Genomic DNA, 72,089 nt, shown 5'->3' with positions numbered 1-72,089 from the left:
TCATATTTAATACATCTACCACTACTGAAAATTCAGAATAAAATACGAAGAGAAATAAGAAAAAAAACATGCAGAATCTGTAGTATCTTTTAATATATGACTTCTCCTTCTGATTGAAACTACAAATCTATACACTAGTCTTCCCACACTGCCAAGATTTGATGCACAATTTCTGGGTCTCTTTTAAGGATTCTATTTGCATAGGGTTTATGTTGATTACAAGTGGTTGTAGATATGGTTGGTATGCCTGATAGCTGGATAGCAGACTGGGCTAATTGTGATTTCAAAGCTCTTTCTGGTACTCCATGAGTACAAAATAAGGCTAGACCCAAAATATACATTGATTGCTCAACCACTAAATCATAAACACAACACAAAGTCAACAAGGGAAAGAGAGGGGAAAATTTTTTTTATACTGTAGTGAGAATTACTGGCGCCTAAATTTCTAGGGATGCAGCACACCACCAACATATCCCTTGGCTATGCCTCCCTTGCATGCAACATCACACCCAAGGTACAAAAGGGCAAAGTTTGAAGTGTGATACTGCATCACATGTTTTTTTCATTTGCTTCTCACACCTCGAGGATACCCATGCCTTGAGTTTAACATAGATTCCAGATGCATTCTTCCACCCATTGCTTTGTTTTCTTTCTGGAACATAGATATTTTGCATATGACATTACTTATGTAGCCATTTTGTGAAAAAGCACCTGATATATGCTCAGATTTTCAAATTACTACTATCATTATGATTTAGATTTAGAGGCTGCCCAACTCCAGAATGACTCTGGCAGGATTACTCTTTAAAAAAATAAGTAAAAGAAAAAGAAAAACCTATGGATCAGTGGTGGGATTCAAAAATTTTTTACTAGCGGTTCTGTGGGCATGGCTTGGTGGGCGTGACAAGGGAAGGATACTGTAAAATCTCCAGTCAGAGGTGGTATTTGCCAGTTCTACGAACTACTCAAAATTGCCAAATACCACCTCTGCTGTGGATCTGTCAGAAACAGGAACCAAGAATGACACAGTGGGTCTGCTCGAAGTAGTTTCTTTATTGCTCTTTATTAACCTAGAGACAGCCATCTTTCCAGACTAAAGCACACTTTGTATATCTATCAGATAAATCCCATGTGGGTTTTAGAGAGGATCCCTTCTGGGGGCCTCTTTTTGCATATCAGGGACTCAAGGCAGATTTGTCTTTTAGCTCCTTGAGAAAAGCCCCTCTCTTCTGCAAACCATCGTAAGATTCCACCACATCATCTGGCCAACCATATGCCATATACCGTAGCAAGCCTCCAATTAGGACTTCATCAGCACCCTATACCAAAGCCTGTGAGATCAGCCAAATGTTTAGAAACTTCAGAACAGGATGGGAGCTATATGGATCTCTTCCAGAGGGCAGGTGCCCCAACAGGCAAAGCCCCATAGCCTAGAAAGTTTGGGCATAGGCTCTGGTGTCTATAGAATATTGAAAACATCATCAGCTTTCTCAAAATGGAAATTATTAGGCTATTATTATTCATAATGATTATTAGGGTTTGCCTACTGATAAAATGGTTGCTGGTCTTTCAAAATTCTGTGCTCCATTATAAGCTGATCTTGAATCTTTTTTCTGGACAGACCCCTTCCACAAAAAAAACCCTGGATTGCCTCTACCAACAGCCCTGCTTTGAATACTTTTTCAGATTTCTCACATAAAGTCCATCTTGTTTTCAGAGGTAGAAGTAGAGTGGAATGAAATATGCCTGGAGTTTTGCTCGCTTCCTTCCCACCTTACTATATCCTATAAAAACATCCCACTGAGAGCAGTATTTCTAGGATAAGCACTTGGATTTATTTCATCCTATAAAAGCACAATTCATTAAACACTCTGATAAAAGTGGTCTATTTTAAACTAAGACAACTTTATCACAGTCATTTTAATTATTTAGTAACTCTTTCTTAAAGAAGTGCTTAACACTTTTCTCTGACAAATGTTCTTTTTAGTTGATTCAACAAGTATTTGAAGAAGGGGAAAGAGGATAGTCCATAAAATGTCTCTAGCAAATGATCAGCTGCTTGGACTGGTTATTAGATTTAACCTTTTTAATTGGATGTTTGGAAAATAAAATAAAAGCAAATTTATGCACATTCTGTTCTTACAGCCATTTTATTAATATTACTGACTTTATGATTAAGAGGCTCAATCCCATTGGCTTTTAAAATATTACTCCAACATTTTTGCTCTAATTTGGAAGACTAAGCAAGCAATAGATAGTGAAGGGGGGATTTAATTATGTTGACATTCTGATGAATTTCACAAATTTACAATTTGTTCACATTTTGATGTGCTCAAATTCATACTTTCCTAATCAATATCTGGGTCAAATTCACGTGTCCTAAATGAATGACTGATTAAAAATACAGTTTTGTTGTAATAGTTCTAAATACATAGCAATTTATTATCTGACCAAAAAAACCTTGTACATGGGAAAATCTTACCCAAAAAGAACACATGTGACCTATATGTATCCCTGGTCTATTTCCATTTCTATCTTCTGTTGTGCCAGATCAGTTTTTTTCACTAAACAACTTCTCAGTATGATTATGTTTACCTTCTAAACAATACAGTTCTCTTCTCAGAATGATGTATAAACAGAGCTAACTAGAAGCAAAGCCCGTTTATGTAAGTTGTTTATTCATACCTTTCCTGTGCCATTGAGGAGTGATATTCATCCTTCAAAAAAGAACAGATTTATTGTAAAGACAGTCCTGACTACTTATATGACATAAATATGAAATGTACAGAACACACGGATGTGTGTGTGTGTGTGTGTTTATACAGTAAGGTTTTTATACAAGAACTGAAGAAAAGAGAATGCCTTTTGGCCTAATAGGGAACATGTAATTTAAGTACTGCATAGTTGTACCCTACTACCTTCAACCAAAGCAATTTTGCAAAAAGTTTTGCAAAAGAAACTGGGACAGTGGCCATAGCATTGCAAAGACCATTTTTTTCCTCTATCATTTTCCCAAAAATGTAGGGTCTACTTTTTTCAGATAGATTGAGCATTGATCCATTGGTTGAGGCAAAAATTGATTGATTGAATCTGACATCATAGACTGAAAGAAAGTGACTAGCCAAAAGTCATCCATCCAGCTTTCATGCCTAAGGCAGGTCTAGAACTCAGAGTTCCCCATTTTATAGCCTGGTGCCTTAACCACTAGCCCAAACTTGCTCTCATTGTCACAAGGAGCATATGGAGCCTAAACAAGTGAATGTTTTATAGTTCAGAACACAGAGAAGGCAGACAATTTTGCCTTTAAAATCAAAGTTTCCAACAATTTTGTGTGTTTATCAGTAGCCAAAATAATGGGACGGGAGACAAAATCAAAACAGCCATTAGATTTTATTGATGATAATAAGGCATGCTTCTGTTTGTAATCCTTAGCCTCCCCTTGTATAATGCTAATGTTTATTATTATTCTTTTTAGCTTTAGGCTGCTGAAAGCCTCATATATCTTAGCCCTTATATCATCATTTTAAAAAGATTAATCTTTAGACAATGGTCTCCGAATACCATTAATCTTGGTCTTGGACTTGTTTGTTGTCCTAGCATAATAATCATGAGATTACCAAGAAAACAAAAAGTCTGCCTGATAGAATAAGAGATGAGGATTAAGGGATATTCCAGTGATAAATGATTTAGATACTTGATGCTTTAGGATGCCCTGGTAAAGTATGTGGAAAAGTGCCTGGCTAAATAACAGCAATTTAGTGGATGTTAGAAATTGGGGTAGGAAGAAACACAAAAGCAAACTTAGTAAGACTGTTCCACAGCATGGAGAAGATATACTGTAGCTGTAAGATATACTGCTATTAGTAAGACTGTTCCACAGCATGGAGAAGATATACTATAGTTGTGGCACATACACAGCAACCTCATACAGTAATATGTGGAGAATAAGCATGTATCCTTTTATCTGTCTGTATTTGGGGGGATCCTGCGTGCAATAAGATTCTTAACCAGCCCAATAAGATGCTTCATTGCTTGATGTTGTGGTGTGTGTTCATTTGCTGCTTAGTGATCATTGGTGCCCCAACCATCAAGTCATCAAGATCTCATCATCTTTCCAGTTTACTAAGCTAGCAGATGGTAGATCCACAGCCGCTGGGGAACTTTCCCTCTCCCCCTTTGCCCCCTTTGCCCCAGAAGTTGTGACACAACTGTGACAGTCCATACTTTTTAGCTAATTAGAGTATAGAGGTAGTCCTCGACTTAGGGTCACAATTGAGCCCAACATTTTGGTTGTTAAGTGAGACATTTGTTAAGTGACTTTTGTTCCATTTTACAACCTTTCTTACCACAGTTGTTAAGCGAATCACTGCAGTTGATAAGTTAACAGCCTAGTTGTTAAGTGAATCTATCTTCCCCATTGGCTTTGCTTGTCAGAAGGTGGCAAAAGGTAATCACATGACCCTGGTCATGGTCATAAACATGAACCAGTTGCCAAGCATCTGGATTTTGATCACATGATCATGGAGCTGCTGCAAAGGTTATAACTGTGAAAAACAGTCATAAGTCACATTTTTCAGTACCATTGTAACTTTGAACGGTCATTAAAGGATTTGTGGTTTATTGTTTTCTTTCACCTGTACCTTAAGAATTCCTAGAAAGTTTTTATTATGATTATTCTGGAACAGGGTTTTCCAAAATACATGCGCTCTAGAGATGTCTTGGGCAACAATTCCTAGAATTCCCAACCATTAGGGCCATTAAAGCCTCGGTGATGTAGTGGTTAGAGTGCAGTACTGCAGGCCACTTCTGCTGACTATCGGTTCCTGCAATTTGGCAGTTGAAATCCCACCAGGCTCAAGGTTGACTCAGCCTTCCATCCTTCTAAGGTTAGTAAAATGAGGACCCAGATTGTTGGAAGCAATATGCTGACTCTGTAAACCGCTTAGAGAGGACTGTAATAGAATAGAATTTTTTATTGGTCAAGTGTGATTGACACACAAGGAATTTGTCTTGGTGCAAATGCTCTCAGTATACATAAAAGGAAGATACATTCGTCAAGAGTCAAGAAACACAAGTGGGAGGGGATGGATGATAAAGACTGATGAGAAGGTTAATAGTAATAGTAATGCAGACTTGGTAAAGAGTTGGACAGTGTTTAGGGAATTATTTGTTTAGCAGAGTGATGGTGTTTGGGAAAAAACTGTCATTGTGTCTAGTTGTTCTGGTGTGCAGTGCTCTATAGCATCGCTTTGAGGGAAGGAGTTGAAACAGTTTATGTCCAGGATGTGAGAGGTCTGTAAATATTTTCACAGCCCTCTTTTTGACTCATGCAGTATACAGGTCCTTGATGGAAGGGAAGTTGGTAGTTATTGCTTTTTCTGTAGTATATAAGTCTAAAGTGCTATTGCTATTATAACCACACTGGGGAAGGTTGTTCTGTATCAGTTTGCTTTCGGTTGAAATTTCAAAGCATAATTTCTGAAGAAAAATATTTTCAGAAAAAAAATCTCAAGTATTTATTGAAGTAAATTATATATATATATATATATATATATATATATATATATATATATATATATATATATATATATATATATATATAATATATTATATATTATATTATATTCTGTGGTGCCCATTGTTCACAGGCATTGTTATGCATCCTGGCTAACACACATTCATGTTTCACTAACAATTCAGATGCAGGAATCTATATGAACTGAAACACAATGCTTTATTTCACACACACACACACACACACACAGAGACACACACTGACAGAGGGAGGGAGGGAGAGAGAGAATTGCCTTCAACTAATACATGATGCAATGAAGAAGGCTAACTTCCCATTTAAAATGCTATTTTATACCAGTGTTGAGAAGAATCTGCATTGCATATTTTACCACACATGTTAATCAGGCTTAGTGAATCTTGGAGCAAATCTTATAACCAACAGGTGGTAGCCATTTTAAATTTCTCTACAATCAGATGTCAACATGTGATTGCTTGTTGAGTTTGTAGCAGGATTTCACATGAGCTCCAGGTCACTCCAGTTCTATCTCATTGGTATTAACTGTGGCTTCAAGAAGTGACCAAGTCCTCATAGAGAGCCACTATTTAAATGTGACTCAAATTATGATCACAGCAGCCACATGAAAACATTAAAACCAGCTATGGTGAGGTAAATGTAATGCGTGCACTTTTGAAACTTGGTGTCTTCCAGGTATTTTTTTTATTTCAATTTACATCATCAAGCTCATCCAAAATAGCCAAAAGGAAAGAAGTGTGGTCTTTCTGAACAAATTTCATATGTAAGCAGGCAACTTTTAAGAACCAATTTACCACTTACTCCTATTTTAGATGAACAGGGCAGTACCGTATTAAAAGATATTTATAACAACTTAATTTTTATATCAACGGGGCTTAATTTGAACTGAACTTAGTTCATAAACTACATGCTCAGATCAGAAATCTAGTTGCAGATCCAAAGCTGAGCCCAGAAATACAAAAAGTAATAGTAAATCAGAGTGCCTTGAAGCATATATAGGGCACATTTTTTAAACTACAGTTCTCTAACTGCAAATCCATTTTCTCTTCCATGAATAAATGGGTGGCCTGTTCATACTGAGCTCAGTCTGCTTTCTTCCCTATTGACAGGTAGCTACAGCTGTTGTTCTTATAAAAATCTATTACAGGATTAACAACACAACATTGATATTTTAAATAGCCAGGCTATCAGCTGCAGCTATCAACTCAAAAGAAATTAGATCGTATGACTCCTCCTCACAACAATTTGATTTCCCGTGCCAATGCACAAACCTTCGCTGATGTTTTGGTTTTTAATTATCATTTTAGTCACAGTTAAAACAGTTTGAAATGATGTAAGTAATGACTTTGAAAAGAAATAATAGTGACATTAAATTTTATTTAAATTTCTACAGCATTGATTTGTATATAGGCTCCTACTCCAAGTTCCCACGAAGCTGTAAAACGTTTAAAATACTGTCTGTGCAAATGCAAAATTTATGAATTCACACATCTTGAGTTGATTTATGTGAAATAATAATGCACTATTTAATGCTTAAACATGGCTAGGAGCAATGCTAGGCTATCAAGATGTACAATGGAATAATAGATTTATAAGACGGATAACCTTCCTGCCTAGAGAAGCTTGTTTAAAGGTGTTGTACAGATATATTAAACTATATGTAATTTTATACTAACTTAATGCTGTAGGCCTATACTGGAAGCAGTAAAAGATTACTGCCACAGCATTTGCAATAATAAAATGAACCACTCATTCAACATAATACCGTCTGAGTAATAGAAAGGAAAAGGGAAAAATAGGGAAAAGAAGTTATTTATGATTGCAAACTTTTTGCTGTTCTCTAACGTGGTCAAGGCTTCCAACAAGATCACATCAAACTCTTCGTTACCAATCTGGCTGAATTTAACTAATTTTGTTTCTCAGTTATTCCTTGCAAGCCCAAAAGCTGTTTTATTTTCTCCCTCTTGCCATTATCTAGGCTTTCAACTAGAATAAATGGAGTCAATGTTCTCCAGAATCTGAAAGCTATCAGAATCCAACCTCAACAGAGCAAGAGTCAAAAGGCAGCATGATTAACTGATTGGCTAATGTTGTATCTACCACTCATGATGAAACCAGGGTCAGCTAAAAAATTTCAGTGTTGGGTAGGCAGTAGTTGCAAATGTTCTCCCAGCTCAGTGTCCGATCAATGCAGAAGAGTGTGCTCACCATGTAATCCAAAGGTACATACTGTACATTAGCTTTTGTTTGGGGACACTATTAGATACTTCATACAAATATTTCTCTCTCTTTTATAACTCACAAAATATGCTCTTGATGGGTTAAGTCTATGTATCTTTGCTAGGAAGAAAGTGTCAATAAATCTTATATGAGTTACATCACAAGGAATTGATATTACAACTTTTCTTTCTTTGCATCCTTCTTGGTGTTGTGTTATAACTACTGCAAATTGCCAATAACATCAGGATGTTTTTTTACTTAGTTATGCTCCTCCCACTGATAGTTTTATGAAAAATTCAGATAATGTGTTTTCTACTTGTTATCATCCTGTCCATTTTCCACAACTGCAAAAGTATTACAAAAAAGGTAAGTTCCTTTATTCCCTGAACATTGGAGTCTTAAATGTGGACAGTTCTTTAGCTGTCTAGTTACAGTATATACAGAAAGAATGCAGTCCAGACTATTGCCACAGTGTGGACAAAGAGTGATTAATTTGTCTTGAGAACAAATCTAAAAGTGTTGGAGTTTTTTTTTTACCTCAGATGAAAGGTGTGTTGGACATCAATATAAAAGGAAGTGGGGGATTATGTCTGAAGCATGTTATTTATTTATTTAGTTTGCCAATCATCTTTTACACACAAAGTATTTACTTTATTTTTGGTAGAGGCATGGAAGAAATAAGCATTTCATGAAAGGGTCCACCCTACACAACACCAATATGTGCTTCATTTTCCAAGCCTTGTACAATTCCTGTTGAAGCTGCACTATCAGATAAACAATGTAATCCTGACCAACTCCAACGAATGATAATAAAGAAGTACAACCATCAGACATGCATATTGACACGTTATTTGTTACTTTCTCTCTCAAACTTAGGTTGTAATTACTGACAGAACGAGAACCAAGGGTGTCACTAAAATTAAGAATATCTATGTTCGTGGGGAACTCCAAAGTTTGCAAAAGTAATATATCAAACCACACGCCCATATATACACAAGAAGTGCAATGAGGATTTCTATTATTGTATATCTCATAAACCTGCAGGGCATCGCGCCAAAATTACTTCATGTGCCACATTCATTTCACACTGTTTTCTCTGATAGATTGCTCACATTTAACAATCTCATGCACTTGAGAAAATGTTCATCGCTTAGTATGGAGAGATTTGTAAAAAGCAATATCGCATATCACTTGTACTGTGGAAAAAGAGTGATTTTTTTTTGCATATTCCTCCTTCATGCTTCAGCCCACATACCCTGGTTCTACAAGATTTTGGAATCTACAAAGGCAAAGGTAATGAGCAAAGGAACTTTACTCCTTTCTTGTGTAGGAAATCGCTAGTAGAAAGATACTTTTGGCATCAGGCCTTCAGAATGGAAAGTCAGCTGGGACTCATCAGGCTCCCAACTGAGAATCTTAGCATGGTCCTGAAGTTCTTTCTATTATTATCTTTGGCCTCCACCTAAAAGGATTTTGTTTGCTTGGCCTGGTATAATTGTAGATGTGGGTTTTTTCCTTTTTGTAAGTCTATAGAAAGGTGTCAAAATGCCTTTCTTTCAAGGATTCGATTTTCCTGCTGGGAGAGCTCTTGTGCAAGGATACGGACAACTGCTTGAAAGCTGGATCTTTTTATTTTTCAGGAAGGCGGAGAACAGCGAGAAGTCTGCGTTCCTGGGTGAGCTAGCTTCTTATGGTAAGTCCCTGGTTTTTTATACCCTTTTCTCCCTTTGTAAGTTGATTTTGTGTGAGTGTTTGTATTTGTGCCTAATGTTTCAAATTCTGTTTGAGTTTGTCTTTATTCCCGCCGGAGGGCAAACTCCGCGGGGTGCAGAAGGCACACTCCGCGGGGTGGCCAGATTGTATTATTAGTTTTCTGTAATCTCTTTTAGCTTTAAGATAGTTTTTCATATTTGTTCTGTGGCAATCTCCTGTCTGTCCCTTTTGTAATTTATATTTTGTGTCTTTTGTCTGTTTGTTTTGCTTATTTGGCATGTCCTGTGTTTGTAAGGGTTTTCTGAATTATCTTTTGTTTCCTTTTTTCTATTTGTCTAGTTTTCTTAATTACTTAGGCTTTTGTCTATAGGGATTCTTTAATACTTTTTATTTGATTCCTTTTCCTATGTAAGTTTGTTTTCTGGCTGGCCTGATGTTCCCCTTGGGCTTTTCCTGTTTTGTTTTGTTTTGTGACACTACTGTCTTCGTGAAGTTCCCTTTCCACAAATCTAGATAAGATAACTAAATCATCAACAGACCATGGTAGAGCAGTAGTGAAATTAGTTTCTCTATCACTACTTATTTGGAGAAAATTCTGGATATAGCTTTAACTCCCAAGCTTGCAATGTCCGGAAATATGAGCATTTAATTCTGGCTGACTATGAAGATTGTCAGTCATCCAGGTCAGAGGTGGTATTCAGCAGGTTCTGACCAGTTCTGGAGAAGCGGTAGCAGAAATTTTGAGTAGTTTGGAGAACCGGTGGTAACCTTCCCCCAGCAGTGGGGAGGGAATGGAGATTTTACAGTATCCTTTTCCTGGAGTGAGGAGGGAATGAAGATTTTATAGGATCCTTCCCCTGCCATACCCACCAAGCTGCCGCCACCAAGCCATGCCATGCCCACCAAGCTATACCCTCCAAATCATGCCATACCCACCAAGCCACGCCCACAGAACCGGTAGTAAAAAAAAATTGAATCCCACCACTGATCCAGGTCAGGGTTGTCCCAAAGGTGCTTTTTCAAAAGGCAATTGGACTTTCTTTGTTTTTTCTTGAAGATGTTTTTCTTCCCGTCCAAGAAGCATCCTCAGTTCTGACTGAATGCTGGAAAACAGAAGGATTTATATTCCTATTCTAATCTGGTTGTTAGCATTTTGAAGGTGGGTCATTAGCTCTCTGACAGTCCTTGAGGCCCCTTTGCCTCCAGTGTGCATGCCAATCCACAGAAATCAACAGGATATATTTCAGCAACAATTTGTTGAAGGCTTATGTACTTAGGGTGCCATTATATTTGCTTCCCGGGTCCAGCAAAAACCGCCTGACATATCAGTGATCAATACACTGCTTTCTCATAGGATAAACATAGTCCTAATCAAAGCCATTAGCTTCAGTTGAAAGCTGGGGGTGGGCTGCTAACGGTTTGCAGGGGTTCAGGTGAGCCCTTAGTTCTGGTGATCATTTGGCCTTGCCTGCATGCCCCTGCCCTAGTCTGTCCTATATTTCCGTTTTGCAGCCCAGCTAATTTGCACGGCACAGCGCATTGCCACACCTTGGCTGTTTTACTCACCTGGGCTAAAGTAGAAGGTATGTTTTAGAGCTGAAAATGGGTGATTTTTAAACACTGCATGTGTGCAAAGCACATCTGTCCACACAAAGTGTGTACTCACTGAACCGGTTGTTACACCGGATGAATCCCACCACTGGTTGAAAGTAGCCTATAAACCTTCTGTTTTACCAAAGTTAAGTTCTCGAGTTAATGTAGGGCAGAGGTCCCCAAACCTGGCCACTTTAAGACTTGTGGACTTCAACTCCCAGAATTCTGGCTGAGGAATTCTGGGAATTGGTTCACAAGTCTTAAAGTGGCCAAATTTGGGGGGCCCTGATGTAGGGTATTGTGGGAGAAGGTGAAAAGAAAAAAGTCAACTTAGAATTACAAATGGAGCATAATTATCTCCTTCATCAGTTTTTATCTATTTGTGCACTTGTTTCTGCAATATCCCTTCCACCCAAGTGCTTGAGTGAACATAATTTGCATCACAACACTACTTTTTTTCTTTGGGTCACTGCAGTAAAAAGTCTTGGTGGACAAGCCACCACTGGTATCTGATGTGAAGCATGTCTTTGTCTCTCCTTATTCTGTTCCATTCGGCTGGAATCCTAATGTTCAGATATTATAAATATCTCTGACTGGTTCACCTTTCCACATTCTTTTCCAGCTTTCACTTATAAACGATATGCATACTTCACACCAGCAAAACACAGATTATAAGACTTTATTTATTTAGTGACCGTTCTTTTACACAGTTACACCCATAAGGGGGAAAAAAATCAAACTGGAATCTCTTTCATAATTATTCCTCCTTGAGAAGGATTACCTTAGCAGAAAATCAGAAGTCAATCATTCAATCAGAATAGAGTTGGAAGAAACCTTAGAGGTCTTCTAATCTAGTCCAACCCCCTGATCAAGCAGGAAACCCAGACAAGTGGCTGTCAAGTGTCTTCTTAAAATGATGAAGCACCCATAAGTTCTGAAGGCAAGCTGTTCCACTGGTTAATTGTTTTCAACCATTAACGCAAAGTGTGCATTAAGGAAATTTAAGGAATTTAAGGAAATTCCTCCTTAATTCCAAGTTGCTCCTCTCCTTGAATCGTTTCCATCCATTGTTTCTTGTCTTGCCTTCTGGTACTTCGGAAAATAAGTTGACCACCCCCCCCCCCTTCTATGTGGCAGCACCACAAAAATTGGAATACTGCTATCATGTCACCACTAGTCCTATTTTTCTCTAGACTGGCCATACCCGATTTCCGCAACGGTTCTTCCTATGTTTTTGTCTCCAAGCTCTTAATCATCTTAGTTGCTCTTTGCACTTTTTCCAAAGTCTCAACATCTCTGCGAACATCTTTGCAAAGTCTGTGAGGTGACTTATCCCTAGGTGAGGTATGAACGTACAAAGAGCTAATGGTGAGCCACCTCCCCCACTCACTGAGTTGAAAGGTAATGGAAAAATATTAGGATCTTAGGTGTTTTTAGAGAGAAAATTGAATAAGAACTAATAAAGAGCTGATCTAGCTAGCCCTTTCTCCTTCATTTTCACTTTGTCTTTGGAAAAACAATCTGGTTTTTCCAATTAAATCAGATTTGGACATTATTACAATATAGTTCCCTGTTTGGAAGAGAGATGTTAAAACAATATTTTTTTCTGTTCTCAGGAACATTATTTTCAGATGCTAGTCTGCCACAACTTCATCCATCAGCATAATCAGTTTGGTTATCAGTCACTGAATTTGTTTTCTCATTTCTCAGGTACTTTTAATCATTCTATGCCAATCTTTGATACAATAATGTAAGTGTGGAATGGAATGCCTTTCTGTTCATTCTGGCATAACTTCTTTCATTAGTGTTGTCTGCAAATGAATGGATCATTCTAGCATGAGTTGGCATGGGTCATTAAGCTGACCATTAGTCATTTAGTAGATAATCATTGAGTATATTCACAAAGGTTACATTTTGCTCAGATACAACTGCTCTTATGTTTGGTCACAGATCTTCCTTTAAAAAAAAAAAGTTATTTGGGATCCCACAGTATTCCCAGCATGCCCCAAAGTATTTAAAAGACTGTCTCTTTTTATACCATCCCATTTTTGGAAGAGATCATCTAGTAGTGCCACTGATGGGTCTGGCGCACAATGTGTTAACTAGAAGTAGGGTCTTTTAAGCACCAGCATTCCAGTCCAGGCTTTCTCCTTGTGCACATACAGTTAGGTGTTTTCTTTGAATATCTGTAGGAAAAAAAAGTGTCCCCTCCCTCAGGAGTTTGCAGAGTAAAAAGTGCTTTAAGATCAGACTACCTTTTAAATAAAGTAGATTTTAATTTTGCATTTCCATTTTTGATGTATTTATGTCATGGGAGTTTGATTTTTATTCAAGGGTTTTTGCAGTGTTTTGCAGGTTTGGCTAGATTGTTCCAGGTTCCCAAAACACAAGGCAGGAACTAAATTATAATATAGACTTGGTCCAATAAAATATCAAAAGCGTTTTGCAAAAGTCAGGGCTCGCCATTTTGATTTGATTTGAATTGAATTAGATATTTCAGATAGCTTCTTCATCTACCTGTCCAGAAACTGATCATACATATCCTGAAAAAGGGTTTGGCAAAAGTGAATATGAATTGAATGGTAATTGAGATTTTGTATCAGAACAGAGCTGGAAGAGACCTTGGAGCAGTGGTGGGATTCGATTTTTTTTACTACCGGTTCTGTGGGCGTGGCTTGGCGGGCGTGGCAGGGGAAGGATACTGTAAAATCTCCAGTCAGAGGTGGTATTTGCTGGTTCTCCGAACTACTCAAAATTTTCACTGTCGGTTCTCCAGAACTGGTCAGAACCTGCTGAATACCACCTCTGCCTTGGTGGTCTTCTAGTCCAACTCCCTCCCAAGCAGGAGGGACATCCATGCTACTTTTTAATAAACTCCTGCCGTTATCTCAGAATAATATTTTAGGACACTCTTTTCTTCTTCTCCAGCTGAAATTTACTTGGGAGTGATTGTCGAACAGTAAACACTCTTTTGCAAAATCAAAACATATATCTGGGTAACAGAAAAAGTTCCCAACTCTCATATCCGTTCTCAAAATGAGAGGGAGGTAAAGTCCTGAAGAGCATTCTTCCCATTTTCTTCGGGAGATACTGCAGTTGCTGAGTTTATGGTCCTTTGCATTCCACAAAGAACATCAGAAGTTCATCGACTTGTTGTGTTTAAGGAGGTGAACTATAAATCATAATGTTTCTGCTTTGAATAAAGGCTGATTTCAAGTTTGAAGGTCCCTTGACTCTGGCAGCAGTGAAGACAAATGTCCCTAACAGGACTAGTTGCTGACTCAACATTTTGATTTCCCACAATGTCCCCAACATAGCATTGTGAAGAATTAAAAATGCAACCGACTGCCTAATGCTGATCAAAGCATGGGAGCTCCAGAGGGGAAACTTGTTCCAAGAACAGCTAAGAACAGGTCTCAGGGTGGATCCTGCTGGGCCTCAGCAACTTCCCAATGGATGGATGTTAAACTTGCTAACAATACTCTGCCATGAATGCAAAAGCTGGCCGAGATAAGTCATGGCTTTTCAGCCATTCCCAATATATTCTTGTGAATATATTAATAATGAGTTACTAGTAGGATATTTATGAAGGGTGTGTGTGTGTGTGGTTGTGTGTGTGTGTGTATGCTCCAGCATAACTCTGGAACACCTGGAGCAATTTCAATGAAACTTGGTACACAGATGACTTACCCTCTGGAAACAAATACTGTGTGGGTAAGACAGCCCTAACCCCCTTCTGTGTGCGTGTGTGTGTGTGTGTGTGTGTGTATACCTTAAAATGGCTTCTACTGTACAGCACAGTAGACTTGCCATGGTAATGGCTTCACAGTATTCCAGTACTCCACAAGGGGGCTCCCTCTCAGCCCTCAGCGTGAGTCCTGACTACAGGATTTTCCTGTCTAATACAGGATTGGGATAAATAAATACCTGGGCAACACTGGGTTATATATATATACTGTGTATATAGACACACGTATTAATATATACTGTGTATATAGACACACGTACACACACACATATACATACACATATACACATATACAGACAGGCAGGCAGGCAGGCAGGCAGGCAGAGCCAAATCAATGTAGTCTAGCTTTGATCAGTCTAGCTTAGATCAGGGCTGTCAAACTCATGGCTCTCAGGCTGGATGCATCATGTACTGGCCACACCAACGCCCGGTTTAGCAAAAAGAAAAAAAAGTTGTGATATGTCACGTGATGATGCCTTGACAATGCGAATTTGACACCCCTGGCTTAGATGCTAGAATGGGGGAAGGAAGGAAGAGGCAGATGTTGCTCATCATAGCAGTTGACCTAGCATTATCTCATTGGGTTGTTACTATGAAGATACAAGAAAACATACATACACATATGCTGCTTTTCAACTCTGAGGAGGTAAGATATTACTACAAAATAAGTAAATATTTGTAATAAATACAAAGTTTGTTCTTGTACAGACTGATGTTAACTTTTTTTTAATTAAAAAAAAAAATCTATGATAAAATATGGAAATATTCCTGGCACAACTAGGCTAACTGTAACAATGTAAATTGAAGGATGACTTTCCAACTTGCTTCAGCAGCATAGAAATGCAACAAAATAAATAAATAAATCTCACCCCCAAAATCTAAGTTAGGTAACTTCATGAATGATATAACTTCCTATCACATTTGTTCTGGATATTTCTATCCCTACAAAAGTGTGGGTTGAGCATATCCAGTCATATATAATCAGAACCAGCTTTGTCCTGAAAGAGAGTGAAGGAAGGTTATATTAACCCCTTGAGCTAGTCCAGACAAGAATCATGACAAAGAATGCTAACTTTGTCATTACTCTAAGTTACGTTAACAGAATCTTTCAAGACTGAAAATATTTTCCTTTCCTTTCTTTTTTTTTTCTCCAGAAAACTAGAGTCTCTTCAGAAATGTTTCTCTGTGGGCTGAGACATCTTTTTACATGCCATTTATCCCATCTACTGTGAAAACTGTCTCCTATGATCATTCCCACATAAAAGTAGTCCTCAACTTACAACGAGCAACCATTCAAAATTACAATGGACTCTCCCAAAGGGTACTTATAACCTAACTCAAACGTTTTGACAGCTAAATCCCAATGACTTCATTTTGGGCGCTTGGCAACCAGTCTTCATGTATAGCCATTTGCAGCATCTTGCAGTCACCTGATCGCCGTTTATGATATTTTTTTCTGAAAACCAGAAACTGGTTTTCAGCAAAAATGCACCATAGTGAACAATAACAACTGCAGATTCCCCATGGTGTTTTTTTTTAATGACTCCTGCCGAAAAAAGGTTGTAAGCTCAAATCAGTCACACAACTGTCACCACTTACGACATAAAAGACATGCCCCATTATGATAATAAGTCAAGGACTACCAGTACCATTACAGATTGTGAACAGTCAAAGGAACTGGAATCTGAATATTCCAACAACACTTTTTTTAAAAAAAATTGTTCCACGCATGGAATGAATACGAAGGAACATAAAGTCACATGGTACCTAAAGATAATGCAGATCCTTGCGGGAATTATACTTTTAAACGCAATGTTATATCTAAACACACTACATTTCCCGTTCCATTTTTTTTAGTTCCTATGGATTCAACTGAAGTGTGCATGCAGGTGTTTTCAGAGATACAAAGAAGATGCTTCCCTCTTCTGGACAAAGCTAAGAAAGGCTTAAGGCAAAAGAGAAATTAAAAACCAAGCAGGCTTACTTTTCGGTATGGAAATAATCACATATTCGCTGAGGTTAATGGGAACTGAGTCCAAAGCACAGGTATTTTTAAAAAGTCATCCAACTTTTGCAGAATCCTTTTTGCCCGTCTTTCACCATCTTTCAGGGTGTCAAACAGAGTAAGAAACTAAGGAAAACATAGAAAGGAATTTCATCTAAACAATACCTCTTACAAGCCGTTTCATATGTAAGTTCAAAGTGTAGAAGCAAGGGGTTTTTTTTGTTTGCTCTGCCCTCTTCTGCAAATAATGTTCAGTATGAATCAAGGCAAAAAAAATCCCTCTTGCAGAATTCATTGATTCCTTTTTTTTAATCTAGTCAACAAAATGCACAAACGGCGTTCATCACAAATAAGTCTAGGTTTATACTGAAAAATCTATTTTCACCACAAGATGGGACGTCAAGTCTAAACAAGCTCAATGTAGTTAGTTGTAACTTTGATACTATACTATTGGTGCAGTACCAAACAATAAACTTTATTTATTTATATTGTCATTTGAATATTTGTTTATCTAAATTGTATTTCTGGGGATATTCATTGATGTCCTTAACTTAAAGGAAAATTTAGTGCAAATCTAATTTAAAGATCAAGAAATCCAAGAGGTAATCAGTGGCCTTCATGTGGCCAATCAAGAGATAGTAAGCTAGTAAGGTTATAGGAAAGCCATAAATCATAGCCTGGAAGTCATGGCAACTTGACATCTTTGCTTGTTGGTTCGAAATGTTTTGCTGTTTATCCAAGTAGCTTCTTCAGATTTTCCCGTTGCTATGACTCAACTTCCAGACAACTTTACCTGAGCGACTGACAATCTTCACTGGCACAGAAATCATAGTCTTTACCCCATAGAGCAATACAGTGTAAATTTCAATCTATATATTTCAACAAGGATTTATCATCTTAGTTTACAGTGCTTCTGCCTTTCTTTAAGAGACAACTAAGCACACATAGAAACTAACATGTTTTAAGAAACATGAAAGTAGCTAATGTAGACAACCATTTCTATGGAGTTTTGAAGTATATCTTATAAATAAAACAAATGTCCGGTTTCTTGGCTTCTGAATCAGGAGAAAGTTAATTAAAACAGCATCTTCCATATACTCCATAATCATTCTATTATCATATTTCCTAGAAAACTGTACTCCATTCCTTTTTAAAACTTTATCAGAAGATGTTAGAAGATATGTGTAGAGCAATGTCCTTTGTGTGCCAGATTTATCCAGATCAGAAGCACTTACACTGTACTTTTATAAACCTTCAAAATCTGTTGTATCAATGATTTGTGTATCCACAAAAAATTACAACTATTAATCATGAAAAATGACATATAGTTATAGACAACTCAGGCGACTGCTTTAAGAGAGGAGATCTTATAAGAGATCTCCAAAGATTAACAGTCTGGTTGGGTTTCCTTAATATCCTAAGATTTTGTTAGTTAAATTATATAGGTAATTAATTTATTTCCTTGCACATGTGTTTGTGGCAGTTGTGCTATATTCATACATTCCTCTGAAGAGGCCGTGGTGGCTCATGTGGTAAAAGACACTGGGCCTGCGCACCACTGAGGTTGGTGGCTTGATTCCTGTGAGTGAATAAACCACATAGGGACAAGAAAGGAACCTCCCCTGATCGCCTATCAACATTCAGGCATCCCACAGGTAAAGATGACACTGCCCAAAACAAAATTTTTCACAGAAGCACCCAGCCACTTTGGTGATCCCTGGCTAGCACGAGCCATATGCTTTTTCAAAAAAAAAAATGCTGTGAAGACTTATTTCAGTTTGGATCACTAAGCATAATGGAGCTTGTAATCTGAAGGACTCTACAAACGCATCATTTCTTCATCTGCATAATCCTGACCACAAAAATATCAAGAAAATGTAAAAATTGGCTGAGATTAATGAACTGCGCAAATTGCAGAAATATTGCATATTGTAGGAATATTGTCATAAAGACTGTATTATGCTCTCCCTTACATAGGGATTGCTGAGAGCTTCTTTGCATCAGTATTAGCTCACAGAAAAATTGAGTCATTTGAGTCATTGAGTCATTTCAAACTGATGTGTTGATATTCAAGTTCCTACTCATTGGTGCTTTTATTGAATGCTGATCTTCAAGGGGTTTAAATGTTGTTCAAGATAGTTGTGAAAGGTGATTTGATGTTGCCTTTTTCTTGCATTATGCCCTGTGGGTTATATGCCATTAGCTTAGATAAGATTATAATTGATTGTGAAAGGCACAAATACACTATGAAAATTTGAATGAGAAACCACCAGTTGGTCAGAGCACATTGTACACCACCACACTTATGAGTTGCAGCAAAGAACTGTCATCATTTCTTCAAGTCATTCCAGGTAGAGCATTTCAGGCTCTACCTTTTCCTGGAAAACACAGTATTGGGGCAAAATTTTGAGCAAGGTAGATTGCTTGCCTTCCCCAAAGGGGAAGAACGTGCTGTATGTTTATAAATACCCAATTGAGCATCAGAGCATGTAAAGGCAGAAGACATGAAAATTATGAAAAGATGGATTCTAAAATAGTATAATCACCAAGCATTCCAGTATACCCAGTGCACTTACAATGTTTGAAGGGAGCAGCACATAGTAGCAGCTCCTGAACTGAATTCTACTTTTCCGATTTTGTACAGTAGATCAATGATTGGCCAACTATACTATTTCATTTTATTGCTAACATTTCACTTCAAGCGAGGGTAGCACAGTTGCTGATAAGTTTTTTTGCATCACTCTATCCCAAACTATCTCCAAAACACTTCCATGACCGAGAACAATGACCGGAACGTCCTGTGAAATACTCTTTTGCTCTCTTAAGTATCACATTGCTCCCTTCTACCTACTTACAGAATGCCAAGAGCTTTCAAAAAATGCATTACCATGCAAATATCTTGGGTCCCTTTACTACACATTTATATTGCAGGGTAATCAATAAATTATTATTTCAATATTTATTGGAATCCCAGAATAAGAAAAGAGACAGATTACACAAATCCATCTTGGTTGATTAATGGTTCCTTTAGCAACAGGCATACGTTGATGGAGTGGGCCAGTATGCAGACTATATTACTGAATATTTCAGCTGGGTTGTAAATATAGTATCTGTTTCTCTTAGGGACTGTCACACTGAGTGCAGTATAAAAGGCTATAAATTCCAACAGATTAATTAACTCTTTGGTTACTGGGGCTGTGTGTCACCTACCCTGGCACCTAATAAAAAATCCTTTAATGCCACGACATAAAGAAGGGCCTTTTTGGAAATGAGTTATTAACAGCATTTTGTGAATAGATGGAGAAATTGTAGCCCAGCCATTTAAGTGTCATAAAGTGCAGCAAAGGCTGCTGGAGGCCTCAGAGGGATGCCCAGCAATACCATAACAATCAAATCTGAGATGGAAGAGGGATTGAGCTGTCCACTCAGAATTTTTATATTGTCAAAGAGCAGCGAAGAAATAATGTGATCAAGAAGTGAATTAACCTTGTGTGTGGAAAGAAAGGGGGATGATCTGATGGAAAAGGCAGGAAAGTAAAAATCATTCTATAACATCGACACTGCAAGTCGGCCATGAGGGGCTTCTAATGTCTGCAGGCTGTCAGAGAAGAGATCCAGTCCTCCATGTACCATAAAACCATTACCTACATCAGGGGACAATTGGCATCCATTCATTCATGCTTTATAAAATGCTTAGGGGATCCTGCTCTTGTACACCAATCACAGATTAATTTACACAAGCGGTTTGTCTTCAAAACCATGTAGGAGGCATTCTATGCATGGCAATTAATTTTCTATGATGAATCTTAATGTAATGCTCTGGTTTTCATTGTCTGGCATCTCCAGCTCATGTGCAATAGTGCCAATGACACCTAGAAGGCCGTGGTTATGATTACTTTGATAAATTGGTATGTAAGAGTTGGAATGATACAATAGATGTTCATCCTCAACCTCATAAAGTACCTTTCATTTGGGTGCTTCTGTAAAACAACTGTAATGAAATCATTACATTACATAAAACAGTTACATAAACAAACAATAACATAAACATTACATAAAAAACAATAATAAAAATAATCCATTAATTTTCTTTGGGATACAGTCTAAATCAGAATAATCCTATGTATGTTTGTTTAGAAATACTGCCTCATATTGTTGTTGTTTTCATCTTTTTGTACTATCAATCAATAAAGCTCTCTTTCTACACACACACACACACACACACATTTGTTACAACAATGGATCAATCAGTGGACTGTTCAACCCTTTGTTATTATTATTATTAAAAATCCATTTGTTCATGTGGCTTTGCTTCATTGTCATGCCATCTCAGCAGTTGTATTGTTATGTTTTCTGAGTCACATAGCTCACCTGGCTTAGATATTTAGCCTTAGATCCTGGTCTAATTAAACAAGACTAAAAAAAAAGTATCCATCATTTTCATGGCTCATATTTATAATGGGAAAATGGGATAGTAGATAATGGGGAAAAGACCAAGAGGTTCATCCTCTTCTTTATGCCATATTCCCAAGGCAACTATCATCCATTCTGTCTTCCAAAAAGACAAGGTTCAGTACAAATTGTAAAATATACCAACAATCAGACATAATGAATTTAAGACAGCATAGTTCAAAAGCCTTACACTGATTTCTGTGGAACTGCGCATATTTTCTATGAGAAAGCTTTGTAAACAGCCCATTGTACAGAAAAACAAAAACATACAGCTATTCATGCTTTTTTTCATGCTATCCTAAAGAAAATTTTAAACTCTCTCTTTTTAAAATTTTCATCCCAGGCCCTATCATTGAATCAGAAAAGACTATTTCTAGAACAGCCCACATAGGACCTGATCACAGAATCCCCAAAGGACCTCGATTTTATCAGATGACATTGAGTAGGTGTGGAAATTAAAAATGTACAGTACTCGAGCTCTGACGTGCTTGTGGGCGTGGACATCAAGGTTGCACCTGCCAGAACCTTCTCAAGGAATCTATCCTTTCCTGGTCTCACAGATGCAATTCTGCAAAAGATACATATTTAAAGAAAGAGGGGCATACTGTGCATCTGCACCCATTCCAAAGCACCTTTCCATCTTTGGATGAAAGAGCTACATGCCCCTAGAAAAACCTCTAAGAAAATGTGTATTATGGATATAGAGCAGTGGTTGAGTGGAATGCCCCACTGCAGTGCTAATCTTAGAGAAGTTAGATCTAGCTGTCCTTTCTAAGAAGAGCCTATGCTATCACCCGAATTACACTGGGGAAGGAGGAAAGGCAGTTGTCTTTATTCTATGTGATGTGGATGTATCCTTAAAAATGTTGTATAGGGTCCTGTCTCAATAGAGATGGAAACTTTCACCATTTTTTTTGAGCACAACTACCTCTGTTGGGTCAAAATGCACAAAATGAGATTTACTATGCAATCTGATATCTTCTACCTCTATTAAGAATAGCCAGAAAGGACATTTTTCTAAATTCCTGAGTAAATAGTACTTCCCTCCTACTACCGCCCCCAAGTCAAATAATTAGGAACTTGTTAGTGAATTCAAAAAAAGTGTGCAATGTAAATTTTCCAAGACTCCACAAAGAATTAATCATTTACAGATAAATGGAGAACTTAGACTGAATATATTGTTTTATTCTAGATATGCTGAAATTCTTGCTCAGCTCCTTTCATACCTAATTTCTTAAGGATCAATCTAAAGTTTCATGCACCCACATATCATCCCTTTGTTTCCATCTACACTTTTTCCTCAGACCCCAACATTTGTACATATGAACATGCTGAAGCTGTTTACTGTTTTCGCTAATCAGAAAAATCCATTTTGGATGCAATCCATATTTTGATATTGTAATCAAGCAGTGGTAAAGAAAGTCAATTCATAATTCTGCCAATCAAAGAGTAGCATTGGGCAGACGAGGGAGAAGGAGGAGAGACAAGATGGCTGCCTGAGAACTCTTGCCACCATACACTTTATAATGGAGAGGCTGAATAAAGAGATCAAAGGCCAGGAATCAAATAAAAAGGCAAAGTAAAAGATAGACAGGCCACCAGAAAAAAGGAGCATTTATTTCTTTCCCTCAGACCTGGCTTCAGGGAAAATGTTCTTCAAGTCACTTCCCTGAAATAGACCAAAGATTTAGAAGAGACACATGAAGAAGCTCAACAAGGAACCAACATCAAGAAAAGATAAACAGAAACTTTTAAAAAGATAAAAAGACAGGTCAAACTTTATAGAAAAAAGGACTACAGCTCCATAGAGTGCCAACAGAAATATAAACAGAGATTAAAACAGCAAAAATTTAAACATCAGTAATATATATGAGGTATAAAATAAAAAATGAAAACACAGTGAAACTGGACTTCGACGAATACAGCATAATAAACTTACAGAACAGTCAATTAAATAGAAAGGTTTTATTTAAAGTAATTTCTGCATTAGTAGAAGGCTTTTGTAATTTACAATTGCTTTTGTATTTGCAGGCTTTCCTTTTGGAAAGTCAACTCTCCTGCCCCCTTCTCTGCAAGTCACTAAGAGAGAGATTTAAAACAAAACAAATATCCCAACCACCCAAATTTTCAGGGATTTGTCTCTATGAAGTCTGAGTCGATCTGGTTATTGATGGTTCAAAAACAGAACCCACAAGTCATTGCCACCATCTTGACATTTTTGATCCCTTGTGGACACTCCTGCTCCAATTTCTGGCCTTAAAGTGCCCTCGTATATTGTAATTAAGAGAAAAATGAAGGCATGGGGGGAACTTAGGCTTATATCCCAGGGATCATGGGGACAGGTGATGATAGTCAATACTAGCAAAAATAAACACATGTCATGTGGGGAAGGCACTGTAATGTGGTAAGCAGTATCTGGGTGACCTTAACGGCTAATATAGGAACAGGCTTGATTAATATTTGGATAAAAAACTATTGGAGAATTCTAGGATTATAAGATAAAGAGAGAAGTTTAAAAAAAAATCCAGAAGGAAGCAGCAATTTCAATTATGTATTTGCCAAGAACACTGCATAGATGTGGCCATGTAATCACAAAGAGTCAATACTCTCTATATTTTATTAGTTCTAAAACAGGTTTTTTGTCATAAAATATTAGCAAGCTTATAAAAGCTTATTTACTGTGCTGAATTTCTTCTAACTAAACACAAATACTGTATAAATTAACAGACATTTTTGCTTGTTTAGTCATAAAAATAATGCACTGCTTTTGAATGCACTTTTAAATGACTTAATTCCCACCAGTAAAACCTGTTTTCCAACATCAAGAGAGGTGAATAGAATGCACTGACCTAAAATATTGACTAATTCAGCAAGAAGGAAATACTGAAATGTAAAAAACAACATCAACATTTCTTTAAGACAAAGTAAAGGAGGGGGGTGAGTTTTTAAAATCTAGAAATCATATCCTTTATAAGCAATTGTAACATCATCTTTACAGAAACTAAAAAAAAATTTTTTTTCACAAATCAAGATAGCAATCTTGCTCATTTATTCTTCTTTCTCAATCTACTATATAGTATCACCTTTTCTGTTTCCAAATAAGAATTTCCTATTTTGTTCTACAGAAAGTCTTCAAATTACAACTGCAGTTGGAACCTAATCAGTCAGTGGGGAAGCTGGAAGGAAGTTGCAAGTCTCGGCTTGACAGGCAGGCAGGCAGGCAGGAAAGTGGCTGTTGCCAGATGGGACACAGAACAAGGGGACAGAGGGAAGGCCAGGAAGGATTGTGTGAGGATTCAAGGGAGTGGTGAGAGGCATAGATCAAGGAGGTTTGAGGGAGTGCATGAGGGTGGAGCGGAGGCATGGGTTCAGGGAGGGTCCAGAAAAAGTCTCACCCAGATCTGAAAGAATGCACAGGTGGCTGGTACAGGCGGAGTCAGATTGCACAGATGGGGGAAACATATTCCAGCAATTTGCTGCCTTCCCTATTGGCTTCCCTACTGACTTCCTGGGGAAGCTAGCAAGGAAGGTTGCAAAGAGTGATCATGTGATCACAGGAAATATAACCGGTCAGAAGTGTGAATGAATTGTCATGATCATGTGACCACAGGGATGGTGGGGCAGGTGGAATTCCAAGGAGTGGTTGTAACTACTTTCATTTAGTAGGGTCATAACATTGAATGCTCACTGAATGACTGATCGTAGGTCAAGGTCCACCTGTATCCCTAATTTGTTAAGGAGAAAATTTAGGGAGCACTTTTGGAAAGATGATGCAAGAAACCTTCCACTGGAAACAGCTTTACTCTCTGAATCAACTTTTTAAAAAAGTAGCTGTAACAGTAGATTTTTTTAAAACCAGGAATCAGAATGTTAAAAGTTTGCAGCAAAAAAAATATATTAAAATTTTCCTCCCTGTACTCCCTACTATGTTATTTTATGAAAGCAGTATTATATTTTATTTTGATAGTTATTGGAAAACTACCACCATTTGAAAGCTTTAGAGCAACAGTTACTAACATATGTGGAGGGAATTATTTCCAGTGCGATAGCGCAGTCTATATCACTCTGAACACATAACCAATATGGAATCTTATCGCCTCAAGTTGGAGGCATACAATTCTTATAAAGAATACTTTTAGGAAAAGGTATGAATAAAATTATAATTTTATTCCAGGCTTCTATAATTGCTTTAGGACTAATATATTGGATTATTGTACATTGCTCCTTTTGTTATTGTTGTCTCTAGAGCAATGGTTGTTTTTAGTTTTAATTAATTGTTTTCTATATAGTGATGTTCTGCTGTTATTTTTTACAACATTCTGGGAATTTCTAAGAACGAATACCGGAATACATGTTTGAATAAATGCAAACAAAAATATTTGACTTGATATATCCCCAAATGTAAATCTCAAAGTTTTGGAGTTTGAAATGAGAGAATTTCCTCTTTGGCCTCCGTTTGTTCACTCATTAAACCATATACTATTTTGAAAGAAGAAATATTTTAGTATTACAAGTTTTACTAATAGGGCAATGTTAATTTTTTAGTGTTTGCTATCTGCTATGGCTTCTATATATTTAACCTATGAGATCCTTTCCCCCCCTCTCATTCAGCAACCATCAAATAAGTTGGCAGCCTTAGTGAATAAACTGTTAAAAATTAGGAAATTTAAAAATATTCAACCTGATAATCCATGGATGAAAGAATGAAAATAAATGAGATAGATAAACTGTCTCTATATTACCATAAGAACATCAGGGAAATGTTATGAATAACTGAGGATGCCTAATTAAATCTTGGCCAATTGACAATGTACAGTTAAGTCAATCAAATGATTAAAACAACATTAATTACTGTTTTCCATGAATCAATTTGCCCTCTTGGTGACTTTTTTTTTCCTTCTGAATTCATCTGCTCTAATCTATGGGATTTCTTCTTTGTCTCTCATCCATATACTGTCCAAGTCAAAAACTACTCAGTTGAAGTTATGGATTTCATTTCCTTCAATTTTATGTTCTTTTTAAAAAAATATAATCATAGTTTTGTGTGTAATTTCCCATATTTATGTATCTGTAGTCGTAAGTACATACTTTGGGCAGCTCTATAAAACTTTTAAATAAGCTTAGCCAGATCTGCCTTTTTTCTTTCTTTCTTTCTTTTTTTTTTTTTTTTTGAGGCATGGATCAGCAAACACTTACAGAAAAAAAGAAATTAATTCTACTTAAAGATTAGTGACAATGCATGAATATGTAACTACAAGGGGGAAAGATCCCCTTACACAGGGGAGAAAAACACTGGATTAATCCAGTTTGTTGACTACAAATGGTTAGCCTTACAAACATTATTGAAAAACTGGCTCCTCTTCGTTATCTAAATGATAGATATATAAATATATATCTATATCTATCTATAGATATGTATCTTTGTAGATATAAATGATATATGGTAGGTTAGATAAACAGACAGAAAGACACACAGATGGTAGATAGTAGATAGATGGATCGATGATAGATGGTAGATGGATGGATGGATGGACAGACAGAGACAGACAGAAGGTGGAAGGATGGATGGAGATAGATAGATAGATAGATAGATAGATAGATAGATAGATAGATAGATAGATAGACAGACAGAAAGAAAACAGATGCAGAAGCGTATCAAACCTATTTTGACTTTCCTATCTGACACCTATAAGCGAAGATCAAGGCAGCAAAGCACGCCGTACATCCGGTGAACTCCACAGATCTTATCTATAATAAATACAGATACCGAAGAAAAGTTACACAAGCATTATGAACGAGTGGGACAATCCCTGGAAGCCCGCAGTGCCGGCTGCTGCAGCCGCCGCTGCCACTTCTTTCCCCGCCTCCCGAAAGAGAAGGTCGCGCTTCGTGGCCACCGCAAGATCGACCCGCTCCGGTCGCGCAGAAGGAGGAAGCGAACCAGCGAAAGGCGCTTGCAGCGCCGTCTCCGAGCTCCCAGGCCAATCCGAGCAAGCGCCGAGTCACAGACGTCGGAGGTGGGTAGTTCGATGAGCTCTGCGCTCCCCGCCATTTTGGGCGGCCGAGGGGGGAGCGTAGCCGTAGCGGTGGCGGCGGCCGGAGCTATCCACCTCGGCCCGGCTGCCTCTTCTTCCTCCTCCTCCTCTTCCTCCTCCCCCTCCTCCTCCTCCCCTTTTCCTGACTGTGGCCAAACCGTCTCTCCGGACTCAGGTACTAACGCCTCGTCTCCCCGGCTCGATCATAGGGAGGGATAGAGTAGGGCGAGGCTGGGCAACGCCCGGCAAGGGGGCTTCTTCTCCTAAGCCGGTCCGTGATGACAGATCTTCCACGGTGCATTTGCCTTCTCCTTTTCTCCCGCTTTGCTCGTCCAAGCTGAGTTGAAGCGTGAATTCACTCTTCATTTTCCCTCTTGTTCTCTCTGGGTTGATGCATTCCGAATCCCGCGTCCCGTTGCAGCAACCCATTCACAGAATAACAGAAGAGTTGGAAGGGACCTTGTAGGTCATCTAGTCCAACCCCACCTAGCCCCCACCCCGCCCAAGCAGGAGACCCTACACCGTTGTGAAGGTGGTCCCACCATTTCAACTGACAGAGGATGGAAGGGGTTATCAAAGGCAGCTTTCACACTTAGTTTTAAGAATGCAACCAGGTGCCCAGCTTGTAACTCACGTTGCTTTTACCAGGTGGGGCAGTCAAAGAGGGGTTTTTTTGGGGGGGTGTTCTCCCAAAATCGCTGCATCTGGAAAACAAGGGAAGGAAGAAAACTGCTATCCGTTAAGGGCTGCTTTAAGCCACCCCTGGCAAGGTGGATGGTGGGGCAAACAATACTAAGGGTTGCTTATTGGCAGCTCTTACAACTGAACTCCTAAAATACAGATCGTCCTCGACTTGCAGCCACGATTGAGCCCAACGTTTATGTTGTTAAATGAGAAATGTGTGAAATGATTTTTGCCCCGTTTTACAACTTTTCTTGTCACATTTGTTAAGTGAATCACTGCTATTGTTAAGCTAGTAACACGGTTGTTAAGTGAATCCGGCTTCCCCATCGACTTTGCTTGTCAGCAGGTTGCAAAGGGGGATCACATGACCCCAGGACGCTGCAACCATCATAAATTTGAACCAGTTGTCAAGCATCCAACCCGTACCCAGGCAACACACTATATATCTGAAAGATGGTTTTATTTGTTGTTTTTGTTATAAAAATCTTTTTTAAAAAAACAGCATCCAAACCTAAAGCGTGTGACCACGGAGGTGCTGCAACAGTCGTAAGTGTCAAAAAAGGTCATAAATCACTTTTTTCAGTGATGTTATAACTGTCAGCAGTCATTAAATGAACTGTTGTAAGTTGAGGGCTACCAATAACTAGTATAGTAGGAAAGTCAAGTTAGACTGTTAGATGTTAGTTGGAGAGGAAAGTGGCATGAATAGTTGCCTCACCTTTTGTCAGTGAACAGGCATAAGTGTTCTGGTGTGCTCATGACTACTTTGATTTACTTTACTGATATAAGACATGATCTTTCAGAAGCTCTGATTAAACATTATTATTTGTTCTCCACTCATATTCTCCTATTTCAGTTTTTCACAGCCAGGTTTTTCACGGGAGGAGGGACACATCTCCCTTCACCTTTTAGGAACTCTCAAAACATTTACCTTTTTGAAATGACAAACATTCAGAGATTGTAAAGAAGATCCTAAAACAAGCTTAATGTAGTCTTTATTTATTTATAAAAGTTCTAAGATAAACAGCCTTACTCCATAAGCTCTAGACCCGTGATGGTGAACCTACAGCATGAGTGCCGGAAGTGGCACTCAGAGCCATTTCAGCCAGCATGCAAGCCGTCACCCGTAACAGATCCACTGCGCATGAATCCCAGCCAGCTGATTATTGGATATCTGCCATGCATGTGCGGGGGAGATGCTTGCACATGCGCAGGGAGCAGGGCGCACGGGGTCACGCGTGCATGTGCAGGGAGGTGGGGGGGACCTGCACGCATTGCATTATGGGTGCAGGTGCATGCACGCACTTTCGGCATGTGATGACGAAAAGGTTAGCCATCACTGCTCTAGATAGTGTGCAAAATAAGTTAGAATTAGAACAGCAATGTTGTTAATAAAATAAATGAAACAATAAACAGTAACAGAATTGTATTTCCATTTTAGTCCAGTTCTTTATGTAGGTGCTTAATCTTCAAAGAAATGTTCCATTCTCATCATCACACTACCTGTTGCAGACATATTTGACACACAACAAATTTTAAAGGCAATCTCTTTTATCAAAAGTTTGTCTTTTCTATATTGGTAAACTTTTAGGACAGTAATAAACAACATATATTCTCTCTCCAAACAACCTGTAAATTGATAAGATATAAACATCCCAAGAAATTTAAATGTAATATATATTCATTTGTTTTCATTTGAATTTCCAATTTGCTTGCATTTAGTTTTGGTTGCCATAAGTTTTTGTAGGCGAAAGATGGGAAATAAAAGTTATGATTAAAATAGGCTAATCTAGATTTTCATGTGTCTTTTAATCTTATGGCCCAAAAAACAAATTCTATTTTACATAACATTGTTCAGAAAAAGATCACTTCATAAGTGTTGGAGAGGGGAATGTCAAATAATATCACGACTTATATAGTAGGGTCAAATATCATGGTGAAGTTATATAATTATTATTTGACATCATAACACTTGTCATTGTTACATTATTACATTATCTGATTTGTTATGAATGCTGACTCATCTGTTCAGTTTTTGTTTTTCCCATGGTTTTTAAAGACAAGAAATCCATATATCATTAGTACAAAAGAAGGTTTGAAACAGTATTTTGAAAAACAATTTAAGTAACTTTCAGTGGTTCAATCCTTGCTGCATTTGTTAGGAAGTAAGCTTAATTGAGTTATGTAAGAAGTTTTTCCAAGACATTAAATTTAGGATTGCAATTTGTTGAATTATTTTTAAAAAATATGTTAAGTGCATATTCAACTGTAAGTACTCATATACAAGTGTATGTTGATAGACAAATAGAGGATAAAGATAATTGAATTAATAAATTTGAAATTGCAGTTAGGCTTAGTGCATCTATTTTTATTTGTGGTTTAGAATGTGCATTTTGAATTTATTAAAAATCCAGTAGATATAAAACTAGTGACAAGATTTTTACATTCTACCTTTCACTTTAAGAAAAAACTGGTTACGTGCTTATCCTTCTCCTTGTCCAATTGCAAATCTGGATTTAAATCTATGTAGCTATGATTTGAACTCAGGTTTGATTAAAGAGAAATATCACACTTTTCTACTTGTCACACACACCCCTGCTGTGGACAAAGAGGCTTCCAGGATTCATCATCATTAGATGCTGGGACTGCTCAAAGTTGTAGCATCTGGAAATTACCTGTAAATTCTGTTCTGTTGCTAAGAAAAGAAGTAGGAATCCTGTTACGACACAGAGTTGCAAAATAATGTTCTTCCTTTAATTGGCAATAGCAGTTGACTGATACATATAATTACATATTTAAATTTAGAAGAATGACTATTTATTAAGGAAAACTTTCCTTTGGTAAATGTATGCTAACAAATATAGCCTGTTAACAGAAGTTGATACCATAGTAGAAACTTGCTAACAAACTAAACAAATATTTGCTATTATATCCAGGCAAATATAAATTATTTCCTAGCACCCAGTTAACTGAATTGCTAATAGAAACCTTTTTAGGCAGCTTTTGGCTAAAAAATATATTTTGCCTGAAAGAACAAGTGAGGGAAATAAGAGGTGGCAGGGAATTAAGTTATCAATTCCATGTCAAAGGTTTGAAATTGTGTTTGATTGATGTGTAGTTAGGTATTTTAGTAATTGTTATTGTTTTGTTTCATTTGCATAGTATATCTTATTTATCTCTTTTGCCTTGAGAGCAATCAAACACTTGCAAATCAGTTTCCCAGAGGCATAATATACAGTAATACTTAAATATCTCTTTGGTAAATTAGACTGAATTATGTATTCAATTTTAGATTTAAAAAATGAGGATATTATGATTAATTGGAGATAATTTATATCCATAGCATAGGAGACCTTGTTCACACATTCTAACTTGGGATAGACAATCTACAGTTCTTGAGCAACTTTCATGTAATTTCTCAAACTCCTTTGGCTACAACTAAAATTAGATAGGAAATACATAAAAAATATTGAATTATAATTTAAAAATATAGTATAAGATAGGAATCATGAAAAGTGGCTAAAATGTCACATCTGATAATATTTCAGCAGTGCACCTCAAACCTCTTGTTCGTAGTTCATATCTCACAAGATTTTGACTAGAAATGCCAGATGTGTTGTGCTGCTGGCCCCCAATATAAGACTTGAAATAAATTTAATCTGGCTTAAAGTTACCCTGCCCAAAGCCCCCCCAAAATCCCAAAGATATATAATTCACCCACTTTGTACTGTCCTGCCATGTGTAGCACTTTTCCCCTTCCCCCACCCCAAATAATCTATATTTTGGTTACCAAAAGGTTGCCTATTTTACACTGAAGGTTGCCTATTTTTGCCTTTCATACCACACAATAAGTTTTACTTTTTAAAATAATTCAATTTTATTAAAAGTTTTACACATAAGAGAAAAACTAATGAAAACTAATAAAAGATAAGAAAGCAAAGGAAGGAAGGAAAAGAAAGAAAAAAAGAAAGAGAGAGTCCTTCTCTGAGGAAGATGGATGGTTCAGAATGTGAAAAATAAATATATTAAATGAATTTAGTATTTAATTTTTATTATATCTAATAAATATACTTAATATTTATTAAATAAATGCAGAAAAGAATAAAAATAGATATGCTTCTTATTTCTTCCCCAGCAAATAAAAGTATAATTACAATATTGCTTCCTTCTATAAAATTACAAAAAAATACCTCGTTATTTTCTATTCTCCAATTTTTTTCTAATCAAAACCACAAATTATGTGTGCATTTTTTTCTATATCATGCAAAAAGTATAAGGGATTTCTAGTCAGCCACTAAAACAGATGTTTTTTTCTTTAATCAAAGAGTTCTGCAAGTTCCCTCATCTTCACCAGCCATTCCTCTGTTGTGGGTAATGTTGAACCTTTCCATTTTTGAACATAGAATACTCTTACTGCAGTTACGTATAATAATATTTTTTTCTAGTTATCTATCCATTAGTTTTTCTCCCCTCCCAAAAGTTTCTTTGTTATACTTTCACTTTTAAAATCTTCTGGATTAATGTATGTTTGTATCCATTTTTTTTAGCTTTTTGCATGTCTGTTAAACATATGTTTCTACACGTTTTTCACATTTTCAGCCAATTTTCAGAGTACATTTATATATTCTAAATAATTTCTCTGGTAATCTATGCCAACAAAACATCATTTTATAAAAATTCTCCTTAGGTCTACTCTGGAACATAAAGTGAATTTTAATCCTTTCAACCATATATTTTGCCATTGAACCATTTGTCTATTATAACCAAAGTGTTTACCCCATTTTAATCCTGCATTCTTTCATTTTTGTTCTTCTCTCTTATATCAACAACTTTTTACACAATTCAGCAATACCATGATCATCATAAGTAGATAATTTTATCTCAAACTCTGCTCAAAACCATAAAATTTAACCTAATCGGAAGCTTCTTCATTCTATTTATTTTTAAGCTTTGTGCATTTTTTGTCATTTTCCTTTTGTCTTTTTTATTTCTTTTTTCTTCATGCTGTATTAGTTTGTGTTAGTTTTTATTTTCTCTAATAAAATGTATACAAAAAACAATTTACATAACTACTGAATTTTTTAAAATCGCCTCAAGAGAGTCTGAGTGAAACAAATTACAACTAAATGTCATAATGAATACATAAGGTGCTCCCTTAACTCTGCTATGATTAAATTTAACCTTATTTGTTTCAGCTTGCAACCAAACACGACTTTTAACTACCGAATGCAGAAGACTAGGAAACATGGATATGAAATTCAATTCCTCTCGGAAATATGTTTCTATCAGCATACCATCAAAATCCCAAGCCATGTCACCACACATCAAATCAGTAGATGATATAATTGTCCTCGGAATTAATCTCAGCAAATTTAACAAACCTACGCAGTTTTTTATTTGTGTTTTGGGAGTCTTCCTGTTTTTTCTCATTTATGGATATTTGCAGGTATGTATTCTCATTCTTTGTGTGTTGCTAGAATTGCCAGAAAACAATTTTTGTGGCTTATAGAAATTTTGATGCAGCTACAAGCTTTTTAAAATAAGAAAAAAAATCTATTCTTATCAAGATAAATAGGTATTTGCACATTTGAAGAAAAGTGGGAATGCCCACTCATTAATGGGCTTTCTTAAAAGTTTTGCAAGGTTCAGAATCCATTGAAAAATTTTAGGTAGACATTAGTATAATTAGTATTAGAAATTCAACTGAACATTAAGGTAAATAAATTATTAGGGAATTAGCAAGAATTTAAATGTTATGGTAATCTAAAGAATTATTACATATTTAATAATATACTTGAATATCTAAAATATAAACCTGGAAGATACATGTTTTGCAAATACAAATTTTCATTAGTTATATTATTTTTCTGAAATGTAATTTATTATATAATCCATATGGCACCTTGAAAATTGTGGAGTTATCATAAAACTAACATTTAGATTTAGTAAAAGCATTATTTGTTCTGAGGTGAAACTTCAGGCTATGCAGTTATGGATCCTATAAACATGCAGTGAGAAAGTTTTTTTTACAAAAACAAAACTAGATGTCAAGAAAAAAAGGGCTTTAAGTTTTCTCCCTGCTTTGCTAGTATCTAACTGTTGTGATTTTTTTTTAATGAAATAGTATTCAGGGGAGTTGTCATCTGAAAGCAGAAGTGTCAATTTGAAGTGAACATGCAATCATAATGTATGTTCACTTCATAATGTATGTAGTCATAGTATATGTTTTGAATGGGATCTTTGGGTTATCTAGTCCCATTCATACAATTTTTCACATAAGAGAAAAGACAGATTGTCCACGTATAAGTGCAAAATAGGGCAAACCAGAAAAATATATCTGAATAATGGACAGATAGTAGAAACAACAAATGTAAGTTATGGTTTCTGCCAGGGAATTTCTTCAGAATCAATGGATAAAAGTAGTCTGAGATACCATATAAAGAGAATAATGAAAGAGTATATGATTCAAGAATTTTACTGAGTGACTAAATGATCCCTGAGTGGTCACACATACCGTTCCCATTTGAAAACCACCACCAAGGAGTGTACCACTATTCTGAGAATACTGTTCCATTGGTTAGCGCACATTCCTGTCAGAAAATTCCTTCTAAGCTTGAGTCTAAATCACTTTTCTTTTCATTTCAATCATTAGTCCTTGTCCTGCCCTCATTTCTGGCCCACTCTTGCGCATTTTAGAGATGTGTCTATTTTAGCTTTAACTTTTGTAAACTCAAATATTTTTAACCATTCTTTGTAAGGCTTGGTTTCTAGACTCTTGTTCTTTTGAATGAAATCTAGACTCACTATGTCTTTATCTATAAGGCAATTTTCCAAGTGCTGTCTAACTATTGCAGAGTACAATGGAATTTTATCTCCTGTTATATGAACATAAGGTTTTTGTGGTATAACCCAAGATTTCTTAGATCTGTTTAACTGCTGCAGAACCATGCCTACTCATACTAAGTAATCCTTTGCAGTGGTAATTAACACCAGTTTGTTACCAGTTATGCCTGAGACCCTTCCTGCATATACTGCATCTCAGCCAAGTACCCCAATATTGTATTTAGGCATTTGATTGAATCATATTTCTCAAAGAAGACACATATAATTTTAAGACTTCAGTCCTGATGAACATGACAGTGACTAAATTCCATATTGCCAGCAGCAATATTGATGCAAGAGAAGGACTTCAATCTCCATTCTGTGGATTAATTTCCATCTTCTGCACTAAAAAAAATACCATCATTTGGAATTTAAATTTCAATAGAAATGGCTTTGTATTTGGATGAACCAGCAACAAAATGCATATTGAGCATTTTATGAAAGTTATATAGTACGCATTGGAGCAATTTATTCCAGTTTCACATAGTCATTTATGAAGTTTGAACTAGATGTGAGCAGCTCAGTGAAATGAATGTGCAGCTGCAGTAAAATCAGCAAATATTATGCAAAAGTTTTGGAAATAAAACAGCAATAAAATGCAGCTGTTCTGAATAATACTAAAGCAGGGTTCTTTAATTTTTTGTTGGATATGCAACAACGGCTTGCTTTCTATATTATGCTAAATCATAATGAGTGAGTTTGAACAAAAATAGCACAGTGTACAAACTTGGCTACAATTAACCTTTCATGTAAGCAACATTCCCAAGTTTTGCTTGCTTTTGGAATCATTTGTGCCTTGCACTTGTAGCTGGCTCAGGGCTAGTATGGGAAGCAAGTCAAGTGACTACTAACTGCAACTGGGATTCAGCATGATGTGCAATCAGTAGCTGATGAAACATGAGTTTATTTCTCTAAAATAAACCATGGTTCATTCACTGATTCATTTGTGCATCATCCTAAATCAGAGATCAACAAACCACTTCATTATAATGTGAGAAGGCAAATGGTTTCAAAAGGTAATTGGTTGATATATATAATAGCTAAAGGGGACATATGGGGGGGGCATTTTTTAAAAATATGTCTTCTATTTATACTAATATTAATACTTGTGTTATACATATTGGTGATGTTCAACTATTAAGTACATTAATCCAAAGTCATTTGAAAGTTAATCAGTTCTACATAGCTATTGATGTAACAATGCCATTGATTAGACCTGATAAAGAAAGCAAACAATATAAAAAATGTCATCCCAAATTAAATTGAAAGCTAATATTACAACTCATATAATATGACTACATATCATATTTTGCAATAAGTTTCTGTCTCCTTTCTCTCTAGGAATTGATATTTTCAGTAGAAGGCTTTAAATCTTTTGGCTGGTATCTTACATTAGTACAATTTGGGTTTTATTCCATTTTTGGACTTATAGAACTACAGCTTATTCAAGACAAGAGGAGAAGGTATGAGGTTTATTTTTAGAGCCTTAAAATTCGATTCTTCAAAGCTTGATCCTTATATGTAGTTTTACAAAGTGGACAAAATTTATACAAAAATTTAGCTCCAGTTTGTAAAATAAAGAAAACTAGGGAGACAAGTCAGGACAATACTCTTCAGAAAACTACATATTAATTTATGAAACTGTCTGGAACTGATGAGTTTTCAGAACATGAGTGACTTTTAAATGTAAATTTTCCCCCACTCCATTTTAAAATGGAAAATACTTATATATATAAATGCAATTTTTGTATCCCCATACCAATTAGTTCAAAAGTACAGTTAATAAAATGTTTTTTTTCAGCAGCACGCATAACTTTCCCATTTAATCTACAAATAAAAGGAAAGCTGTATTTTGTTGGCTTAAATAGAGCGTTTCTACACATAAAACATATAAAATAAGATAACTTTAGAACTTTCAAAAGAATTTTTTAATTGGCTTAGCATACAGTGAAAATGCTTCTTAAAATCTGGAACCCGGTGAACTGTGTGGCTTCCGTGCATCAAGTAGACTAGTAGAGCAACCTCTTTCTAGACTATAGCTTACAAGTAATCCTCGCTAAACAACCATTTTACAACTGTTGAACACGCCGGCCATCATAAATGGTGCTCCCCATGTAATAAGCTTTATAACCCATCACAGTGTACTGCAGTCATGTGATTGCGATTCACAGTGGCTTTTTGGCAGTTTCCAGCAAAAAATGCCCATTCAATTGAGTGGTTTTACTTATGGTTTTACTTAACATCCACAGCATTTGCTTAACAATAGTGATGGTCACGTAATGACTGCCACAGAAAAGGCCAGGGTATTATTTCCGGCCATGTGGGCGTCTCAATTTATGACTGTTACAATTTATGACTAATTCTCTGGCTACAAGTCAAGGACTACCTGTATTCATTCTATATGTGAACGTGAAGAACTGCAAAAGAAAGCATGTCTGCTCAGCCACTGGACTTTTATTCCATATTTTTATCAATGAAATGCCCTCAAAGTAGCTGCGGAATTCATGAGACAGATTTTATATCAAGACAGTTTTATGGGAAATCAAAGGGTGAAATTGTCAGCACAATTGTTTAAGAATTATCCTATTGATTAATTTAGAAATGGGACAATCATTGCTATTGAGACCACATTCTTTCCTTTCACTATGTTAGTGAGGGACAAAGCATAAAGGCTATACAAGTTCTTTTACAAAAAGAAAAAAAATTATTGAAATTGTAATAATAAAACAGAGGCTTTGCCTTGAAAAGTTAAACATATTCTGACTTATGTTTAATCAAATTCAGATTTCAGCATTTATATATATCAAGCTTTGCAGAAAAAGCCACCAACTTCCTTAATAATTTTTACTTACCAAAGTAATTAAACCTCTCTATAGTGTTGCCATTTGTTCCCAACATTAGAGCTTCATTTATATTTTCCAGGATCCCAGGCAAAACCTACATGATAATAGCTTTTCTAACAGTGGGGACTATGGGTTTATCAAATACCTCCTTGGGATATCTGAATTATCCTACACAAGTAATCTTCAAGTGCTGTAAACTGATCCCAGTTATGATAGGAGGAGTCTTTATACAAGGTATGGCTTATTCTTGCTATTCATTGCTATTCATTTCAGAAAAATAACCTTGTAAAGACCCAGTATTGGTTTTTCCTGCCTCCCCCCGCCCCATCCTCCATAAAAAAATCAAGAAGACTTCAATTTAGGCCAATAGAAATTATGCATGAAAATAAAATCAGAAACGCCTCAAATCCACTTAGGTTCACCAAGGAACTTTTATATATCTTGCACACTATTACTAGCAAGAATTGCAAACTATTTTCTGCTGTCTTAGGCTGTTAAGATAAATTCATAAAGATATGATTGATAAGCTATTTGAAACTGCCTTATAAGAATATCTTACTTGCTTTAGCCTGCCCAAAATATGGAGAGAATATATGTAAAGTACAAATAATTTGTTAAGTGCTTTAAGTTAATTTAAAATCCCATCACTCCTACATATATGAACATCCAAAGTATGTTGTGAAATACAAGAAAAGCATGTTCTTTCTCTTCTTCAATAATCTCAGAGCACATCATTAAGTTCCTAGCCCTTTTGTGTACTTGTTGATCGTGCCACTTATGAGCCACTTCAGTGATAATTATATAGTTGATTGATTATAACTATGAGGAGGACAAAGTAGAACGTTTATGAATCATTTGAGACAAGCACAAAAGAATAATATCTCCTATTGATAAAATCCATCAAGTATAGTTTTGTTCCCTTTTTTCTTTACTATAATAACATATAGAAAGAAAGCTGATGTATTTTTGTGGAACTTTTTATCTGTGGAAAATTGCAAAAACTTCCTTTGAACTCCATTCTTAAAATGTTTTTAAGCAGCTATTTCTGCTTCTGAAATTTGCAGTAAAGTTATTTAGCTGGATTAACCATGGAACAGTAATAGGTGAATTAAGTGATAACAATTAAATCTGAAGTAAAATGTTAAAATGATTTGAAGTCTGAAATCTTTTTTACTACTTAAATTGCAAATTTCAGACTTAATGTGTTTTTCAGATACATAAAACAGATCAAAATGTGATGAAATGTACCCAGCGGTGGGATTCAAATTTTGGTGGGCGTGGCTTGGTGGTCATGTGACTGGCTGGGTGTGGTCAACTCAACACCACTCACATCGAGGCACACATCTCCTCGCCTGGCCTCTCATGACTGGGGATGCTACAACAGTAATAAGTGTGAAAAATGGTCATAAGTCATTTTTTTCAGTGCTATTGTAACTTTGAATGGTCACTCCACACAAGCAAAGTACCAGCAAAGGAGGGGGGAAAAAACTCCAGAGAAGTTCCAGAGACAGGAAGTCTAGTCCTGCCAAGAATGTAATAAGAGTTAATGGAGAGGCAGTTTCTTTAAGCAACACCAGGATGTTTCCTTCCTGCCTTCCTTACAGGATTAGGCCAGAACTGCTCAGAATGTTAAAAACCGGTTCTAGCGAATAGGTGCGAACCTGTAGATTCCTGAGTACCATTTTAAGCATGCTTATGATAGAAGGGTGTAAATGGTGTGTAAATGGCAGTATAAGCCAGGCAGAAAATGCACATAAGCCCTCTGTTGTGATATTGTGTCAGGATGTTGACAAAAAAAGGAGTGCTTCACGAGTTACTTTAATGATACAGTGAGTGCTTCAGCTTTGCTCCTTCTCACATCAGTATAGATAAATATATGTAATAACAAAACAGTATGGAAAGAAAAGGTAACAGTAAGGTGCCAGAAGAGAGCTATACCAATTTGCAAAACAAGTGTTCTTGTCATAATATATATATATATATACCATATTACTGCAAAAGATTTTGAAAATGTATATGATAATAAATGAATGTGTTTTTAAATGCCACAAAATTCACTGTTCTTTTTACTGTGTAAGTATAATATATGGCTCTCTCATTGATAACTACTGCACTGTATGCATGTATGTGTGTATGTATGTAGAGGGAGGGAGGCAATATTGTGCAGTGTGAAAATAGCCCACATAAAAAGAAGAATATTGATAATATAGCATCATGAATGGGCTAAAAGTAGTCTGACTGAGATAGTATCAACATTTCTTCTTCTCCTCCCACCCCCCTTTTTTTAACAATACAGGGAAACGTTACAACATTGTAGATGTTTCTGCTGCAGTATGTATGAGCTTGGGCTTAATATGGTTTACTCTAGCTGATAGCACAGTTGCACCAAATTTCAATTTGACAGGTAACTTTTATGTTTTGGAACTTTATTCTTTTTTAAACTTGAAAATACATGATGTTTACATAAGTGAACATATAGATAAAGTGACACCATTGACTTGTTGAATTCAGACTCTTCTGCTTGAATTTCTGTAGGGACGTGGAAAGTTACACAAAATAGAGACACTTAGTTATTGAAATCCAGTTATCTTGATTTTGACCCAGGAAATATTCCAGGTAGCACACACACACACACATCTACCCTGCATCATACAACAGTGTCACTTTAAAATTGAGGGCATAATTGGAAAGCCTGAACTACACACAATTTAAATATTAAATTTTGGATATCATATCCTGTTTCATTAACTCGGTATTGGATTTAAACATTTACATGCATTCAGAAAGTATTCAGACCCCCTTCAATTTTGTCAGTTTTGTTATGCTGCAGCCTGATTCTACAGTTGTGGGGAAAAATTCTCATTAATCTACGCTCAGTATCCCATAATGACAAAGTGAAAAAAGAATTTTTGAAATGTCTATGAATTTATTACAAAGAAAAAACTGAAATATCACAATTTCACGCTAAACAAAAACGAATTTACTATTTTTCTTTGAAGTTTTTGCTAGGTCTCCAACCAATTCATAATTAGCTACTTCGAAATCTTTCAGTCTTAGTTTAATTTTCTTCTTCCTCCCACACAACCAAGAAGAAAGTGTGTAAATGCTATATATTTCTGACAAATGAATATTGATCTATGTGATTGAAATGTCAGATTTGCTTATTATTACAAATTTTTTATATTCTATACATTTTCATAAATATATATATATATTTTTAACATTGTAATGTTGTGTATGTCTATTCTTTAAATATATTTTTCTTATACTTGTTTTTATTTTTCTGGTTATTTGAAGGAGTGGTCCTTATATCCCTTGCCCTCTGCGCAGATGCCGTTATAGGAAACGTGCAGGAAAAAGCAATGAAGTTGCATAGTGGCTCAAATTCTGAAATGGTAAATCCTCATATATTTTTTTGTAATGTCATTTAATTGATTGAAAAATATAGGGTTGAACTGTAAGTCTTTTGTTTGAAATCATGTTCTTAAAAATTCAGAATTAGGCGGGATATTGCTAGTTATATGATTTATATTCTGTTGCTCTGATCTAAAAGAATAATAAAATAATCTTTTCTTAGAAGATTTTAAAATCTTTTTCTTAAAAATGCATCAGATAGCTTTTCAAACATTAAGCTAATCCAGACAGATTATGTATATTGATAATATGATATGCATTCATTAGCCTCTTTTTACTATCCTCCAGTTAGAAAGAAGGCTGCCACTACAGAGTTTTTAACATTTACTACATTAAATGTAGCAATAGCTCTCAATAGCTGACATAGATTGATATATCAGAGTGCTATTTTTAAATCTGTTTTCTTTTAAATCTGAAACAGAATCTAAACAGAAATCTAAATCTAAACAGAAAAAAAGAACCTGTTTTAAACATTCAAGATCTCTCAAGATGTTTAATCATTGACAATAGTCACTAATAATTATAATTAGCAAGATTGTAGTGTTAAATGTTTATTTGTAAATAGTACTGAAGCATAAGGTCCACTGATCACATTAGCACAACTTAGTTTCAGTACCTTTTATTGGACCTTTTGATCACTGATAAATCCAAATTATGGAACTAGATCTGTCTGTTCAAAATACGATCAAGCTAGTTAAAAATAACTTTTGTACAAAATTCTAATTCAGTTTCTCAACCATTTATGGCTTACCACTAAATTCACATTAACATTAATCTTTCACATAAAATGTTTGAACTTAATATTTTAATGAATATTAGATATTCAGTAATGTCGGGTGTTTTTTTTAATGTATTTAGTCAGGTGTACCTATTAGTTTTCTGATGTTCTGTCTCTGGAGTGAAAACAATGTGCCCTTCAATATTGTGGCTATAGTGATACACTTCCTTTTTTTGTAAAATGGCATATTTTGTAAGAAATAAGTTTGAATAGGAGAGAATAGTGCATTTTATTAATATACTACCAAAAACAGTAAACATTGATTAAGGTAGTAGTAAAGATATAATGACCCTTTGATTTCCCTTAATGTACTGTGTATAGCAATGCTTACAGATCACAGTTCTTTACCGGTATACTGTAGTGAAAGCCAAATTGTATTATCCACCAAATGTCCATAGTTCAAACTTTTGTTCCTGGACTTCTTGCCTGATTCAGATAACACATGTTCACAATTTAGTTGTCTTAGGAGAAAAATGGCAGCCAATGCACCTGAATATAATATAATACAGTAAAGGATGAAATGCCTCAGTGCTACTTTTTGCATTTAGCATCTTGGGATATAGCAAGTCTTCTGTTGTAGCGGAAATTTTGGGATAAAATGTAAATCCTTTGAAAAGAAATGATTCAATCTTTTTCAGAAGCAAACCGGAAAAATTTATCTAGTACCAAAACATTTCAATTTTTGAAAATTAATATAATACATGTCTATTTTTTACTTCCTAGCATTTTTCCCACAAGTGCAGGGCCCACTTTTTTCAGATCAACTAAATATTGATTCATCTCATTTGCTGACTGCCAAAGTATATCTTAGTTATGTAAAATGCAGATCACTTAAAATACTGTGTAGTTTAAATTATTCAGAAACATCCAGCCTAATTGTGCTAGAATTTGCTGTCATCCAGTTTGAAAAATGAGTAAAAAATATTGTACTACCTAAAGGGAATGTTTGCAGATCCACAGAGCAAATTTGTGGCATATTTGAAACAACAGAAATTTAAATAATTTGTTTTTGTAATTATTCCAGGTTTTGTATTCCTATTCAATAGGTTTCCTATACATTCTAGTGGGATTGACATGCACTGCTGGCCTAACTCCTGCAGTAACATTTTGTTCAAAGGTAAATGTGTTGATTGTATTACAATTTTTATTATTGGTAAATGTACACTTCACATTTATGTGGTGTTGGAGTACTTATTGGATGAACTGTTTAATATTTTTTTCCATTGTGCTGTGTATGTATGTAAGTGTGTGTGTGTGTGTGTGTGTGTGTGTGTGTGTGTATATATATATATAAAATAAGAAAAATAAATTGTATTATTCATTAAGGCTGAAAGATAATCCCCTTCAACCGAACTGGGAATTATTCCTCGGTAGACACATTTAGCATTGTACAGTAATACAACAAAGCTTGAAACTCTTATATGTAATCATCCTCATCAGAATTACTTTGTATTCTTTGAAATGTCAAGGAATGTTTATAATTTAATTATTGCTTTATCCATTATTCATCAAAAATTAAATACAAACTTTGAAAGCTTTAAGCACTTTTACTTTAGTTCAGGCAGCATATTAAAGACATTTATTTCATTTTGCAATACCTCAGGGTTTATTTAGCATTTTACTAAAAATGTTATTATTGTTTTTGCAGCGCCCAGTTCAAACATACGGCTATGCATTCTTATTCTCCTTGACTGGCTATTTTGGAATCTCTTTTGTCCTGGCTTTGATTAAAATCTTTGGGGCTCTTTTAGCTGTAACAGGTATTACTGAGTTTATACATTTACAGGAGATTTGAAACAGACTCCATGTTTGGATGAAATTTGTAAACTATGTAATCTCTAGATGCTTAAAATAGGTTGTTAAACATCTTCTACTACAGATACAAAGCACCCTACATTTGATCTGATGCCTATTCCTTTATTCTGGTTTTAAATTCAAATGGTGAGCATACAGATTAAAAGCATGTAATGTTTTCATTTTGATATAGATGTTATTGGAAAGAAATCAGTGTAAATTCAAATTCATATAAGAAATTCATAAAATTCCATAATGAGCTATGGAAAAGCATAATCAATATTTTTTTTAAATATATATACATTTAGCTATTTAAAAATATGTTTTTATCTGACTTTTTTTTTTAAAAAAAATCTTTAATATAGTTAGCAATAGCACTTAGAGTGCTTTACAGCCTCTCTAAGAGGTCTCCAACAATCTGGGTCCTCATTTTACCAACCTCAGAAGGATGGAAGGCTGAGTCAATTTTCAACCTTGAGCCAGTGAGACTTGAACTGCAATGTTAATAATGATAGATGATCAAGAAATCTTCTGATGAGAATAAAACAGAATATATTCATCACAAAAAACACTTTCAATCAATTGTAAAATGATTCAGATAAAAAACAAAACCAAACATAGTCATTAAAAGTCAAAAGAGAACAACAGAAAACTGTAGAAGGAACGGGGGTATATCTGTCAGATTCTGGATTACTTTCAACATATTGAAATTATATTTGATATTTGATTGGCCCATGAATATTTTTTTTCAGGAAAAGTGGATCAGTGGTTTTTATCAGTCTTCCTTAAAACACATAAAGGATTAAGAATGATACTTTGAGTAACATTGCTTTAGTTTAGACATAGTCATTCAGCTTTCAGCCATATAGCTTTCAGCTCAAACTTATTAAATATACTTTTTCTAGATTTGCCATTTTTCAGTAGTTGTAAGATGGAAAGAGCATATGCATATGATAGGCTTTATTTCTTGTCCTTGGAGAGAAAGACGTGAGCATGATCAAGAAAGAAAGACACAATGGCTAATTTCAATCCTAGACTTGGTTCCATATTGGGATTTAAGTAACAACCGAGGCAATGCTCTGTTACTGCTTCTTTTGTTTAGTATAGATCAGGGGTGTCAAACTCAAGACCTGTGGGCTGGATTTTCTGCCTGGACTGCCTCCTGCAGCACTTTGCCAGCAAAAATGGGACATGGAGGCCCCACATGTGGCCCCTCATAGCCCATTTTCGGCTGGACAGTCTCCTGAACCACTTTGCTGGCCAAAACAGGGCATGTGCTGCAGGGGGCATCTGTCCCATCTCCCCCCCCCCCCATGGCCAGCCCACGAAGGAGAAATACAATGCTAATCCAGCCCTCAAAGAAATCCAGTTTTACACGCCTAGTATAGATTGTCTCAATAGCTGCAAACTACAAATCTCAGCTTGACTGGTAAGTTAAGTGGTAACGGCCACTGAAATGGTACCCAAAATAAGGCTGCCCAGTTATCAACCAGATTTGCCAGTAGATGAATGTAATTAAGCCATTGTCTCTCCAGATCATTAAAAATATTGAATAATCAACAACTTTATCATTCATAGTTATCGCCTATATTCCAGTTTCTGTTCTGGCACCAGCAGCTGGATGACCTGGGACAAATCACTTTTGTCTCTTTGTTTCTCCATTTTTCAATCTTAAAATTGCCACAAGTCATTTGGGGTGGGGCCAGCAAGTTCTGTTACTGTTCTGTAACATTTCATAGGAAGACATTGTGACAGAATAAGACCACAAAGTGGTGAAAGTTGATAAGAGGTCCTACAACTACAAAATCTTGTATTGAATCAGACAACTGACAAGCTGTCTTAGCAATTTGCTGATATTGTGCCTGCAGGGGAATTCCACTATAGATGCCCTGTGATATTTGACTATTCTATTGCTTAAAGAGGTTTCTACAAGTTAATAACCAGCTAGTATACTACAGCATGCGTTAGATAGCCTTAATGACCTACCAATTAATGAAATTGCTTGTCACCATAAATAAGTTTCATTCTGAGATGAAAGCTGTCACTTTAATAACCAGTTATAATCACTTATTTTCAAGACACTGTCTCTCAATATTTTTAATTACTTTACATTCCCATTCCTTAATCTAGTACCTTCTAACTGTATCAAATTTGAACATTAGAGCAATTTTCAGTCAGAATGTTTGTTGGACAGACTGGTTAGAGCTTATGGCAATTGAAATCAAGCAATACAAGATTGAAGAAGCTTGATATTTATATTTTCTACAGTGTTTCTTTAAGAAGTTGCATTTTAGTTGGATTGGAATGAATGTATAATGTCCTTCTGTGGTTTTTCTTTCCTTCAGTTACAACTGGAAGAAAAGCAATGACAATTGTCCTTTCTTTTTTGTTTTTTGCAAAGCCATTCACATTCCAGTAAGTATTTCTCTTGTATCACATTTTTGTGAAAATTTAGTATGTTTTATTCAAACACATTCACCAAAACCATACAGTTAAATAACATAATGAGAGATTTTCACTAGATTATCCTGCCCATGTGCACCCACAGACCTGTTTCATACATTTGCTAAGATATAGAGTGGAAATTGAAAGTACTGAAAAATAGATGGGCAACTGAGCAAATGTCTGTAGACCAGGGGTGTCAAACTCAAGGCCCAGGGGGTGGATCTGTCCTGTGGGCTGCTTAGATCTAGTCCGCGGGTATGCCCTGGAAACAGCAAAGAATGGGCCTGCAGTGCCTCTGCCAGCAAAAATGGAGCCAGGGAGGGCTCTTGTGGCCAAAAACGGAGCCTCAATGAGTGACATTGAGCCGGCCACAACATTCCCCCCTGCCTCCCGAGGTCAAACACAACCCTGATGGGGCCCTCAATGAAATCAAGTTTGACACCCTTGCTGTAGACATTTCTGCTGAAAGGCCCAGATATGAAGATCAGTTTAATGAAAGAATAGCCTGGAAGGGGCTCCTTATCTAATGAACATTAACCCTTTTTTAGAACACCTGAACAAGACTTCTCCTTTTTTTTTTCTTCTCGCTCTCCATTTAGTTTTATTTTTCTTGCATTCATCTTCTCCCACTTCCACCCCCAGGTTGTTTCTCCTTTTCATTGCTGTTTCTAGCGAAACAAAGGAAGGGAATGTAGGTGTGTATCTTTTTTTATATGTGTAGGATGGGTTTTGTGTTTGTGAGAGAGAAGGAATATTTGATAGATGCGGATTAAGGATTAATTAACTTTTTAATTTAAATCAATATTTATTCAGTTAATGCTGATTCATTTTTGTGATTTTTCCTTTTTTGGAAACTATATTGAGTCATGCATTTGTTAGATGAAAAGATTCTCCGGAATTTATTTAGGCCAGAATTGGTAAGCCATAGTAGTTCAGGTGAGGATTTTTGTATATCTATTTTTTTTTCTGTCTGTTTTTATCTTGTGGTTGGGATAGCTCAACATCCAATTCAGGGTTGTCTTCCTTGAGGTGAATGGCATATGTCTCTCTTTTCTTTACATGCGGATGCACTAGTAAGTTCATCCATTGGTAAATATACACTGTTATAACTCGAGACCTTTATGATGGTGATGTTAGAATTATTTAACAGAACGATACAGATAAGGTTTAATTAGATCTTCTGGTGGTCATTCTCAAACCATGGCCAACCTAACACTACATCTTCATTATTATCATCAGACCTGCTTCTTTAAACAGGCTTAGTTGAAGAAGGACCAGAGAAGGAATATATTTTATATAAGTTAGCTAGCTCCTGAGCATATTATAACTCTCTGATCTATAGGTCATAGGGACAGAGGGCAACTCTGTCTGTGTTACGCTAAAGAATTAGGAAATCTATTTAGAGGAAGTAACAATGTATTTAAAGTTGAGTACAAGGAAGCTGCAATTAAGGGAAGGTCATGGAAGCATTTTTCGCAAGTGTAAGATAATGGCAAAAGATAGAATATACTTACAAACATCTTGTCTTCTTTACCACATCCTCTTTCACTATGTTTTGTTCCCAGGACAAAATATGTTTTTAGGTATTTTGTAAGCATAAAATCTATATTTGGTAAATAGGTTATAGGTGAACGCCCAGGCTTGGGCTGAAATCATCATAAAGTATAAAAGAACTAACCCCAGCATGTAATGGGGGTTCAGAATTTGTCATGTTAATGCTCTGAACGCTTTGCGCAAATAAACCTGAATTCTTCCACCTCTCGTGGTCTCTTGTTCTGTGTTGAAACCGAGACTGCTGCAACATTTTCTGGCGACTCCGCCGGGACTGGAGGGGCCCTGAGGCCCTCTGGGTGGTCCATCCCGACAGTCAGTGGATCGGTGAGTTGGAGGGAATATCCCAGGCGCCATCGGAACCCTTTGAATCCGAGGGACTTCCCCAGACGGCTGACTGCTGCTGTCGGCGATTGACGAACCCACGAACCACTGGTGAGAGGTGAGAAGAACAGGACTGGGGCTGGCCAGCAGTGAAAGAGGAATAAAAAAGGAGAAGACGCCTGCAGGCAAGTATTGGATGGGAAATATAATCCCTCCCTGTAAGCAGGGACGGAGGAGAGGACTGATCACCCTCTCTTAACAGATAAAGTGGGTGGACTTGTCAAGTCTGATTGGAAAAGAGAGAGAGCCTACTGCAGTTCCCATTGGTGACTGTGAGTCTCCAGCACCGTGGGTCAGTAGAAAGCGAGTGGCGTCCGCAGTTCCCATCGGAGACCGTGAACATCCGGCTCCCTGGGTCGGGCGTGTGTGAGTGGGTGTCTATGTGAAAAATCCCCTGCTGTGTTTGAAGAAAGTGGGACCCCTTACCCTCTTCTTCAACTCCCTCTCCTCTCTCTCTTGTCTGTTTATGTGGGAGGATTATGGGTGGTAGACAAAGTAAAGAGGTAACCCCTCTGGAGATTATGATGAGACATTTTAGGGAGGCTTACCAGTCTCAGGATTATGGGCATAAATGGGATAGACAGAAATTGCGAAAATTTTGTGAAAGTGAATGGCCCAACCTGGGGATTGGGTGGCCCCCGGTGGGTACACTTGACATTCCTACTACTGTGCAGGTACATCGTAGGGTCTTCCACCCAATGTTAGGCTACCCAGATCAGGGTCCATATATAGATGTGTGGCTGGATTTATTGAATCATCCACCCCCTTGGCTACGACGACTTAAAATGCAGCGGTGTAAAGCCTTGCTATCACGACATGTTACTCTTAAAAAAATACAGAGATCTGTACAAGTGCTGCCTAGTTGTCCCGAGGAAGTTCCAAACCCCCCCCTTATGTACCACCGGGAGGTTTTGAAGAGGGGTCGGAGGGGGAGGAATCGGGAGGGGTGGCAGACTTTATGGCACGATTAGATCGACTATCTCCATATCTAAAAAGTCCCCCAAGGTCAGAGGGAATGGATAGATCGGTCCAGGTGGATAGATCATTGCCTTCAACATCCACCCCAAAGGAAAGGCCCGTGGACCCTACCCCATCCACTTCAGCGCCGAGTACATCTGCTATGACTGAACCGGTCGCAGCCAGAACTCGGGCAAAAACAGAACAGGCTTCCCTGACAGCACCCTTGAGGCAAGTGGATCAGTTGGCAATCAATCCAAAGGATCCATCTGAATCAGTCACTCTGTCTTTATTCCAACATGTACCGTTCACTTCTTCAGATCTGTTGAATTGGAAACTTCACTATGGCCCATTTAGTGAAAAGCCCACAGAGGTGGCAGATCTAGTTAAGACTATAATGGATGCACATAACCCCAACTGGCTAGATATTCAACAGTTATTGGGGACACTTTTTAGCCCGGAGGAAAGGGAGAAGATTAAGAATGCAGTGACTGAGATATTAAAACCTGATGTGCGGTTATATCACTCAATGGAGGATCTTTTGAGAGAAAAATACCCCTCGAGTAACCCAGAGTGGGATATGTACCGGGATGATGGGAAGGATAGACTGAGGGATTATCAAGCTTTAGTGGTGCGAGCAATACGCCTTGCGGAAGCCTGTTATAAATATGTCAAAACCTTCCCTGGTGTTGCAAGAACCCACTGAAACTCCGGAAGCATTTTATACCCGTCTTATTGACTCCTACCGTATGTATACCCCCATAGATCCCACAATCCCTGAGAAACGCCAGGATGTTAACTATGGCGTTCATTTCCCAGAGTGCTCCGGACATAAGGCGAAAGCTACAACGACTGGAGGGAGCCCTGGGAAAGCCTATAAGTGAATTAATGGAGGTAGCTCGAAAAGTCTTTGCAAATAGAGATAAAGAGGAGGATAGGAAAAAAGATCAGAAGATGCAACAAAAGGCTGAACTAATGGCAGCAGCCATGATGTGGGCACCACGAGGACGAACAAACCCACGTGGTGCGGGGTCCGGCTCACAGAGGGGCCGGGGCAATAGTCGGGAGAAAGGGGGAAGATGGGAACTTGGCCATAACCAATGTGCCTTATGTAAGAAATATGGGCATTGGAAAGGTGAGTGTCCCGAACGTGAACTACCCAGAAACAGGGGAGGACCCCCACGAAGCCTCAGTTTCGTGGTGGAAGATGGTCAGAGAAGGTTGACCCAGAGAGGTAGAGGACAGACAGAAACCAGACGGGGTTTGGGCGGACCCCCTCTGGTGGGCTTGGCCCAGGCAGAAGAATGGGACTGAGGCCGACCGGGTTCAGTCAGCCTCCCTGAACCCATGGTCAGATTGAATGTGGGAGGCAAGCCAGTTACATTCTTAGTGGATACTGGAGCTACCCGATCAGTTTTAACCCAACCCTTAGCGCAGGCATCCCGTGAAACTATTAATATTCAGGGAGCGACAGGGACAACTTTACAACGTCCCTTTCTGGAGCCCCTCGAATGCACCTTAAAAGGGCAGGCTATAACACACCAGTTTGTTTACATGCCTGACTGCCCAGTCCCATTATTAGGAAGGGACCTGCTCTGTAAAATGAGGGCACAATTATCCTTTAATGAGGATGGTTCCATGAACCTGGGGTACGGAAAAGTAACCTTGTCGGTACCTTTGGAAGAATCCTGGAGGCTTATGGTAGCGAGGGAATTTGGGTGCGCTGATAAGGAAGTCTGGAGGCAGTTTAGGGTTCCCTATTTGTGGGCGGAAGATAACCCCCCTGGTTTTGCAGCACACCATCCACCCATTCTAATTGAGGAAGTGCCTCTGAAAGTTCCTGTGAGAATTCGACAAAGGGCATACCCTCGCCACATTATGCAAGCTATCCAGGATATTATTGACTTATATTTAGAACATCATATCCTGGTACCTACTGAATCGCCCTGGAATACCCCCATATTGCCAATTCCAAAAGGGGATGGTCGGTTTCGCCCTGTTCAGGATTTGAGGCCTGTAAATCTAGCTACTATAACTATCCATCCGGTAGTTCCCAATCCCTATGTCATATTGGGACTTATCCCTCGGGAGGCTCAGTGGTTTTCTGTTATAGACTTGAAAGACGCCTTCTTCACCATCCCCATACACAAGAAAAGTCAGCATTTATTTGCCTTTGAGTGGGAAAACCCTAATACTGGTAGGAAGCAGCAATATACCTGGACCAGGCTGCCTCAAGGATTTAAGAATTCACCTACACTTTTCGGTGCAGCTCTGGCCAGGGATCTGGAGGCTTTACACGTACCAGCCCCAGATGTGGTTTTACAATATGTGGATGATTTATTAGTAACAGGATATGCAGAGGACGCGTGTTGGCAAAATACAGCTGATTTACTTTCACTACTGCAAGATTTGGGCTATAAAGCTTCTAGGAAGAAAGCACAGTTAGTTCAGCAAAAGGTCAGGTATCTGGGTTATGACATTGAGCAAGGGAAGAGGACGTTGGGCCACGAGCGGAAGGAGGCCATATGTCAACTTCCTGTTCCAACCAACAGGAGAGAATTACGAGGGTTCCTGGGTGCGGCTGGTTTCTGCCGCATCTGGATTCCCAACTTTAGCCTAATTGCAAAACCGCTCTATGAAGCTACGAAAGGGGCAGAAAGGGCCCCCCTCTTTTGGAGTAAAGAGGAAGAAGCTAGTTTTCAGTCCCTTAAACAAGCCCTCCTTCAAGCTCCCAGTTTAGGTCTCCCGGATTTGGAGAAACCATTTCAGTTGTTTGTTGACACTAAGCGAAACGTTGCAATAGGCGTCCTCACCCAGATGATGGGAACATGGCACCGGCCGGTAGCATATCTCTCCAAGCAACTAGATAATGTAGCCAAGGGATGGCCAGCCTGCCTTAAAGCAGTGGCTGGCACAGCAATCTTGACTCAGGAAGCAAATAAGCTAACCTTTGGTCAACAATTGCACATATACACACCACATGCCCTTAAGTCAGTTCTAGAGATGAAAGGCCACTTGTGGTTAACAAACCCACGGATGCTTAAATACCAGGGCCTTCTGACCCATAATCCTATGATTACCCTCTCTCAGTCTACTACATTAAATCCAGCCACATTATTACCTGAGCCTGAAATAGCAGTAGAGCACAATTGTGTTCAGACTATTGAGGAAACTTATGCTAGTCGTCCTGACCTGAAGGATGTTCCCCTTCCCGCCCCAGATTATACTCTGTTTACTGATGGTACCAGCTACATACAAGAGGGAGTGAGAAAAGCGGGATATGCGGTGGTCACACTGGATGAGGTCTGGGAAGCAAAGCCACTCCCTCCCGGAACTAGTGCCCAATTAGCTGAACTACATGCCCTCACCCGGGCTCTAGAGCTAGCCCAGGGACTGGCAGTGAATATATACACGGATTCCAAATACGCTTTCCTCACAGTCCAGGTCCATGGAGCTCTGTATAAAGAAAGGGGATTAATAACTGCAGGGGGGAAAGAGATAAAGTACGGCCCCCAGATATTGCGGTTACTAGACAGTGTGTGGGCTCCGAGCAAAGTAGCAGTCATGCACTGCCGGGGCCACCAGAGGGTGGTGACAGATATACAAAGGGGGAATGAGAGAGCTGACAAATTTGCACGTGAGGCAGCCCGATTAGACTTTGTTCCCCTTGAAAAGCATCTTGCCATATGGGTGCCCGATGCTCATCCCCAACCCCATTACTCGGAGGAGGATAGGGACCGGCTAAAGGCACTCGAGGCACACCAAAAAGGCCAGTGGTGGGTCTTACCAGACAAGAGGGTGTATATTCCTGCTCATTTGGCCTGGGATGTTGTACGTCAGCTACATAAGCAATTGCACCTAGGTAAGACTGCCCTCACAAAGGCGCTTAGGAGGGAGGTGTATATAGATAGAGTTAACAGCATAGCAGCTAATGTATGTGCCCGTTGTGAAATATGTGCAGCCAATAACCCCAGGCAAGGCCCGCAGCCACCAATGGGCCACCAACCCCGAGGCTGTTACCCCTTCGACTCTTTGATGGTGGACTTCACCGATATGCCTCGTTGTGGCCCTTATAATGCACTGCTGGTTATTGTCTGCACATATACGGGCTGGCCAGAATGTATACCTACACGTACAAAGAAGGCCACTGAGGTTGCTCGAGCATTACTTCATATTGTAATACCAAGGTATGGGTTACCCTCCCGGATCTCTTCGGACAATGGTCCGGAGTTTATTCACAAGGCAACACAGCAGCTAGCAAAAGTTCTAGGTATTACATGGAAATTACATTGTAGTTTCCACCCCCCTTCGGGGGGCCGGGTGGAAAGAATCAATCGAACAATTAAGGACAAGCTGGCAAAGATATGCCAGGAGACACATCTCAAATGGACTGATGCCTTGACTCTAGCCCTGGTGGCAATACGTTGTGCACCACGCAGGGATATTTCGGTCTCCCCTTTTGAATTATTGTATGGCAGGGTTCCTAACTTGGTTAGGTTTGATATGCATGACACCACAAATGTATCTGATGTTATTAGGTTAAGACAACTCAAGGCCCTAAATGAAATTATCCATAAATTACAGGAATATGTGTTAACGTGTAAACCTCAGGTTTTGGTAACCTCCCCCCCACAACATACGTCCAGGGCAGGAGGTTTGGGTTAAGGATTGGAGACGGGAAACATTGTCTCCCAAATGGAAGGGCCCCTATACTGACCTTTAAAAGGTGAAGAGGACTCTCTCCCCTAGTGGTGACACTCCGGAAGCTGTCCCTCTACCTACGGGAGACGAAGAGGAACTGCCCTCCCCTAGTGGTGACACTCCGGAAGCTGTCCCTCTACCTACGGGAGGCGAAGACCACCAAATCCCCACTACTTCTAGTTCGGAGGGTCTTCCCTGGCGGCTTAGGTCTCGCGCCAGGCTTCCCTAATAAGTTGGGAAAAGGGAGAGGGAGGAAACAGTAGGATATGGAGCCTAGTCAAAGGCTAAGGGAAACTGCTTGCATCTGAAGGGGTCTTATGCCATCTGTCTGGGTTGTAACCATGTTACTGGTGTTAAGTGTGGTGATTAATTCATTGTATCTTTATTCAACACTGATAAGAGGAAGACCAACCCAGGATGATCCTTTACCCCTAGAGATAGAGCAGTTGGAGGAATGGTATTCTCCTGACCCTTTTTATGATGACCCTCCCCCAATTATAAACCCCAGGGAAACGGAACAATGCATTGATTGCTTCCTGGTTCGTAATACTGGGAGACACTTTACATATACCAATACTAGGCCTCCAGGTTGCCATATCACAAGTCTCCCACAATGTGAGTACCAAGGGACGCGATATTGGCAATGTGTACAAAATGAAACAATAAGATGTTACTTTCTCCGTTCCCCATGGGTCCCTGTCCGCCGCAATCGGGTACCCCATACCCTGAACTCCCTTCATAGAGACCAGAAGTGTAACATCCATGTGGAATGTAAGGATGGAAAGGGGGGTCTCAACTATAAGGTAGGAAAGCCCACAATGTGCACAGACTTCACCCTGCCACGATGTAAACATACCACATGGTCTCCTCCGACCTCTTGTAATGGCTCTTTTGGTACGGGAACCTGTGGGTGTTTATGAGGAACTCTTTCCCCTATGTCCTCCTTCCCGGGAATCTGAAACTACACAATAAATCTACGATTTGGGTGAAGTTTCAAAGGGGGGAATGAAGAAGGACCAGAGAAGGAATATATTTTATATAAGTTAGCTAGCTCCTGAGCATATTATAACTCTCTGATCTATAGGTCATAGGGACAGAGGGCAACTCTGTCTGTGTTACGCTAAAGAATTAGGAAATCTATTTAGAGGAAGTAACAATGTATTTAAAGTTGAGTACAAGGAAGCTGCAATTAAGGGAAGGTCATGGAAGCATTTTTCGCAAGTGTAAGATAATGGCAAAAGATAGAATATACTTACAAACATCTTGTCTTCTTTACCACATCCTCTTTCACTATGTTTTGTTCCCAGGACAAAATATGTTTTTAGGTATTTTGTAAGCATAAAATCTATATTTGGTAAATAGGTTATAGGTGAACGCCCAGGCTTGGGCTGAAATCATCATAAAGTATAAAAGAACTAACCCCAGCATGTAATGGGGGTTCAGAATTTGTCATGTTAATGCTCTGAACGCTTTGCGCAAATAAACCTGAATTCTTCCACCTCTCTTCCACCTCTCGTGGTCTCTTGTTCTGTGTTGAAACCGAGACTGCTGCAACAGAGCAGGAAGTAATTCTGTCCTACGTCATCATCTGGTTAAGTTCCAAGATCAGTCTGCATTCTGAATGTAGAGAGGTAGAACAATGTGTCTTAAAAGGTTATCTGTTTTATGCGAATCTCAGCTTTGGTAACCTGGATCTTTCAAGGTATTTTAGATCACAACATCAGTTATATCTATCGAGAGGTCATATGAACAGATAGGTGATATAAACATCAGTGAGTGGCTAAGTTGTGGCAGAGACTACTCCCCACCGCCCTCTTTCTGATGAAACCCTAAGTTTGACAAACCTTGGTTTCATTATGAAAATTATCTTATTTGAAACAATGGAAATTATTTTTGTTATAAAGAAGTGAAGGAAAACAATATAAAAGTATCTAAGCTATTCTTTTTTATAATATATAAAATAAATACAGGTAGACCTCAACGTACAACCACAATTGAGGCCAACGTTTATGTTGTTAAATGAGACATTGGGTTACATTTCCTGCCACAGCTGTTAAGTGAAATCATTGAAGTTGTTTAAGTTAGTAACACGGTGGTTAACTGAATCTGGCTTCCTCATTGACTTTGCTCGTCAGAAGGTCGCAAAAGGGAATCACGTGATCTGAGGACACTGCAGCCGTCATAAATAGGAGTCAGTTGCCAAGCATCTTAATTTTGTTCACACACACACACACACACACACACACACACACACACACACACGGGATGCAACAAAATGGTCCTAAGTCACTTTTTTTCCAGTGCCGCTGTAACTTTGAACGGTGAATGAACGGTGAACACTAAATGAATTGTTGTAAGTTGAGGACTATCCGTATGCTCTATAACTCATTTCACTTCTACGGTGGCTGTTTTGCTTCCTGCATGAATCTTAACGTATTGGACTGTTACACGTACAGTTGCTAATATGATTCTTTTTCTTTCGCCCACCCCTTTTAGGTACGTGTGGTCGGGTTTATTGGTTATCCTTGGCATATTTCTCAATGTTTACAGCAAGAATATGGATAAAATCAGATTGCCTTCACTGCGCCGTCTCTGGAATAAATCTCTGGAAGATAGAAGGACGTTATCCCAAACAGTATAGAACTGGCTTGTGCCATGTGTTGGCACTAGACTGTTTGCTTCTGTTCTTTCCATGCAATAGTCTGCAGCCGAATCATTTTCCAAAGGGAAGGATGTTTTTTTTTAAAAAAACAAACCAAAGTCATTGAAGGCACTTTTGTCTAGTAGCAGAGGACTGATGCCAGCTTGTCTGCAAAACTTTGAGCACTTGGAATTCCGTTCTTGGAAGGGATGGGTTGAATGATATTGGACAAGGAACACAGAAAAATCATAATTCTTGGGAAAGCTGCTATTGAAATTGTCTCTCTGAATGGAACACTTGAGAGAGTGAGTTATGTGATTAATTTGGGCATTTTAATTGTATAAAAGGTGCTTTGGCAGTGGCTGAAATCAGTGGACCTTGTTTTACTGTTGGAATGTGTTTATTTAAATGTGATGTCTTAACTGATACAAATCAAAACTTGATTGATAAAAGTGAAAATTTAAACCTCCAAGGTTGAGGTCGTTATACCATTTTTTTTCTTTTTAAATAATAAAATCTATCCCAGATTGTTTTTAACCTTCGTTCTCATTGGTTTAGCACTGTGGAGTTCTTCTGAGAAAAGCTAGAGCTCCACATAAGGGCTTTTAGAAAAGAGCAATTTTCTGCCTGTGCATTTCCTATCACATAACTGATTCTTTTATGAAATTATCTTTCAACAAATGTTAACAAGTAGGGCTTCACAAATGTTCTGAGCTGAAAACGGCCATTTAGGTGTTCCAAGCTTGAAATAAAACTGAACCACACTGAGACTCCTCTTTCAAGATTAAGGCAATGCAAAATTGGTCCAGCCTTAAAACAAAAACTTGGGTACTTTGAATTGTCATATGATGAATATTCTGATCATAAAATATAACCTTGGACAAACCACTGCAACCTTATAACAACTTGTTCTGACTTCAAAATAGACAATATCGAATATTCTGAGCTCAAAGCAAAATGTAAATATTTCAGTTTTGTTCTGATTGAACACTGTAATGGAATATTTTAAGGAGGATCATTTGGTTCTGAGTTTGGGGAAAAAATACATTTCTCATTTTATTCACATCCCCACTTACGAACAAGTATTCAGAAAAGCTTGATTAGCCAGCCAACTTACATCATTCCACAAAATACTGTTTCTTGCTACTTCTGCATATTAAAATGAAAGAAAAGAAAGCTGGGGAAATAGCTAGAGAGTAGCAGACGAATTATTTTGTACATTTTTGATATTGTAATTAATTTATAAATTTGATCATTCTGTGGAGTTTTCTGTAGTGTGTATATTTTTAAAGCAAATGCTAAAATAGTCTTGCCACATTAATTTTATAGCTAAATAAATTATGCACATGAGAGTATACTTGTATATCTTACATACATTATTTTGTTTTTGTAAATCATGAAGATCCAAGAGTAAAGTAAAGTCCCTCCTTGTAATGGAATTAGTCTGTTTGGAGCGATCAGAAGATCTCAAGCAAATCCTTTTATCCTAAGCAGCTGAATATTCCATTTAGGGATTGAAGCATACATTTTGAAGGACATCAGATTGTACTTCCTATCAATTGTTCTTAGGTTTTGTAGGGTAGCTATAGCACTTGGACTTATATACCGCTTCACAGTGTTTTATAGCTCTCTCTAAGCAGTTTACAGAGACAACATATTGCCACCAAGAATCTGGATCCTCATTTTACCGACCTTGGAAGGATAGAAGGATGAATCAACCTTGAGCCGGTCAGGATTGAACCTCTGGCAGCCAGTGGAATTAGCCTGCAATACTGCATTCTAACCAGTGCACCACCACAGATAGGCAGTGTGTAGCATTTCATCATAATTTGTCAAAGGGTTGCTTTATTTTACACAGAGATTTTTTTAAAAAAATCAGTTCAGTGGTTTTTTTTGACTAACCAACTAGTTCTTATGCATTTCATATTGTAACAAACATTTGCTAATTTTTGGTTGGCAGCCCATTCATCCATTTTACATTTCAAAAGCGGAATGAAAGCAATTTATATTTTTCTACTCTTTCATTAAATAAAGATAACCAGTATTGGCATCAAACTTAATTTCCCAGTTTCTTGGCTAAAATCGTGAGAAAAAAGCTCACTTTGGGAAAATGAAATCTGTAGCACAACACTGGTTTATTTAAACTTCTCAGCTGTCCTAATCTCAAAAGCTGAAAAGGAAATTAGAACACTGAGTCAAGTATTAATTAAAAATCATTTTCCCCTTTTCCCCCTCTTCTTTATAATCTTTTTTTTTCTTTAAGCAGAGGGTATTTTATGCCTCACACTCCCTATGCCCAGTTCATTTGGTTTGGCTGGCCTCTGCTATTTCCTGAGCTTGTGCAATAAATAATGGGAGATGTCTAAAGCTCATCACAACTGCAAATAGGGTGGTGCAGAACCATCATCCTCTCAAAATTGCCACAGCAGGAATAGTTGGCAGCTCATCTATTACATCCATTACTCCAACATAACCCTTCCCTGTTTGTCCTTGGCTATTGTAAGGCAGGCTGCTAAGGCAGAGATCCTTGACAAAGCCTTAGTCTTACTTGTATTTTATAAGGCTTTTTCCCTCCAAGGAGCAAAACAGTCTTATATATGTAGCGTACGTAATAAGTTCTATAATAACCCATAATTTGCCACTATATATGCTTGTCCCAGGGACTGCAGCCATTCCCAGCCTTTCCCATCCCTCCTTACCAAGTCTAGAATATACCAGTCAAAAATGCAGGTGTTGCATTGTTATATTTTCACAAAAGGCCAATTACAGAATGGCAGCCATGATCACAAGTCCTACATAATGAGAAATCCTCTAAAAAAAGGAAAGGGTTAGAGGCTAAGAGGTCTTCCTATGATTTCCTAGCTATTACACCTTCCAAATATCTGAATTCCCCCCAGAGCAAAACAAAGGACAGGACAAATGTTTCTGTTCTCCTTTCAAAATATGTTCCAACTGTTCTTCCTCTTTGCTCTTTGTCCTCTCTAAATGTTTGTCATGATTTGTTCTTCTGTTGACTGTTTAGGGTGTCTTATAAAATAATTTTAAGTATCTCCATGCAAACAGTAAATCAGGTTTCATCCTTCTGTCCCCACTGACCTCAAGGTATTTCAATCTGCATAGGTATGAATATCTATCACACAGGTCTATTTGTGCATGTGCTTCTAATGCTTCCTCTGTAACAAGATACCCTGCTTCCTTTACATCGATCACCCTTGTGATTGCTGAGCCCAAAAGAGCAAATGTTACAATTTTTACTAAAGCTAAAATGATTTTGAAACATTATTAAAATCATAAACAATACATAGTTATAATTTAGCCATGTGAAACACAATCCACGTGTTGTTGTTAGTTGCAAAGTCGTGTCCGACCCATCGTGACTCCATGGACAACGTTCCTCCAGGCCTTCCTGTCCTCTACGATCCCCCGGAGTCCATTTAAGCCTACGCCAACTGCTTCAGCGACTCCATCCAGCCACCTCATCCTCTGTTGTCCCCTTCTTCTTTTGCCCTCCTCAATCTTTCCCAGCATTCCCAACATCTTCTCCATGAGTCTTTCCTTCTCATTAGGTGGCCAAAGTATTGGAGTTTCATCTTTAGGATCTGGCCTACTAAAGAGCAGTAGGGGTTGATCTCCTCAAGGACTGACTGGTTTGATCACCTTGCAGTCCAAGGGACTTGCAGGAGTCTTCTGCAGCACCATAGTTCAAAGGCCTCGATTCTTTTGTGGTCAGCCTTTCTTATGGTCCAGCTTTCACAGCCATACATTACAATTGGGAAAACCATAGCCTATATGCACTTTTGCTGGCAGGGTGACGTGTTACAATGCATTTATTACCATATCATACATCACTATTTTCAATGGTGAATTACTAGCAGCCTATAAACATTTCTGTAATTTTTGCAAACTTCAGAATCTTGCCTAAGTTCCAATTTGAGTACAATTGCTAGTTGGGACAATTGCTCTGTCATACCAAAAAGCTAAGCATCCTTAATTTTTCTCACCATAATCTCCCTGGATACTTGTTAGATTATTGTTCATGACCAAGAGAGCTGTAGACCAATGCCAGACCGAAGAAGGTATGTGTAGGCATCCCAAAAGTGCTTTTTCAGGAGGCAACTGGACTTCCTTGGTTTTTTCTTTGAAGACACTTCTTGGATGAGAAGCAAAACATCTTCAAAGAAAAAAACACCTCAAAGTCCAGTTGCCTCCTGAAAAAACACCTTGGGGACAACCATGATCTGGATGTCTGAGAAGCTCTACAGATTTTTAGTTGTACAATTTGGGATGAACATCCTTTGAATAATGTGGGAGTAGGAAGGGATTCCCAGAGGGAAAAAAATTGCAGACTATAGGAACCAGGAGAACAACTCAGGTGGCCCTGAGGACACAGATAAACCTCCAAGTGCTTCAACAACTCTCTGAAAGAATGCAAATGATCAGCTGTCTGCAAAAATCCTTCCATTCCCCACCATCCTGTCAGAGCTGAAGAAGCTTTTTGGATAAGAAGCGAAATGCCTTCAAAGAAAAAACACAGTGGAGTTGCCTTCTGGGAAAAAAAGTATGTTTGGTTCAACATGACCTGGATGACTTAGAAACTCTACAGGCATGTGTAGGCAGTTGAACAACAAGAAGAGAGACCAGAAATTGAAAATCTGATCATATTTTTTAAAAAAATCCAAAGCAAATTCTAAATATATACATCATCCTGACCTGCAGTGTTGTATCATGTAGTTCTATATAATGAATCTGTTAATTTGCACTACGTTACAAATAAATCAACAGAAAATAAGATATTCCAAATCTGTGAACTATTTCTGAAGCTTCCATTTTGAGGGGGGAAGATCAGGGGTGGGATTCAAATTTTTTAACAACCGGTTCTGTGGGCGTGGCTTAGGTGGTGGGTGTGGCTTGGTGGTCATGTGACCGGGTGGACATGGCTTGGTGGTCATGTTATTGGCTGGGTGTGGCCAACTCAATATCACTGACATCGAGGCACACATCTCCTCACCTGGCCTCTCATGACTGTGGGGATGCTGCAACAGTTGTAAGTGTGAAAAATGGTCATAAGTCACTTTTTTCAGTGCCACTGTAACTTTAAATGGTCACTTCACACAAGCAAAGTACCAGCAAAGGAGGGGGGGGAAAAAACTCCATAGAAGTTCCTGAAACAGGAAGTCTAGTCTTGCCAAGAATGTAATAAGGGTTAACGGAGAGGCAGTTTCTGTAAGCAACACCAGAATGTTTCCTTCCTCCTTCCTTACAGGATTAGCCCAGTAATTTCTTCTAAAAACCGGTTCTCCGAACTGCTTAGAATGTTAACAACATTCTAGCAAATAGGTGCGAACTGGTAGAAACCCACCCTTGGGGAAGATATTAGACATGAAGAAACAGATCATAATACCAATATCATTTACCTTCTAGAAAAAATCAGAACTGACTGCATATACGTGGCAATGAAACTGCCGATCTCTGCCCCAACAGAAACACAAGCTCCAGGTGGCTTTTGCCAACCTAAAGCTCTGTTTCATGCCACAGCATTACAGCCGCTGTTACACTAAAGAGATTCTAAAACAAGGAAATGCAAAAATGCACAATTAAAAATATTCAGGCAACTCAATTGAAACATAACCTTTGTGAACTGCAGTTCACTTTATTAGCTGCATAGATAGAGTGCCTTATGCCTTTAATAAAATTTGTTAGCCACCCCCACAAAGGATGCTTCCAGATTCCTTCTAATTTTTGGCCAACCTAGACTATGATGGCTTTTCTATGATATTTCAAGTGAATAAAGCAGAATGCGAATTGTATACATTTCAACCACAGAGCCAGGCAATTTTTAGAAATGCTATTACAAAATTCTCCATCTCTCCTTCCTATTTTGATAGAAAGGCAGGTACGTGAGTGGTATGGTAGCCTACCCATAAAAATACTTGTCTCCCACTCAGAAGTTTGAGCATTCAATGCTAGATAGCAACAGATGTTTCTCTCCAAGGGCACAAAGGAGAAAAAAAAAATCTGCTGTGAACTCCACATAGGCATCAGGAAGGGTATCCAGAACATAAATGCTCAGCTCCATCCAGTCGCCCCAACTCTATCCTGAATTAAGTACAAAGGGGAAGGGCTTTGGGGGGTTCTTTTTTTAGTTTACACAAGGTGTCCAGGTGAACAGCTCAGATTTTTTCCTTTTGTTTAACATCTGATAGCACAATCAAGACATGTTGACCGAAAAACCAGTGTCCCCTTTTCCTACCAACTACAAAAGGGACTGTATTTTAAATGTGGGTATTTGCTAAAACATGCTTCCAAGCATACAAGTAGGGTGTATGTCCTTTAGACATTGATCAATCACCTCAGTGAGAATAAATTGAAACTACACAAAATAATTTCTAGGTGACTTGTGCCCTTAGATTGCATGGATTAGCAAGTGGCCTGGAAATCAACCCAGGCTGTTATTCATGCTTGCACACTGGAGATTCGCCATCTCTTTCAGGTCTGTCTCCTTGTCAAGCAGACAAAAGGAGGAGGAGGAAGAGGAGGAGGAGGAGGGGAGAAAGAGAGAATGACTTCCATGCACTCCATTCATGTCAGTACTCAACAACTTCAACAGCACAAATATTCTGCAGTCAGTCATGAAAAGAAATTTTTAATAATAAATATCTAACAATTAATGGGCTGGTAGCTGCAGTTGTCTTGAGGGCATAATATCTAATTTCCTTGCAATGTCTCATATCCTTACTTTTCACGCTGCAACAGTCTATCATTAAAACCGAATGCAGGTTTCTATCACTTTTATTTATTTTTCAAATCAACTTATAAATCAGTGCCAGGCCTTGTTACAGATGAGTTCCAATAAATTATCGGCTGTGGACAAATTCTGAATGTTAAACACTCTGTTCTCTCTCCTCACTCCTACACACGCACACACACACACACACACACACACACACACACCATTTCCCCCCTTCTCTTTCCCTTAGTCTTAGTGTGCTTTTTTGTAGCCCTCTGGGCTTGGAATCCTAGCGCACGCCGGATTTCCCTCTGTAGCAACCGAGAACCTTGCTACTTAATTACATGCCATTTAAATAATGGAAAAGGGCATTTGTATTTCTGCAAAAATGAATACGTACAGTAACAATTTGAAAGTCCAGAAACAAGATTTACCTTTTTTGAACTTGGCTTCAAGTAGCATTTTTTTCCCTATTATACATACGCTCTTATATTCAACAAAGGGGGGAGATCTCTTTTATATTTCTATTGGTAACTGGAGGAAAGGATGAGTGGATGGATTTTTTTCCTTTCCCTTACCATAGAGTTCAAACACTCCTAGTTCCTTATTACAGTTATACATTGTTGCTGATTTGATTCCTGTTCCTAATCTTAGCTTCTTATTGTTCTCATAACACTAGCTAATGTATTTAGGTATGTTTCTCATTCCTCCACTCCACCAGTATGTCTTCCAAAAAACCAGTATACAAAATTGTGCTCATTTGTTCTCAGGAGTACTTATGACTTAAGATCTATTCCTGAAGGAGCAGAAAGAAGCATTCAGAGGTCTGCCCACAGGCTATACCAATATTGATTGATTAATTTATTGAAATTAGTTGTATCCAACGGCAACTGCAATGGGCTTTGATAGTCCTGGAAAAGCAGATGGGAAGAAGAAGGATGGGAAGTCTGTATAACTCAGCAATGCAAGACTCTGTAGGTCACACTTAGTGACTGTTTTATTAAATATTTTCTTTCTAATTTCTAATCACTATTTCACTATGTGTGAACCTTTTGCCTCAGGACTATAATCTATATGCTCACTGAAATAGTTCCGGATCTACAAAAAGACCTATGTGATAATAACTTTGTATGTCTTTAAGGTGTTGTGGTACTCTTCACTCTTTGTCCTTCAGCTTACAGCGTTAAGAATTTGACTTAATTTAAACTCTATAGAAGGAAAGCAAGCTGGACTTCAGTTCTCTGGTGGAGAAAATGTATGGTTGGTTTTTGTTGGTTTTGTTTTTTGTTTAGTTTTCCTCTTTCTGTACCTAGAATACTGTAGAATATGCCACAGTATTTTGGTACTTAGGGACTGTCAGCTGAAATTGTAAGATGCTACATCAAAAGCAACAGAGAGAAAGGGAAAATTTGGGTATTTCATGCAAGAGCTGTCAAAATAATCTTTAGCATAACCTTATCATGTTTCTAAACACAAATTGTGCAGCATGTTTCTCATGCCCTAAGTTTACTGAAATCCATTTGTCCCCACTTAAACATTTGAAAGATAATTTGTTTATTTCCCCCCAATTCATTATACTTCAAGTGGATCCCTAAACCATCTAAACAGCATTAGGCTATGGAGGCAAGGCAATTCCACGATGCCCTGTTATAGCCAAAGCACTGACCCCTATAAGATGCTGTTAGTACAAGCGAAGCAATATTACTCAAAGAGCAGTGAACCTGATTTCTAGTTGCCATTTTGAACAAGCAAAATCCTCCTGACTCTTTTATGGAATGCAGAATTGGTTAAGCAGAAGATTTCAGGGGAAATATATTACCGAGCAAAGTCTTATTGTTAATCCCCCCAAATTCTACACACCTAGATACATCCATACTTCATGTGCCCTGGGTTAGAGCAGCAATCAAGATTCTTGGGGGGGACAGGCTGTATTAACATACAGAGGAGCAGATCACACTTGTTATTATTAGAGCAGAACTCTTTTGCATGTTAATGACAAAATCCACACCAGTGGCCCCTTTTGTTCTCAGAAGTAATATAGAATTTGGATAGCATTTAATGAGAAGGAAAATGCCAATGCAAAAGTCATAGATTGAAATGTTAGATTAATACTGGTGCAAGGGATAGAGTCAAAAGAAAACGTACACGAATTCATCTTATCATTGGTACCAGTTAATGAAGGATGTCCATTCTCTTCTTAAAAGCCTCCAGTGATGGAGCACCCACAACTTCTGAAAACAAGCCAGTCCTTTAATCAGGGGAATGGCTTGCCTTCGGAAGTTGTGGGTGTTCTATCACTGCAGTCTTTTAAGAAAAAAATGGACAGCGATTTGTCTGGAATGGTATAGGGGTGCCTGCTTGAGCAGAGGGTTGGTCTAGAACAGTGGTCACCAACCGGTGGGCCACAGAGAAACGTCCCCCTCAAAACACTCTCCCAAAGCGATTAATCCAGACTGCGTGGGAACACAAGACTGTGCCGCCCACATACAGCGTCCACATGGCACGTTGGCCCCCACCCTTCAGCCAAGTGCAAATCTTCCCTTGAGTAGAGCCACGTGAGCTGGAACTGGAAGGTAAGACCAACAACGGGATGGCTTGCTGATGGTGGGAAAGTCGGTCCCATATTCCAGAGCTGCAGTAGTCACAAGACTGGCCCTTCGGTCATCCTGGAGCTGCTCTGGCCAGTCTTGTGTCTACTGCAGCTCTGGAATATGGGACTGGCCCGTAGTGGGGTTAGAAATCTCCTCGCTGGCCAGAGCGAGGTAATGGTCTGTTGTAGCAAGAGGGGGGCATAGTTAAACCACCACATCTCTGTTCCAAGCTGAGAATTACAGCCAAATTCCACACTTGGTTGGTGTTCTGGGAAGACGTTCAGGGATAAAGGCGCTTCCCGCTGTATGAGCAGGCAAGTCAGCAGGGCACTGCCCGAACTGATGTCTGGGACTCAAAGGCCCTCTTCCTCCAGCCTTGGGAGGGGCACCACTTCCTAGCCTGCCCCCCTTTGGACAAGCCCAGCCAGGCGCCATTTGTTGGGTCTGGCAGCGGATGGGGAAATGCTGCGCCCTCCCCCACTTCTTGCAGGGCCTGCTGGAGAAGCACCCCTCTCGTGCACCCACTGCTGCAGTTGGCTGCATGAGGGGAACACGCTCCACAGGGAGGAGAGAGACATGCTCCTCGCCCATTGTGCTGAGCCAAAGGGCACTGGTGGGCGGGGGAGCAGCTGCACCCAGCTGGTGACGTGGGGATGCTGGTGGGTGGACTGACGCATGCAGGGAGGGGAGTTTGTGGGAGAGGGCAGCGTCAGAACCCTCCCTGGCTCTTCCCTGAAGTGTCTTACACCAGCCTAAACCCCTGTCCCACTTCTGCCGCTTCCCACCTTGCTTGGAATGCTTGCGGTGGCACTTTGGACAGGGCGGTGGCAGCAGTGGGGAGCAGGCTAGCGAGGCTTCTCAGAATTCTCCCTGCCTCTTCCCCGAAGTGCCTCACACCAGCTGAATCCCCTGCCCTGAATGCCACCACCACCGCTCCCCAGCTTGCTTGGGATGACTTCCAGGGACAGGAGTTCGGCTAAGCTACCTGCAAAATCATCTCTCTCTCTCTCTCTCTCTCTCTCTCTCTCTCAGCACTCATGGAGAGAAGCAGCCAGAATCACTCTCATCTGTCAAGAGCCCGGTCAAGGCGCCCCTCAGAAATGGTGGCGGCATTGGCAGGAGCTACTCGTGCTTAGAGTGCCTCAGGAACCACTCCGGTAACCTTTCTGTTCTCGGTGGCCTCCATCACTGCCCATTTTCATAGCAAAACTGTGGCAGGGCCCAGCTGCTGGCCATTGTGATTGGAGTCGTTGTAGGTGCGGAGCACCCCTCTATATCCCGCCCACTCCACCGGAGCAGGGCTCGACAAAGGCTTGTCCTGCTCACGCCCAACTGCCCAACCACATGTGGCCAGCCAGTCAGAGGCTGGTAATTTCCCAAGCGTCTGTGGTGAGAAGGGAGTGAGAGGAAACTCGTGTCCCTGGAGCTCTGAAGCGCGAGTGGCACAGGAAACTTCGAGCGAAGGTGGTCTGCGGGATTTAAAATTATGAGTTTGGTGGTCCCTGAGCTCCAAAAGGTTAGCAACCCCTGCTGTAAAGGATAGTTATTTGTACAAAGGTGGCATGGTATTTCTTGGAACTTGATCCTTATCTTTTTAACTTTGGTCTCCGCTACCAAGCAATACTTACAAACAGCTTGATAAGGAAAAAGAAGCATTCCCAACAGAATACACAAGCAAAAGAGAGGTTTTTATATATAATAATATGAATACTATCTTAATGTTGTTGCAAGTAATGCTGCCAGGGAGGACTGTTCAAGAATATTTCAGCTAAACTGAACAAACAGGAGGGAGAGAATCTATTATTTTAAAAGCATTCTCTCCTCTGAAGTCATCAAGTGAAATTTAGTGCATACAGAAATGCTGTAAGGTTTGAATTAAGTTGCCAATAATTCATTGATCTTTAATAGCACGTGGCTATAATAAGAATGAATTCACATTTGTACAGTACATATGACAGTGTGAGATGACATCAGCCCTAGGCAGGAGCGTATTTATGTGTTACTATATGTCTAAAAACCTTTAATATAAAGGCCTATAAAGAATTATCTGAAATCAGGCCTTATCTGCAACCCTGCTAAGCCAGGTCTTTTTCAACTGTTATGTATAAAATGAAGAATGAGGTATGAGCAAAATGTAAATGAAATTTAAAATATGCTTGTCAAAGCAGTGGGTAATAATAATTAAATGTAATCCAGACCTTCCATAGTGTCAACTAATCAGAAAATGACAGATGCTGCTGCCAATGACAGATTATCCTGGAGTTGATCCACAAACTTCCAGGGCTGGTAGTGTTAGCTGCAGCATCTTTGAGGACATCTAGCTGAGCACACAGAGAAAAAAATCCCTATAAAATCTTGAGTTATTATTCTTTTTACTTTAATACTGTTGTACAGTACTTCTTTCTGTGACAAAATGTTGCAAATAAGAAATCACTACCAGTTCCAGGCTGCAAACTTTTGGAGACACACTCCATGGTAGAAAAGAAAGCTAATTTTCAGCTGCCCACTAGTGGATCCCTGAAATTTTGTGCCTGATATCTGACAGCATTACTTTAATAATATTGTGATATCCAAAATCTATTCCCAAATTTGGATTTCTCAGAATAGGAAAAGAGGAACTTCTTGAGTTTTTCTCCAAGGAACAGCCAGAATCTGAGGGGGGAAAAATCTGTTCCTTCCTTTAAGACTTGTGACTTCAACTCCCAGAATTCCCCAGCCAGCATGAGAGTTCAACTTCTGGAAGTTGATGTCTATAAGTCTTAAAGTTGCCAAGGTTGGACATCCCCACTTTACATGAAGCTAAGTCTGGAGATGAATCTTAATCCTATCCTACTGGGAATAGGAAACAGTGTTGCTGAAATGTACTGTATTTCCAGTCCAGCGTATTTCTCTTTACTATGTGGAAACCACTTCGAAATCTTTTACAGATATTATCAGATCAAAACAGATACATTACAAGGAGAAGAAAGCTTGAGTATTTTCCCCCTCTGTATGTGTGCCTACGTGCACAGACAAGTATGTGTTTGATACTTAAAACTGTGCCTGGACATACCAAGACATACAAACTGTGTTGAATACAAATCCAGATTTAAAACAAAAATCTATCACTCTTGTTTCAGCCTTAGGCAACCCTGATTTCCAGAAATAATATTCTGTAACCTCTCCTTTATGGCCTGAGTCTTCCTTTAATTGAAAACACATGCTAAAAGCATATATGTTTTTCGATCACGCTCACTGCCTAAACAAACAGAGGCTTTCAATAGGAGAAAGTTAACTTCTCCTTGTCTCCCAAAAGCAATTTAACGCACCAGCAGCATTTGCCTATTACTCAAAGAAAAGAAAACAAGAATCTGGGAGTTAAAAGCAAAAAAAGATGGCACTACATGTACTGCTTGCAACCGAACCAGCAGCATTGATGAAGTCCTTCTCTAATTACAAGGCCTCTTTCATAAACTGTAAACCTTAATACCGAAGAGGTCAATCATAGAAATTTATTTAATAAAAACCACTTCAACAATAACAACCATACGTGCACATGACAAAGAACATTAATGATAAGAATTTGTAGGTCTTTTTGGAAGTGTTATGCCCTCATCATGCTGACAATAGTAGGCACAAACTTCATCGATATAAAGAAATGTCATTAGCATCAATCTTGCGATCTGACACTAATCCATATTATTTTTACATCAGCGATAGTAGTCTATCAACCCAAAGTTATCACTTGACCCGGATCAAATACCCTAGTTTGGATTAACTATGCAAAAATTAAGCTCTCTGGAGAAGTCTCTAATTTTTGCATTACAAACATCTCAACACCACTTGAAGAGCCCAATGCCTCCATCAAGGAACTATTGTGTCGGGTGCATTGAAAGCTCTCTCTGGCTAGGCAACCCTGCAATTCTTTTTTTTTTTCCATCAGCGAGGGACTATTACTTTTAAAGCTGGCAGAGAGGCAGAAACCACTGTCTTACAAGGCACAAAACCATAGGCAAATTGTATCCAATGGGTTATCCTCTTGGAAAAGAGGTGGTATTCAGTAGTTTCTGACCAGATCTGGAGAACTGGTAGTAGTTTGGAGAACCGGTAATGGAAATTTTGAGCAGTTCGGAGAACCGGCAAATACCACCTCTGACTGGCCCCGCCCCCATCTATTCTCTGCCTCCCTAGTCCCAGCTGATCGGCTGGGTCTTCTTTTGTTGCTCTGCACAGGAGAACAGAGCTGAAAAGCAGGTTAGTGGGGTGGGGAGGGAATGGAGATTTTGCAGTATCCTTCCCCTGCCATGCCCACCAAGCTCACACCCACCAAACCACTCCCACAGAACCAGTAGTAAAAAAAATTTGAACCCCACCACTGTCTTGGAAATAGTTTAGATAATTGGATAGGTTTTTTTAAACTGACATTTAACTAGTTTTTAGATGGGCCTGGTAATTTTGTATTTAAGTTATTTTTTTTTGCCTGCCTGGTGCAAATATGAAAAATGCAGTCTGGCATGGAAAGCTTTGAATTTCCATAACGAATTATCAGGTCAGGTAGTTTTCAAAAGAAAAAGAGGGAAAGTAACCAGTAACTGCATACCTATTTCTTTTTCTCGTCTGCACTCCTACCTTCCCCCTTTCTCTTCTTCGGTGGTTGTTTGCTTTCAGATTAGTGCTTCGTACCTCTTCAACAGAAGTTTTTAAAGAAGAGATTGGACATTTGTCTGAAATGCTATAGGGTCTCCTGCTTGAGTAGCAGGTTGGACTAGAAGACCTCCAAGGTCCCTTCCAACTCTGTTATTCTGTTACTAGGTGGACTAATGACTAGTGTTATAAGAATGGTGGCTTATGCTTTAGCACAGAATTGGGCTTCATATTTTTGATCTATTGCTCATTTGAAAAGGACTCAAAAATCAGAGTACCCTATATGGCTAACACCACCCACACTAAACTATCTTTTTCTTTAACAATGGTTTGCTGGAGAACCATAACAGCAGAGAGTTCACCTAGGACTGCAATGATGCAACATTGCAACAAATCACCTTTTGGCTTTGGATGGTGTTTGAAGCTGTTTTACCCTTATAAAGTAAATCAAGATGAAAGCAGGATACCTACTAGAATAGAATTGAATTCTTTATTGGCCAAGTATGATTGGACACACAAGAAATTGGTGCAAACACTCTCAAGATACATAAAAGAAAAGATATATTCATCAAGAGTCAAGAATCATCAGGTACAACACTTAATGATAGTCATAGGGTACAAATAAGCAATCAAATCATACTATGTTTCCGACTAATGTGATATTTTGTGATATACTTACTTTCTGTATGTTCGCAGTTCAGCTTTTGCCACCATGTAAACACAATATACATATACTACCATCTACTGTACACTATATGATAGAAAGATAGTTTGCAATATTGCAGCCTAAGATTCCAATATTCTGATTCTAGATGCAATTGGCCAAACCCTGTCCTATTGTCCCCATTTATTTGTACCTATTTCCTATATTCACACTCATGTTTATTCTTATACCTATCAACTTGTAAGCGATCAACAAATCAACTAAATAAATAAAAAAAATTGCACTGGCTACTGTCAAGTTGGCAGCCAATAAATAATGACAGCTGTTTGATTCTCTCACCCCCCACTCCAGCCCAATTTTCAGCAGTAAGTATAACTGTGATTTCGTTTGTTCCTATGTCATAATACAGAATGGTGTCAACATGAGTAATGTTGAAGTGGCTACTGGCAAAATGTCATGTCATATAATGTTCTTTCATGACGCTGTTAAGATGCAAATTCTGCTTTTTTACGCATCAGAATTTCTCACTCTGATTATTACAGTACCTTGCAGTGCTCTGAATAAATCACCAGAGTTTTCCGGTGGTGCAGCTACTCCTGTGAATCTTCACATCTTAACTGGTCTGATCTCATTAGTTAAAGATTAATGGTACCCCCTGTTAAATCGTTCCATTATTATGTCAATTTTATGGCAAAGAATCTTAAGAAACTGCATTTAACTGTGCAATGAGGTTCAGATCTTGTGAACAGCTAGAATTGTTACAGCATGCATTGTATGAGGTAGTTTTTCTTAACCTGGTGAGTGACTCTTAGTTGTACACAACTAGAAGCCTATAATGACAGAGATAGTTGAACACAGTGATTTGAAACTATCAGGTTAGAAGGTTGTGCAATCAAGAATGGACTACATGACCACAACACAGGTTTCAAACTCGCCATGTCATGTTGAAGTCACATGACATATTGCGATGTTTTCTCCCTTTGCGGAGCTGGTGGGGGGGGACATGGGTAACGCATCCAGCCCACAGGCTGCCAGTTTGACACTCCTGAACTATAAGGTCCCCTCCAACTCTGTTAATCTGACAACGATCTGACAA

General features: G+C 38.3%; 1 protein-coding gene across 7 annotated transcripts; it reads left to right on the top strand.

Moving 5' to 3' along the window:
* The first annotated feature begins 27,042 nt into the window (after window positions 1-27,042).
* SLC35B3 (solute carrier family 35 member B3) lies at window positions 27,043-56,925 on the top strand. 7 transcript variants are annotated; one of them, XM_087930828.1, is made up of 10 exons: window positions 27,043-27,296; window positions 33,194-33,444; window positions 36,222-36,343; window positions 37,803-37,957; window positions 40,020-40,127; window positions 41,021-41,118; window positions 42,940-43,032; window positions 43,564-43,675; window positions 46,055-46,124; window positions 56,244-56,925. In XM_087930828.1, the coding sequence occupies exons 2-10, from the start codon at window positions 33,244-33,246 to the stop codon at window positions 56,386-56,388; spliced, it is 1,104 nt and encodes a 367-aa protein (XP_087786954.1). In that variant the 5' UTR covers window positions 27,043-27,296; window positions 33,194-33,243; the 3' UTR covers window positions 56,389-56,925. The 7 variants fall into 7 exon arrangements, with proteins under 7 accessions (XP_087786954.1, XP_087786958.1, XP_026570798.1 ...); XM_026715013.2 differs by lacking the exon at window positions 27,043-27,296 and adding an exon at window positions 27,335-27,489; XM_087930829.1 differs by lacking the exon at window positions 27,043-27,296 and adding an exon at window positions 32,324-32,416.
* Window positions 56,926-72,089: the final 15,164 nt, after the last annotated feature.

Source organism: Pseudonaja textilis, chromosome 3 (genome assembly GCF_049901715.1).
Source record: "Pseudonaja textilis isolate UNSWEBS1 chromosome 3, rPseTex1.2, whole genome shotgun sequence".
Taxonomy (NCBI): Eukaryota; Metazoa; Chordata; class Lepidosauria; order Squamata; family Elapidae; genus Pseudonaja; species Pseudonaja textilis.
This window is presented reverse-complemented; position numbering and strand designations above follow the sequence as displayed.

Excerpts from the sequence above, each read along its gene's own strand:
- SLC35B3 (XM_087930828.1), top strand. The coding sequence starts at position 33,244 with ATGGATATGAAATTCAATTCCTCTCGGAAATATGTTTCTATCAGCATA. Across the intron at positions 36,344-37,802 it reads ATTCAAGACAAGAGGAGAAG|GATCCCAGGCAAAACCTACA; the intron begins GTATGAGGTTTA and ends TATATTTTCCAG. Across the intron at positions 43,676-46,054 it reads GGCTCTTTTAGCTGTAACAG|TTACAACTGGAAGAAAAGCA; the intron begins GTATTACTGAGT and ends TCTTTCCTTCAG.